The sequence below is a fragment of the Nyctereutes procyonoides genome, unplaced genomic scaffold, assembly GCF_905146905.1.
Source record: "Nyctereutes procyonoides isolate TBG_1078 unplaced genomic scaffold, NYPRO_anot_genome, whole genome shotgun sequence".
Classification (NCBI taxonomy): Eukaryota; Metazoa; Chordata; class Mammalia; order Carnivora; family Canidae; genus Nyctereutes; species Nyctereutes procyonoides.
The window spans coordinates 79,874,896-79,946,984 of NW_026575140.1; the positions used below are offsets into that span (position 1 = coordinate 79,874,896).

The 72,089-nt window shown below is 41.7% G+C and overlaps 2 protein-coding genes across 3 annotated transcripts; one reads left to right on the forward strand and one right to left on the reverse strand.

Annotated features, from left to right (window-relative positions):
* Window positions 1-1,379: 1,379 nt before the first annotated feature.
* SIAE (sialic acid acetylesterase) lies at window positions 1,380-39,927 on the reverse strand. 2 transcript variants are annotated; one of them, XM_055305558.1, is made up of 10 exons: window positions 39,809-39,927; window positions 35,507-35,668; window positions 27,551-27,726; window positions 18,391-18,529; window positions 14,113-14,290; window positions 12,839-12,948; window positions 12,153-12,286; window positions 5,674-5,828; window positions 4,350-4,539; window positions 1,380-2,730 (listed from the first exon to the last, which is right to left on the reverse strand). In XM_055305558.1, exons 1-10 carry the CDS (start codon window positions 39,873-39,875, stop codon window positions 2,512-2,514), a joined length of 1,530 nt encoding a protein of 509 aa, XP_055161533.1. In that variant the 5' UTR covers window positions 39,876-39,927; the 3' UTR covers window positions 1,380-2,511. The 2 variants fall into 2 exon arrangements, with proteins under 2 accessions (XP_055161533.1, XP_055161534.1); XM_055305559.1 differs by having other exon boundaries at window positions 39,862-39,901.
* Window positions 39,928-40,027: 100 nt separating this feature from the next.
* SPA17 (sperm autoantigenic protein 17) lies at window positions 40,028-52,691 on the forward strand. Its single transcript, XM_055305560.1, has 5 exons — window positions 40,028-40,166; window positions 41,338-41,518; window positions 47,246-47,316; window positions 49,110-49,196; window positions 52,379-52,691. Exons 2-5 carry the CDS (start codon window positions 41,365-41,367, stop codon window positions 52,520-52,522), a joined length of 456 nt encoding a protein of 151 aa, XP_055161535.1. The 5' UTR covers window positions 40,028-40,166; window positions 41,338-41,364; the 3' UTR covers window positions 52,523-52,691.
* Window positions 52,692-72,089: the final 19,398 nt, after the last annotated feature.

The following is a 72,089-nucleotide window of genomic DNA, read 5'->3' on the forward strand; positions in this document are numbered from 1 at the left end:
ATTTTTTCAATTAAATAAAACACTTAGAACTTAGTAGAATGCATCACATGCCAAAATGTTGAAACTTGGATTTCGACTACTGTGTGTGTGTATGTGTATTTATATAAAAAAAAAATCACATGCATCCATATGAAGGGGGTACATGGAATAAATGTAAAACGTTTTTACTACGGGTCATTTTAAAAAACTTGAACCCTCCCCCCAGTATACTTAACACATCTTTTCATCTCTTGGATTGTTAAAGATTCAGATCTGACAATATCCAGTGTCAGTGGGATTGAGACTAAATGGCACCATAGCTTAGTGGGTCTGTAAACCATTGGACCCTTCAGGAGAGTTAAGCTGCAGTTATCAAAATGTTAAACATATTTATCCTTAAAACTGTTACTCCACATTAAGGATCCTGAGGAGGTAAGCGCACTATGATGTTTGCCTGTAACATTCATCACAGTATTCATTTTAGCAGGGAAAAATTGGAAAAAAATCTCTATGTCAACTAATGGAAAATTGGTTAAAGTATGGGGCTCCTGCAAACTGAAACACTTAATCTAACTGAATAATATTCAGTTTACATAGGAAAATTATTTTGCTTGAGTAAGTCAAAAACCAATTATAAAATGATACAACGTGTAGTGTGTAAATATAACCCAAGCAAATCAAGTGAATGTTTACCAAAATATTAAATGTTTTTTGCCAAATGGTGAATTTTGGGGTGATTTTTACTTGTTTATACTTTGTTAGTGTCCAAATCTACAATAATTGTAAATCTCATTTTTTAAATGCTAAAAAGTTAAATTATTCAGCCATTAAAAATGAAGTTTCACATGACTTTTAGTTTACTACCTAAAGCTAATTTTTCCCCTTGTTGCACAGGTTACTGGGGGTGAAAGGAGCCTGGGCATCAGGTTCCTGACCATGCCGAGCCTCCTGCAAATTAGAACAGCCCATGTGTGCGTGTGTGTCAGCAGAGAGGAGGGTAGATTTACTTTTTCTCAGAAGTCTGTTCCTAGGTTCATGGTTCCCCTCAGGTCACATGCATATGAGGTCAAAGAATGGGTGTTGGGAGTTAGTTGTACACTAGGAAGTCCTCAGAGGAGCCAAAGTTCCTTGCACACTGTGTATTTGTGCTGGTGTTTTACTAGATAAATCCTGGCACTGACAGAGCTGGTCCTGATCCTCAGAGCTACACTTGGGCCCTTTGGGGTCAGGTGCGTGCTTATTGCTTTCGTTCTTTTCCCCCATTAAGGGAGTGGAAGCTACTCCGGCTTCAAAGAACAATTTACAAACCTGTTCCTAACCCAGTTTTGATGGGCCATAAATGTATACATGCCACTAATGATGATACTTTTATTTCCAAATTCCAATAGATGACACAAATATCAGGTGCAGTTAGCGTTTTTAATCAACCAGTAAACAGCAGTATGATTAACAGTACACACACAGAGCCCACTTTCACATTTGTCCCATCTGGATTATTTTTCTAAATGCTTATCGTGTAGCTTTATTTTCAGCCTCTTTTTTCTTCTATCTGGGTTATCCTTTTTTTTTTTTTTTTAAGATTTTATTTATTCATAGAGACACAGAGAGAGAGAGAGGCAGAGACACAGACACAGGCAGAGGGAGAAGCAGGCTCCATGCAGGGAGCCCGACGTGGGACTCGATCCCAGGTCTCCAGGATCACACCCCGGGCTGCAAGCGGCGCTAAACCGCTAAGCCACCAGGGTTGCCCTGGGTTATCCTTTTTATAGGTAAACCTCTTACCTCAGATTTCTACTGAGCCTAATTGCCCCTCCATGACCTCTGTTTTCACGTTGTCCAGAGCCAGTACGTGCCTCTTTCTCCTGACCCTTTTAGGCAGCCTCTACGCACCTCACCAAATGCCTGTGTGCAGTGCTGGCTGGTTTCAAACACTCAGGTTATTGTTATTTAGACCAAAGGAACAGAACTGTTTTTGGCTGAAGAGAGAACACAAATAAGGCTAGAAAGATTTCGGTTCCACATAAGGAAAAACTTAGGAAGTTTAGAAACTTCATACAGAGATTCAGTAACCACTTGCCAGGTTTCGTAAAGAACACATTAGTATGAGCTGGCCCACGTGGCCTTGAAGTTCCTTCCAACCATGAGTTTCCACAATTCTGGACATAAGGGGGCAACTGTGTGACAGGTCACACTCCCCACAGGGAAGTAAATGACACAGGTTCCATTTGTTTGTAGCTGGGAATTAGTCCAGTAAGACACCTAGGCTGATTAGGGGACAAAAGGCAAGCATCTCGTTTGCCTGCCAGTACTGGCTCATCTCATAATCAGAATACAGAAACAGCCATGTGCTAGCAGGGAGCTGCCCAGTGCTTTTCTGTTAGTTGCCTTTAAAAGCAATAGTCAAAAAAAAAAGAAAAGCAATAGTCATCACTTCAACACCAAAAATCCAAATCTAAAGGACCCACACTTAAGTTCAATATATGATCATATGCCACTAAGTCAATTAGCAAGCTTGCTGTGCTCTCCAGGAGTCTAGTTGGTCATGAAAGCAATGAAGGGAGGCGCTGGCAGGGTGCTGCTGGGATGGTAGATGGGGCACTGCTTATATTCACAAGGCCATGTGGCCCAGGCATAGCGAACAGCAGCCAGAGTGCCACGACAAGAACCAGTACTCAGAGTCAGAGTCTGAGCCGAGAAGGCATCCATGGGAGCCGGGAGCCACTTGCACTGATGATCGCTGCAACATGAGATCTAAAGAGAGAATCATAAAGTCAGGATGTTTAAGTCAGGATAATTCCAAGAGATTGGGAACTGCCCATTAGACTAGAAGGGAGAGAAGGAGCCACTCTTAGTCATGGGTCCATTTCCTACAATAACCAGAACAAACCTGAGTCCAGGTTGGGTTTGGTCAACATAGCCATAGTGTGATGATAAATGTTCATGTGATAAAATAAATTAATAAAACACTGAATTACTGAGGGAGACAAGGAACCATAATCACATAGAGCATTTAGAGAAGGTTCCCCTGAACAACCTTGCTGTGATCCTTCCAACCAGTTGGCAAAGCAGGCAGGACCTGAGCCAGTGGAGCCATCCAGCTGCTGCTACCACCCTGGCACTCCCAAGGGAGCCAGGCAATGAGGAAGGGGCACAAAGGAACCTTGGATAATTCACCTTTCTCCAAACAGAAAGCAATCCAGTGAAGGGGACATAAATTATCCAGTACCCACAGGTTAAATTCTATCCTGCTCCCGACTCTGATTCTAAGTCCAGATGACGGGCAGATGGCCAGCAGCTGACTACAGAGTACGAGCTCAGTATGTAGACTTCTGGGGAGCTGGAATGACCTAAGACTCGGTATCCTAAGCTCAATGGGGTAAGTGCTGCCCAAGCACCTGAGGCCAGCAGATGTTGTAGCTGGGACTCCGGAGGAGGAGCACCCTAGGTAAACTCATGTACAATTAAAGTGTGTCTTCAATATTCATTCATTACTTCCGGTGACCTTTTTTCCTCCCCGCCCCCCGACTCCCCCTGCAGCCTGATGGCCTCATGGTCCCCAGAGACAGTCATCTGCATGTTCCATGAGTAATGCCTCCAGCTGCACCTCAACTTTGGAAGACCCCTACATAAGCTCTGTAATTATTAGCTCTACTTCCACAGTGGAATGACCCTCGCAAGGTACGAGAAGAAAGTAGTTCCATTACATTAATTCACACCGACTTACAAATCCCCAAGCTAAGCCTCTCAAAGAAGACACTAAACTCAGGGATTCCTGGGTGGCGCAGCGGTTTGGCGCCTGCCTTTGGCCCAGGGCGCGATTCTGGAGACCCCGGATCGAATCCCACGTCGGGCTCCCGGTGCATGGAGCCTGCTTCTCCCTCTGCCTGTGTCTCTGCCTCTTTCTCTCTCTCTCTCTCTCTGTGTGACTATCATAAAATAAATAAAAATTAAAAAAAAAAAAGACACTAAACTCAGTCTCAGAATTTGGGAGAGTGTGACATAAAAAAGACATCCAAGGATGAGGGAAATAACCCTGAGTGAGGAATCTTCCAATTGGTAACCTACAAATAAAGCCACAGGCCTTGCCAGAGCAAAGATGAATGCTCTTGGAGCAAAATACAAAAGGAGTATTTTAATGTGGATTCATTTTCCTTTCCTTGACTGTCCTATCAAAATTGCCTCTAAGTGAAATTAATAGCTACTCAGTGAATTAATAGCTACTCAGTCACCCCTCTGGGATAAACTCCGCCCTGCCAAAAGAAACCAAGCTCTGCCCACAGAAATGTTACAATTAAAGAGATGGGCTTCAGTGTGGAGAAAATCCTGACTCCCAACACAGGACGAACCCCTGTTGTTTCAACTATTCTCACCTCAAATATCTTGTCCTGCCTCTGCACCTGGATCTCCTGCGAATACGTGAGGTTGAGCAGCCCCTTGTCGGCCAAGAGTTCCATCTTCTCAGGCAGTGGTCCTTGAAAGATCACCTTCTCCCCATAAGCCACTGCACGGGCCCCCAAGTGCAGCCGGTAGGCCACAGTCTGCTTGTCTCGAGGGTGGATGCTATAGGATAAACAACAGGGAGAGAACTTCAGGTTTGAGCTCAAGGGTAACCATACATTTTTTTTTTTTAAGGATTATACAAAGCACCCTTTAGAAAGGTAAGAATAAAGATGCCTGGGCGGGGGGTAGGGGAGACCCCTGGGTGGCTCAGTCAGTTAAGCATCTGCCTTCAACTCAGGTTATGATCCCAGGTTTCTGGGGTCGAACGCTGCATCAGGCTCCCTGCTCAGCGGGGAGTCTGCTTCTCTCTCCCTGCTTGTGCTCTCTCTTGCTCTCTCAAATAAATAAATAAAATTTAAAAAAAAGAATAAAGTTGACTAAATCTAACAGGGATCAGTGGCTCAACAGCTTAAGAGACATGGGTGAATGATAATAATCATAAATGAGGCTCTGAGCCCCCCATGCGTTACAAACCTTGAAAAAGTAGAGGACTTGGAAGGAAGGAATAAATGTCCCTGAGGGAGGGAGGAAAGGCACCAGAGCAGAACTAACTCGAAGTTATTCTAACCACTGAAATCCTCTGAATCCATTGTTCATTACTTGGTGTCCTCCTGGTTTTATTCATCTAATCAATCAATCTTCTTCGTTCAAAAATAAATACTTGTTAAAGTTTCTACTATAAACCAGACACTAAGTGTTGGGCCCCGTTTCATTTAAAATCCCCTTGTACCCCACAGCTGGCATATGGGAGTCATCGGAGCCACTCACCCGTATCACGTTACTCCCTGTCTGAGTTCACTGAAGCCAGGCACAGCCGCATGGCCTGCTCTGGCCAATGCAATGTGAGCAGAAGTTACCTTAATCACCAGTGTGAGCCTTGAAGGTGACTGGAAGCACAGATCAACTTGGAATTTCCGTCACTCTGGATCTGTGAGCAACTATAATGAGCAAAGCCTCTTTACTGACCTTCTTTGGACATGTGATGTGAACAAGAAATGTTGTTCCATCAAGGCACTGCTATGTTGGGGGGTTTAGTTACTGCAGCACGGGCCGGTATAAATGATTAATAGAGAACACTCCTAAGGTCCAATCCTTAGAGCACTCTGTGCCCCTCACAAGTGAACATCAGAGTGAAGGCCACAGACAAAGAACATATAGTATTGTTCAAGCAAAGCCCAAGAAGCACCCCCATACCTGCCAAAAGGTGACTTCCTATCGCAGAGATCCATTGCTACCGCCATGAAAGTGTTGGGCATCCTCAGGTTGGGGACATAGCCAAAGTCTGCTGTTTGATGCCAACGGATCTGGGGAAATGTATCATCCGAGGGTGCAGACAAATAGGAAGATAACTAGAAAGTAGAGAGTGCTGCATCAGAATCCTATCGTAGAGTCTTCTTCATAAGCAGACCCTGCTTCTGCTTCATTCATTCATTCATTCAAAATGCTCATTCAACAGGTATTTAGTGTGCTTCTTACTGTTGTGGTTGAATGTCCCTCCCCACACACACCACAGTGTGTCTGTGTCGCCCCTCTCGTCAAGAGGTGTAGTCTGTTTCTTTTCCCACTGAATCTGGGCTAAGCCTGTCATGTTCTCCAACCAACAGAATGCGGTGGAAGTGATGTGCAGCTTTTGAGTCATTGCCTGGAGCACCTTTGCCTTCTCTTGGAACCTGAAGATGGCCATGTAAAAAAAAGTCCAGCTACCCTGCTGGAGAAATGACATGGAAGTGTGTGTGGAGGCGGGGGGGGGGAAGGCCTGGGAAATCGGAAGACCCTTAGGAGAGAGACGGGTTAATGTCCCAGCAGGCTTGGCCGAGAGGCCAGTCAGGTGAATGCTCAAGCCTTCAGTTCAACTCGCAGCCACACGAGCAAGCCCGGCTGACATCACACAGAGCAGAGCTGAGCCATCCCAGTTGAGCCCTGCGCAGCCGACCCATAGAATCATGAGCAAATGCAATGGCTCATGTTTTAAGGCCACTAGTTTGGGGGTAGTTTGTTACAAAGCAACAGGTAACTGATACACCTATCTATAACATGTTTGGGTGCTACAGGGAATCTGCCCATGAGCCTGTGGTAGAGTGCATCAAAGACCCCAATTCTTCACACCTTCCTATATCCACACCTTCCTACCATTTGGCTTTGTGGTTTCTCCCATTAAGAGAAAGAGTACATTTCCCCCACCACCCCCTAAGCTAAGCTATGTGGTTTGCTTTGGTCAACAGACTGAAACAGAAGTTACGGTGTGTCAGTTCCTAACCTAGGCCTCAAGAAACCTGTGTGGTTCCCCCGCTCTTTCACATTTCTGCTGTCACCATGAGAATGACACACCTGGGCCAGCCTGCAGCCCTCTGGAGAAGGATGAGAGCTGTGGAACAGAGCTCCCTCGTCTAACCCACTCCAGCCAAGGTTAGGTGAGAGCAGAGCCCCAACCCTACCCCACCCCACCCCTGCCACTGACCCATAGAGATCTGAAAGAGCTCAGTGGAGCTCCCCCAAGATCAACCAGCCCCCAGCTACCCACACGAGAGCCATAATAAATGTTAGTTTAAGCCATGGAGTTTTGAGGCGATTTGTTACATAGCAGTGGCCACCTGGTACAAGTACTTCACAGCTCCGTTGGGGGGACAGCCCTGACCATAAGAAATGTTAATAATCAATAGTATAAAATAGCATGGATTAAATGCTGTATCAGAGGCACAGACAGCAAGTACTCTGCAGTAGAACAAAGTTTATTATTATAATACAACATGGTCTCGGAATGTGTAAGAAGAAAAATGGCTGGGCCCAGAAAATATGAGCAATCACTACAAACAGGACATATTAGAACCTTATAATATGCAAAGGTAGGAAGGAGAAAGGTAATTTTGAGAGAGAAATCAGAAATGGAACTGAACTGAAGGGTTTATGTAGGAAAAACAATGTTGCAAAGACAGTGAGGCAAGTATCTGGATAGTTTATACTTTACCCATAAGCTACAGAGGTGATGGTTGCAGAACATGGTGAATGTACTAATTAATGCCCTTGAACTGAACACTCTAAAATGATTAATTAAATTATTATGTGAATTTCACCCTCAATGTAGAGAGCCACTGAAATTATTGACATGATAAAAGGACTATTTCAAAGGATTACCCTAGTGATTGTGCAAATGATTCTGTGTAGAAAAGAGCCGAAAAGCAGAGAGAGTGATGGTTCAAAAACTACCAGAACATTCTAGACACATAAGAGAAAAGCCTGCCCTAAGACAGCAGCAGGAAAGGGATGTGCAGGAATAAGACAACTTCAAAGACAAATGACAGAAGCAGGCAACCACCCGGATAGGGGATGGGACACAGAGAAAGGACGGTATCCATCACTGCGAAGCTGGACATCTGATCTCTGCATGGGATTCCGCAGATGTAGGTAAGGTCTTTTACCAGCTGACTTCAAGCTAACCAAAGGAAGAGTAGGAAGGGAGCCCAACTCAGTCAGGTAAGCCTTTAAAAGAGAGTAGAGAAGTCAGAGACTCTCCTGCTGACCTTCAAGAAGCCAGCTGCCATGGGTTCTACAGCTTCAAGGAAACAAATTCTACCAACAGCCACCTGAGCTTGGAAGGTAACCCCTAGGCTTAGCTGAGGCCCCGGCTCTGTCCAATACCTTCTCTGCAGCCCTGAGTGGAGGACTCAGCTAAGCCGTGCACGGCAGGCTCCTCGCTCAATGTGTATCACATTGTTTTAAGCTGCTATATATGCCATAATTTTTTAATGCAGGAATAGAAGACTAATATGCCAGGGATAGAACTTTGCAGGCAGAAGGAAAGGAAAATGGCAGGCCCTAGGACAGAGTATGCCTAGCGTGCTTAAAGACAGTAAGGCAGCCAGAGTAGCTGAAGTGGAACAAGTAATGCAAAGAAAATCAGGAAGTGATGTCAGAGAGGCACTGGTGGCAGGGGCAGACCACATATCGCTTTGTTGACCTCACTCATATGGAGGAACCACTGGAGCCTTTTTTAAAGATTTATTTATTTATTTGAGAGAGAGAGAGAGAGAAAGTGCAGAGGGAGAGAATCCCCAAGCAGACTCCACGCTGAGTGTGGATCCCACCTCGAGGCTCGATCCCACGACCCTGAGATCATGATCTGAGCTAAAACCAAGGGTTGGACACTCAACAGACTGAGCCACCCAGGCACCCCTGGAGCCTTCCGACATGGCTTACATTCAAAGGCTCACTTTAACTGAAATGTTGAGAATATCCTAAAGGGGAAGAAAAGGGAAAAGCAGGAAGACCAGTGAAGAGGCAATAATACTTCAAGGAAGAGGTGATGATGCCTCAGACTGGCACAGGAGCGCTGAAGGCAGTAAGAGGCTGGCTGGCTCTGCAACATCCTGAGTAAACACTTCCATCTAGACTTAAAACTGACAGACTCCTACTCCTGCAAAGGGCAGAGGCTCCCAGGAAAATTCCTTAATATTACTGTGACGCACACGGCCCCACTCTTCCTTCCTTTTTTCTCTGATATTTATATCACCTTGCTCTCTGATTTAGACTGCGCCTTATTCTTAGCCCTAGTCCAGCCAATGAGAGGCATCAACCTGTTATCCTCCTCTCACAAACCAGGATCTAAGAGTAAGTCAGACCACAAGCTGGGAAACAGTCTAGGTGAGCAAACCACAGTCTTGGACTCCATTTGAAAACATCTGTCCCCATCAGAGGAGCTATGTTTTGAAGAGACTGCTACCCCTTGGCCTTCTCACTCCCAGAGCCAGTAAACACCTGAGGTCATCCCCCACAAACGTAGCCAAATGAAGCTTTGAATACAGGAAGTTTTCTGCTTCTTGGCCTCTTCCAGAAAGACTAGAAAATCCGCAGGAAAACACCGGAGAGGGTGCCCTAGTAGTAGAAAGGATACGATCTGGAGCTAAGGGGACATTCCCAGTTCTCTTACTAAAATCTCTTAGGCAAGTCTGCTTTAACATGTGAAATGCTCAAAGGTGCTAAAGCTTCCCAAAGGAACTCCACCAAAAGGCCCAGTGAGTGACCCTTCTTCTTCTCACACAACACCCAGAAGAGCCACGCTCAGCAGCCAGTGTCATGATGAGAATCACAGCAACAGAGCTACCGGAAAGAGTCTAGGGTATGTACTAGCCTGAAGCCCAAGAGGCAGAAATGCTAAACACAGCCACTCCAGCCAAGGAAGCTGTTTTCAAAATGGCAGTTTGAGAAGAATTCCTGCAGCAATTTGCCAGCTTCATTGCTTGCACTACCCCAGAATGGCCACGCAGAGGCACCAGCATACTCCGCACCCAAATGAAATTCTTGTTTTCCCCCATCTGAGATCTACTAGGGTGCTGTTCAGCCTCCCACAGGGCTTAGTAGAAATACTGCCCCTAATGAAGGCAAATGATAGCCAAAGAATATAAAAGTGGCCACATTCAGAGGACTTTACAACAGCATCCTTGCACTCCGCTCCGCCGTTCCTCCAAACCCTTCGTACACAGGCATACTCCTCAGGATTCCCTAGTCTCCTGCTCTTGTTTCCTTCCCATGCTTCAGTACTAGTACCAGTTCATCCTTCCTTGCAGACCAACTATCCCTCCAGATTTTCTGACTTCTCTCATTGACAACAAGAAACACTAACATCACCTGGCATATGCCATGCTTTATGTGGATTAACACACATAATAATTATAATAAGGAAGATAATAATGAAAAAATAATACTTCAAATAATAATCCTCCTATTCAATAACTGGTTCAAAATCACATAGCCAGAGAGGTGTCAAAGCTGGATTTGAATCCAGGCAGGCTAGCTCTATATCCATGCACTAAACCATTATTATGTCATATTTGGTATTTCTCTTTGAAGGTATACACTTGTATTCCCAGTTTTCCACAAGCACCCAACATGTTTTTGTCGATGATGGCCAGTGAAAGCCCTAAGACTAAGGGACTTAGTCTCACAAAACGGTAAGGCAATAAGTGCAAGGACCAGGTCTCTGATTCACGCTCTATTTCTAGCACCTCACACAGTTCATGGCATATAATAAGCATACGACACATAGTTAGAATTGGCTGGAGTCACATTCAAATCACCATCTACACAGCAAAGACAAAAAAAGAACCTCAAAAGTCCAAATGGAGTTTCCACCAACAGAAACACAGAACTGATGACAGGGCTTGCTATTTTGATAATAATGAGTAGAATCATCCTGTTTCAAAGTCAAAACAAATGTGAGAAAGGAGAAAGAACATGGTTGTAACATAATTATAAGTGGAAAGGAGGTCTATAAAAAAATCTTTATCCGAAAAAAGGTACGGTGAAATAGGACAGGGAGGAGGAGACGTGAGGACGGTGAGCAGGAGGGATCTGTGGGTGCAGAGCCAGACATCTGGAAGTATGTGTGTCCAATTCAAATATTAAAGCCTATTCCATTATTATGCCATGAGTTGGGCCCCATTTTTCTAACACCTTACTTGTTTTATTTCCTAGATTGCAGGGAAGTCAGAACTACCACCCTGCTAAGAAGTCCAGGTCTTGGAAGGGCCATATGAACAGGTAAGGTCACACCATTATGAACTTGGTTAAATACATTTATTCCTTTTATAGAGCAGAATCTTTCTGACTAGTTGCCTCTAATTCAAAGTATGATTTCCCTCGATATTTTCTTTTCATTCACGTGTTAGGCCATATTTAATGACTGCTGACCAGTTAGATACTGGGATATAAGTGTGACCCAGGAAAACATGGTCATGGGCTCAACCAACATGCAAGTAAAATGGGGAAGGACAGGGTGCTAAGATATCACCCATCTGGGGAAAGGAGGTACCTACCCCAGATGCTGAATACTCACAGAAGGCTTCCTAACCTGCTATCCTGGCTGGGGTCTAAAGGATGAAGTTGGCCAGGAAAGTGTGGGAGAGAAAGGGTGCTCCAGGCAAAGAGCACGTGCAGGGGGCTGGGAGAGAGAGCAAGCTTCACTGTAGGGGCTGGAGGAAGCACCACCGAGTTACGGAGGGCATGGGGAGGTGAACATTCTTGCACATAGCTGCTAAGAGTACACAGTTTATCCAAATTCATAAATGTCTACAGAGGAACTTGAGGACAGGTTCAATCCCTTAAACAGCATTCAGTCTGACCTTGGAATTTCACTTCTGGGAATTTATCCTACGGGAAGAATTAAGCATGCATGCAATGATTTAGCCACAAAGAAAATAAACTTATGCCACTGCTTAGAAAAGCAAGATGTGTAAAGCAATCTCAGAGCCCATTTATTGAGAGCTAGTTAAATAAATTAGAAGACAACCAATATTATAAGTTGTTGATTAATATTTATTGGCATGCAAAACTGCTCGCAATATAACATTAAGAGCAAAAGCAAGATATGGTACAGTGCCATGGTATGGATCCCCCTGCAAAAAAAGGTCTGCTTACTTCAGGATTGAGGAATCAGAATTGTTTCAGCTTCGTTTTGCTTGTTTTTTAAATATCTTTAATGAACACGTATTCCTTTTTTAATTAGAAGCATCAGCCACTTTTGAACCTTTTTTTGCAGATGTACTTGCCCCATCAGTGAACTGAGATGAGTCTTATGCTAAGTTCTCAACCAGCTGACTATGAGGGCAAAAAAAAAGGGCTATGGATTGCACAACATACCCCACACCAATGACCCAAACCTTCTTCCTCCTCATACATACCTGGACAAATCCAAATGGGAAGAAGCGCTCAGTCTGCCCCTGGGAGCCATGGTGAAAGGTTTGGCGCCAGTCTTCAATGAGTGCAGGGAATGTGCAGTTGTACAGATCCCTGTTAAAATTCATATTGGACTCCCCTAAAAACAGTCCAGATCATGAGAGGAGTTTGGGGTGGATGCAAACACAACCACACATTGCTCCCCAACCTCTATCCATACCCTTAGGGAGTGGGCCTTCCTACGGTCTCTTTGGACTGGGCTTCTGACTTGTTCTGGCCAAGGGGGCCTCAGCAAATGGGAGGCAAGCAAAGGCTTGAAGAGCCTTGGACTTTGCTCTCTCTTGATACACTGGACCCCTGAGACTGCTACATAAATGATAAAGAAGTCAAACCAATTTGCTCAAGGCTGGGAGGCCACCTGAGTACTGTGATGCCACAGCAGTCAACAGACAGAAGGGAGAGGCCATCCTAGGTTGTCTAGCCACCAGACACCTGCCAGGTGGCCAAAGGCACATAAAAGATCCCAAAAGAAATTAACTAAAGCAGTCTATTCAGGAAAACTACCCTAATAATCCACCAAATGGTCAGCTGAATAAGACTGTTATTTTTTTAAGTCACTAAGTTCTGGGGTGGTTTGTTATGTAGCAAAAGCTAACTGATACAATGAAGAAACAGCAAAATGAGCACTCACCCTGGTACCATATCACCCCTTTAAGAGTCATATTATGCAGTGGATGGATCATGGCATTCCAGAGAACAGAGTGGTTACTGAGACCAGTCACAGAATTAGATTGAGTGAACCTACAATTGATAAGATGTGCAAGTGTCACGAGAGAGCTAGTGACTGATCACCTGACAATCCCTAAACTGGATATCTATCCAGCTTTTGCTTGGCATAAAATTCTGATGAAAGCAACACAGAATCAGACTGAAACACTCTGTTTCACACAAAAATATGTGAACAGCCTCCAACTTTCATATCTATCCTGGTTTTTCCAGGATAAGTGTATCAGTCAACTTTCTAGGAGTTCAGAGGGGGCCATCCCAGTTTCCAGATGAGGTCACTAAAACCAGAGAGGAGGAGTGTTTTATTATCTGTGTCTCAGGCAGACAATAAATGTATTTAACTGGTACTCAGTGGATAGATACTTGGATGTTTTTTAAGCTTTCTGCTTATCTTCCTTATAGCGAAAATCACTGCCTATAGGCTTAATTATGTTCTTAAGATAAATTCCCAGAAATGGAATTGCTGTGTCAAAGGGCACATTTTTTCAAGGCTTTGAACACATTCCTAAATTTCTCTGAAAGATACATATGTGAGTTTATACTCACAGCAACTATATGGGAGAATGCCCACTTCCCCACACACTTGGTGGCATCCCTTGACATCCCCAGAGATCTGGAAAGCCTGGTTTTAGATCCCTCCCACTCTATGTAGGCCATTCTCTCAGTTCCAAAGCCGAACGTCTTCCCTCTCCCACAGGTATGTCTACACCAAGAGCTACACCAAAAGCCCAATCCTCCCCCATGGGTCTTCCCAGATTTAATGAAACAGCATCTGTGAAAGCAGTTCCCATACTTTAATCTCTGTGTTGCTGTTAGTGTTGGGATTTTATCCACAGTATGTTAATAGTATCTACACTTCTAGAGGTTGTTGGGAGTACTAAGTGAATTAATAGATATAAAATGATTACAACAGTATCCAACATAGAGGAAGCTTTCAGTAAGAATTAGCTATTACTAATATTAAGGAAAAGAATCATAATTGCATCTTGACATATTCTCAGATAAGCGTGGTGCTAATGACAGTGGAAATAACATCTCACATGTCCAAGGACTAAGCTATATACATTTAGTACATATTTGGACACTCCACAAATACCTGACTCCCCAAAAAAAACCATGATCCTTCTCTCTTATAAAACTTCCTAGATATTTTTCCCAGACTGCAGGATACTTTCTTACCCTTGTGTAGGAACGCCACAGGCTTTCAGCGACCTTTCAGATGACCAGGCTTCAATGGGTGTCCCACCCCATGAGGAGGAGATCAGCCCAATGGGGTACTGCAGAGTGTCATACAAGTTACGCCCAAAGAGCCAGCACACTGCTGACATGTACTCGTAAATTCCATGGCCTAAGTTCTCTGTTCAGGAAAAGTTAAAGAAAATGAGTCAGAAACATAGTAGTTCTACAACTACATATAAGTCACTGGATTGGCACTGCAAAAGATCCAAACAGTACAGGTACTCAAAAAGTTGAGAGTGTAATACCGGGAATTCAAATCCATTTCGAATGAAATAAAATTGACTGAGCACCTTCTAGGTGCCAGGCACTTCTAGATGGTTGAGATACAGTAAATAAAGAGATATAGAGAGACATGGAAGCTCTCCTCATAGCAGACATTCTACAGAATAAGACATTTACCCACAGGACACCCGGGTGGCTTAGTGGTTGAGTGTCTGCCTTTGGCTCAGGGCGTGATCCGAGGGTCCTGGGATCGAGTCCCACATTGGGCTCCCCACAGGGAGCCTGCTTCTCCCTTTGCCTGTGTCTCTGCCTCTCTCTGTGTGTCTCTCATGAATAAATAAATAAATTCTTTAAAAATAGACATTTACTTGCATAACATATACGGCAAAATATGGCTAAGTGCCTCCAGGGGTACAAACAAGTAGTAAGGGGTTTTAACAGCAAAAGAAAGGATAGTGAATGAAAAGCAGATCACAAAAAGCCTAATAAAACTGACCCCCTCCCCTGAGCTTCCATAACACTCTGTGCAGAGTGTTTCCCTTACCCCCCTAAACTATTAGCTGCTCGAAGGCAGGAACCTTATCTTATTTACTTCTGCTTCCCCCATGTCTAGTACCTGATGGAGTCTCAGTAAATGTCTGTTGGCTGGTGTTGAGTGGTTGTCGGTAGCTGGTGTCAAGAGGTATCTACTGATGGGTAGGTAGAAGGAAAAGGTAAATAGGGGGTGGGGGTACACAGCTGGCATTCCAGGCAGAAGAAACTATGTAAGTAGGCATACAAAGCAGGAAAAATGTTGAAAGTATTTGGCACCTAGACCACAAAAGGAGAACAGCAGAAGGTAAGATGGGAGTCACATCTTGGTGGAAAGAAAGCAGAAGGCCAGAAAGCCACTTGGAAATGCCTGGGAATGAGAATGAGTGGAAGGCAGCCCCACCATCCAAAGTGTCCACACCCAGGCAGCCTGGGTGGCTCAGAGGTTTAGCGCCACCTTCAAGCCCAGGTTGTGATCCTGGAGACCTGAGATTGAGTCCCACGCCTGACTCCCTGCATAGAGCCTGCTTCTCCCTCTGCCTGTGTCTCTGCCTCTCTCTCTCGTGCTCTATGTCTCTCATGAATAAATAAATTTTAAAAAATGTTTTAAAGTTAAAAAAAGAAAGTGTCCACCCCCTAATGCCTGCCATCTGTGGAAATGTTACCTTACATGGCTATGGGGACTTTGTAGGTGTGACCAGGGTTGAGGACCTTGATTGTCCTGAATTATCCAGGTGGCTCCCATCTAATCACGAGTCCTTAATATCAGAGAACCTTCCCAGCCAGGGTCAGAGACATGACAATAGTAGGAGAGGTGGCAGGAATTTAGAATATGAAAGCGCCATGATCTATTGGGCTCTTCCCCGGATACCTGCAATGCCTCACCTTTCTCAGTTGGAACCTCCATGGCCACTCTCAACTGACTGATATATCACTGACCTCTACCCCCTGAAAACCACAACCCTGTCCCAGCCCCAACAGTCCTACTGTACCCCCTTCCCTGATGCATTTTATTTATGTATTTTTGTCTCATTAGCTTGCTCACCATCTTCCCTATCCCTTGATACTCAACAATGTATTTGGTCTCTAAATTTAGAGTGAAAAGGAGGTGATAGCAAGGTATAATGTATTATCCAAATCTAATGGATTCCTGAGTTTTGGGTAATATATAGGGAAGGTTCATAGACCAAAAGATTTATCCAAAAATTTACCCAAATTGAATCAGTGCCTGAATTCAGATAGTGTGATACTGAGTAGTATCAGACACTTTGTATATAATGTACTGATTTTATTCATTTCCTGTATTCCTCCACTCTAGAATGCAAGCTCCATGAGATCAAGTGTTCTTGCCTGTCTTATTCACTGCCATCCCTCCTCAAGCACTCAGAACAGTGCTTAGCACACAGCAGGCTCTTGAACATTTGTTGAATGAATTAACACTTGAAAATGTGGGAGCAGACAGGAAATGACAGATGTTGGCGAGGATGAGGAGAAAGGGGAACCCTTTTACACTTTTGATAGGAATGCGAGCTGGTGTAGCCACTCTAGAAAACAGTGTGGAGGTTCCTCAAAAAGTTAAAAAGAGAACTACCCTATGACCCAGCAATTACACTACCAGGTATTAACCCCAAGATACAAACATAGTGATCCAAAGGGGCACCTGCACTCCAATGTTCATAGCAGCCATGTTCACAATAGCCAAACTGTGGAAAGAGCCCAGATGTCCATCAACAGATGAATGGATAAAGGAATATTAGCCATCAAAAAATGGAATCTTGCCATTTGCAACAACGTGGATGGAACTAGAGGATATTATGCTAAGCAAAATAAGTCAATCAGAGACAGACAATTAAATGATTTCACTCAAATGTGGAATTTAAGAAACAAAAGAAAGGATCATAGGGGAAGGGAGGGAAAAATAAAACAAGATGAAATCAGAGACAGAGACAAGCCATAAGAGACTCTTAATCACAGGAAACAAACTGAGGGTCATTGGAGGGGAGGGGTTGGGGGAGACGGGGTAACTGGGTGATGGACATTAAGGAAGATGTGTGATGTGATGAGCACTGGGTGTTATATAAGACTGATGAATCACTGACCTCTACCCCCTGAAATCAATAATACATTATATGTTAATTAACTGAATTTAATTTTTTTTTTAATGTGGGAGCAGAGATTACCAAAGTAAAGCAGGTACAGACAAAAAAAGAAAAGGGATAAGAAAAAGCACAAGGGACCATATCTGGAGGAAGAGACTGAAGAAAGAAAAACGAGAGAGAGAGAAGTCAGAGGAGAAGCATTAGGGAGAGGAGGTACCATGCAAGCCAAGAAGAGTATGCAGTTTCTACTTTTTTAAGACTGATTTATTTATTTATTAGCTTACTTTATTTTAGAGACAGAGAGAAAGAAAGCAACAGTGCTTTCTATTAGGGCAGAGGGAGAGGGAGAACCCCAAACAGACTCCCAACTGAGCACAGAGCCAGCCACGGGGCTCAATCCCAGGACCCTGAGATCACGACTTGCGCCGAAATCTAGTCAGACGTTCCACTGACTGAGCCACCCAGGCGCCCCCGGAACATGCAGTTTCTTTTTTTTTATTTTTATTTTTATTATTTTATTTTATTTTATTTATTTTTTTTTTTTTTGAACATGCGGTTTCTAAAAGCGGTGGTCAGCAGCGTCAAGGGCCAGAGAATCCAGAGTATATAATTGGAAGAGCAGCAGTAGCCTTCAGGTGAACAAGTTGTTGAGATGGAAGCAGAAGCCAAATTACAAAGAACACATGGAAAGGCAGTGAAGAGAATGAGAACAAAAGATGTTCTAGGAAAGCTTAACAAAGCGAAGGTAAGAGGTGAGGCATCATGAGAAGGGTGTTTGTTAAGTTTCATTTTGCTTTGTTTCATTGGAATAAAAGAAAGACTAAATCTGAGAGCAGGGCCTGTGCCTGTCCTGCTCACTGCTGTATCCTTGGGGCCCAACACAAAGCCTGACACAGAACAGGCAGGAAATAAAGATTCTATGCTGAATGGACAGGGGCGTGGAAGACCAGAGCTCTAGGGGTAAAAGAAAGGCCATGGAGGGGGTGGCCCCTGCATCAAAGGCAGCCCTGAAAGGACACCAGTCAGTTAGGTTCAGACACAGAAACAAAGGAAGGGGAAGAAAGGAGAAGCGCGTTGAGGCAGTGGGGAGAGACGCTGGTGGAGCTCATGCTGCATGGCCTCAGTGTGTTCAGTGAAGCTCAAGGAAGCATCATTGCTCATAACGAGATGGAAGAGTCACTGGTGGGATCTTGGGAGGGAATGTGAAATGGCTACTGTCAGAAATTGGGTGGCCAGTCAACAAGGAATGAGGAAAAGGATGGTGGGATCATAATAAATAGATCAGAACCGAATCCAGGATTACGGATTCCACCCAAGGCACTGACCCATCATGTAAGAGATGGCCCATGTCCCAGCGATCGCTTACCTGTGGTGGGCTTAGCCCACTGCAAGTCAACCTTAGCAAGATCCTCCAGCTCCTGCTCTGCCTGAATGAGTGACACGGAGAAGATGCGGACAGACTGATAGGCTGCGGTGTTAGCCAGCTCCCTGGTGGCATTGAATATCTAGAAAAGAAACAGCAATGTCATTTCTTACCCCCACCTAGTGGGTGGTCAACTATCCTACTACCTCTTAATAAACACTGCCAACCCTCTGACCTCCTACTGAGCCTTCATATACCAAGATCAATCAAATAAATAACCAAAACCAGAGATGGGCTGGTCTGAGTCACCTTGATCCACCTTGATGAACAAAGACCATGATGAACCACATCCCCGAAGACAGCAGGAATGCAGTGAAATGTGAGATCTCCAAGAGCAAGTCTGAATCAGATGAGGTCTAGGCTGAAGGTCAACTACCAATTAGACCACTGTGATATCTTAAAACTAAAATAAAAAAACTAAAATACTTCTCTTCAGAAAAAGTATCTGATGACATAAACTTAGCATTAACTTATTTTCAAAATGGAGCCCAAAAGGCCAGGGGGGAGGTAGATTTGTGTAATCCACAGCACATGAGAGAGGTGTCTTCCAAAGGAACATACCTGAGAAACACAACTGTAGAAGGATTGAAACATACCAAAAAGTCTCAAATGCTTATATTCTCATCTCATCCTGGCACATCACCCAAGAAAAGCACGGGACGCATGGCAGCTCGAAAGGTGGTGTTCGCTGTGACTGCTGAGAGCACGCCCAAGGAACCAGACAAAGAAAAGCATCCATCCAAAGACACCACTTTTTCTCAAATCCCTTCCCAAAACCTCCCCAGTTGCCAAGAGCATGACAGCAATGGCTTGGACCTTTTCTGGATGAGGATGAGCTCTACTGAGTGGTTTCTTTGTTAGTCATTCCTCTATGAGCTTACTCAAAAGTGCTATTTCCTCCCATCCTGACTTTGCAGCTAGGTTTTTCTTTAAGAATGTATTGTAAATATATTGTTTTGTTTTGTTATTTGTGTGTGTGTGTGTTTTTCCTCATCTCTCTACTCCCCTGGCCTCGTCTGGTTTTCCCAAAACAAAGGGCTAACAGGAGCATCAGGAAGCCCAGTTATCATTGGCCTCAGGGAACAAGAAGAGCTCCAGCTGACAGGACTGCCACACCGAGAGGCGCAGGAGGCTGGGATTCTTTCCATTGGCCTCTAGCCACAGAGTGTGCAGCTGGCTCCATCTCCCTCCCACCCACCACGGGGAATACAGCTGGCCCTCCAGCCCACGGTGGAGAGAAACCCTGGAGCAGCCAGGGTGGCCCCCACAGGGCATTTCATTGAAAGAGGCTGCCCCTTGCACCGCCTTTTGACTTGCCACGGAACCTGCTGCGGCCAATAAGCCAGGCCAGCTACAAATGAAATGTCTGGGGTGGGGGGTCCCCCAGGGAGCCACAGCTTGAGACGCCCCCTGGGTGACAGCAGCTCTAGCTGGTCAGGGTTACGGGCCTTCCCACTAGCAGGACAGAGATTATATACGGTCTCCGGAAAGTTCCATAGGAAATCCAGACCTGTTTGTTCAGAATCCTGCCTGGCAAGCCTACTGTAAAACAAACAGCAAAAGAGTAAAAACAGGCTACAGAGCTCCACAGTCTATTCTGGCAGGAAAATTATTTTTCAGCAGCAAGTACCTGTAAAATGTCACCTCCCTGGAAATCAGCTCTGCTCTGAGCACTAAGGATCCTACGTTGCTGCCATGGAAACGGGGGATGAAACCGCCTTCCTTTCTCTCCACCCACACAGGCTTCCGCAGCGACTGGGAACTCGAGTGCCTCCATGAGATGCCAGTGTGGGCAGGCGGTGTGGACCAACCGGCGACGGGTCGCAGAGACCCGCTGCTAGCCCAGTGGAGCAGGGCAAGGCCGACACGGTCCTAGGTTACCAGCACATGGAACCGGATCCCAACCCCGGGCTGGGAAAAAGTTCCTTTTTCAAACTCACATTTGCATACTGTTTCAAGCCCAAACTCGAAAGCCACAGCAAGTGTTAAAAAGGGTGATGCTGGGGTGGGGGGCGATTCTTGCTCTACCTGATGACAATTCCTTCTGAAATTGGTGTCCTTTCCCAGTGTCACCAAGCCCTCTCGATTGGAAGCGCTTCCTCAGGGATATTGGCAGTGAATTTAGGAATAAAGAGATTTCAGGAAGATTTTCATTTAAATGACACTTGGTTTCCCTGGCTGATCAAACGGGAAGCCTTACTCCATCTGCTGAGATCAAATTTCATCTCATCAAACACCTCAGTGTAATTATTTTTCTACCAAGTATTTAAATGAGGATGTAAATGAATACCAAGGTATTTGAAGTCATTAAGGCTGCTGCGGCTGAGAGGGAGACCCACTGCCTCTCCAGGGACCCCCGGTTCACCATCAAAGCAGCTGCTCGCCGGTGTTCATTTTGTAACCTTTATGCCACATTCTTGAATTAATGAAGAAACGTCAAGAATCTATTTTCCTCGGAGAATCTTGGCATGGGGTCTGCATGAGGGAGCAAGGCATGTGTGTGAGAGTATGTGTGTGTGCGCCGGGGACACGCGGGGAGCTCTACTTAAAAGAATCTGGATTCTGTACGTTGCGGTCCCTTCTCTACTACAGTATAACTGAGCAGTTTTAAAGTAGAGGGAATAACTATAAACAAGCCAGCCATCATAACTCCCGTGAATCTTTTATTGTAATATGGTACCAGCCCTTTGCTTCTGGATTTTGACTTCTCTACGTGTAAAGGAGGAATGTCAGGATTGCCACAATATTGAAAACTGGGTTTCCTAACACTGGCCATCTTCTTCTGAGCCTAGCTAGAAATATCCAAGTCTTAAGACCTACCCTGACTTAGGAGGCAACAGATGAACGTTTAGACTTTTCTCCATTTATACACATCTCACTCAGCGTTATAAATAACACTCAATCTTAAAATTCCACTTCACCCTAACAACAAGATGGGCATACAATCTGCCATTTCCTTCATTTGAATGTGAAGTGGTAGGTTATAGTAGAAATCTTACCTCCTCAGAAAAGTCATGTGGAGGGGGGCAAAGAGAAGAGAGACACCATGTGTGTGTACGTGTGTGTGTGCGTGCACATGCATGTACATGTGTGTACGTGTGTGTGTGTGTCTTTTGTGCTGGGAGTCTTTAGAGGAAAAGGAGCAAAAGGGATAAAAGAGGAGTCATATAAAGCATCTTTCTGATCAAAAAACAAAGTTCTACACAGTGCTAAGAGACTGGAAAACTTGGCTTTGGATACCGTCAGCACCTAAAATGCTGTCTTACAAACTAAGTGCATGATTTAAAACAAAAAAAATAAAAAATGAACACTTGGCTGTGTCAGAAGGAATCTTTTTTTCTATCTCCCTGTATCTCAGAGCTTGTAGCCTTAGTCTAATGCACAAGATGCGTAAGAGTAAATTCTAGGCAGAGAGAATGTGTTCACTCTTAACAATATCAAAATCTGATTTAGCTTGACAGAAAATGGGATGCGATCCCCTGGCATAGACTGCTATTGAGAACCTGACTGTATAGATACAAATACATCTGGTCCATGCCTTTCTGTGCAAACAGGAAACTACAATTAAAGCATTAAGGAAAGTACTGTTTTCCTTAGTGAGTTAACAGCAATCCCACTTCTATACAAAACCATGCTTTCTCTCAAGATACAAAACTTCAATTTTGCTTCCATTCACTAGCAGTAAAAGGGAACACAAAGTTCACCTTAATAAACATTTAAATTCAAAGTTGTCCATATATTTAAGCAGGGCTGGAAACAACAGTAAATAACACATCAGTTATGAAGCCATAAACACAAGAATTTAGATTCTGAATTACAAAACTAATAAAAAAATGAAGTAGATATGTCCAGAGTAGGATCTTTTTAGTAGTATTATTTAGTAATTAGTTAACAAAAGAAAAAGAAAAAAAGCAATCGGGTAGAAGCAATAGAAGCAAAACAAGAAATCATAAAGTAAGTGAAAGGACTCAATTTCATAATCTGAAGATAAATGAATTGAGATCATAGTGTCATAGAGATTTTTAAATCTCAAACATATTTATTTCTCAAAAATTGAGAAGTAGATAATATGAGAAAGTCAGGGAAATAAAAATCAACTTGAGAAGAAATTAAGTTTTAGAGAAAGAGCTGGAGAGATAATAATCTTTTCAAGTTCTTAGCCTATTAAAGGAAACAAATCAAAGTATGCAGAACATATCTACGCCAACCCATTATGTAAATTAAATAATTTATTACTAAGATTCTTGTTTCTATAACGTGAGTCCTTATTGTAAACTGAGCCTTTGATAAATATTTAAGAGATTAGTTAAGTCAATATCAGTTTCTTGTTTTTATAGCTTTTAAAAATTATAGTTATTTCATGCTCATTATAGAAAAATCAGAACATACAGATAAGCAAAGAAAATCAATCCCGATTTCAAATGTGCCAAAGAACTTAAATCTCTAAAGTTCTGATACTGCACAAAAAAATCTTTACTCCTCTTTCAGCAATATTTTAAGCTGACAGAGTCAATATATGTCTATGAACTTGCTAATCCACTGTCCAATCCTGATTCCAATTTAAATGAAACAACAATGGTCTCCCTTACTTTTATTTTAAATCAGATAGCTCCCACCAAACAAATGAAACAATGACAATTCTGAGGCCCAAAGCACTCATCCCACGGTACCCTATCCAGAAATCCACTCTCTTTATTCTAAACACTTTTTGTGTTTGAGAAAGTAGAGCTGATCTTAAAAAGAAAGCTGAGGGCTGAAGACATATAGCACCAAGGCTTTTTTTCTACCACTGCTGCCTTGCTAGAATACCAAACTAAGAGGTGTGCTTCCCTCAGTAACTTTTTGAGTGTCCTTTTTTATACAGCTTTACTGAAGAGACCTCACTCATAGTCTATTAGAGGAGCCCCATTCTCTAATAGCAACAAAGATAGGAACTCTTCAAAGTGACTTTCATTGCTGACCACCATATTGGCAAGTCACCATTCCACTGTCCTATCCCACTTAATTCTCCATGTACTCCCTTGGAAGCCTACCCAGTGCTCTTCCACCCAACATTCTAGCAGGGTACATGGAACCTAGGGAAGTACCTACATAGTTATAATAAAGGAGAAAATATGTGAGGTCTCAAAATTTAAGAACTGTTCACCTTCAAAGACCATGACTGAAACAGAGAAAGAAGAATTGATGCCAAAAAAAAAAAAAAAAGAAGGGATCCCTGGGTGGCGCAGTGGTTTGGCGCCTGCCTTTGGCCCAGGGCGCGATCCTGGAGACCCCGGGTCGAATCCCACGTCGGGCTCCCAGTGCATGGAGCCTGCTTCTCCCTCTGCCTGTGTCTCTGCCTCTCTCTCTCTCTCTCTCTCTCTCTGTATGACTATCGTAAATAAATTAAAAAAAAAAAGAAGAAGAAGAAGAATTGATGCCAACTAAAGAAATCCTAAGCTATGAAAAAGGTGAGCAAAAAAAGTCATCAGTAGCCTATTATTTCTTTCTGTGAAAGAAAAAATCATATATAAACATATTCATTTGACATATGAATATATATCAATTCATATACGATGCCTAATTAAAGTATCAAGATGTCTACCGCTTACCTTGAGATAGTTCACACACACACACACACACACACACACACACAAATAGATAAACCAAATATGGCAAAATATTAACACCTGTCAATTTAAGTGATGAGTATATAGGTGCGTATAAATATCTTTTGTGTGTGCTTAACTTTTTATAATACAAAGTTTTTTTAATGGTGATACCTTATATTTGAACAGCAGTTTTCAATTTATAAAGGCCTTTTAGAAACAAACACAATAATTTAATCTGTAAATTAGGTCAGATATTGTAGTATAGTCATGAAAACTAATTCTAAGACATTTAACAAAATTCATCATACCTTCATGATAAAAAAAAACAGTTTTTATAGAGGGAAAACTCCTCAATATGATAAAAGGCATTTATGGGAAAACCCACAAGTAACATCACACTCAGTGGTGAAAGAGTGAAAGCTTTCCTCCTAAAACCAAGACAAGACATGGATGTCTGTTTTCATCACTACTATTCAATATTGTACTAGAAGTATTAGCCAGAGCTATTAGATAAGAAAAAAGAAATAAAAGGGATTCAAATAGGTAAACCTATCTCTATCCACAGATGATACGCTCTTATGTTAGAAAACCCAAAAAATCCACAAGAAAGCTACCAGAATAAACTAATTCAGCAGTTTCGGGGTACAAGATCAACGTGCAAAAATCACTCTATACACCAGCAATGAGCAGTGCTAAGAGGAAACTAAGAAAGAAATTTTATTTACAATTGTATTAAAAAGAATTAAGTACTTAGGAATAAATCTAGCAAAGGAGGTAAGAGATGTGTACACTGAAAACTGTAAAACATTGCTGAAAAAAAGTAAAGATCTAAATTAATGGGAAAACATCCCTTCATATCAGGAAGGCTTAACACCATTAAAATGTCAACATCACCCAAAGCAATCTACAGATTCAACATAATAACTAACAAAGTTCCAACAGCCTTTTTTCCCAGAAATGGAAAAGTATATCCTCACATTCATATGGAATTGCAAGCAACCCTAAATAGCCAAAACAATCTTGAAAAAGAAGAATAAATTTGGAAGACTCATACTTCCCAACTTTGAAACCTACTACAAAGCTACAGTAATTAAAAGAGTAAGGGGTAGCCCACGTGGCTCAGACCTGGGATCGAGTCCCACACCGGCTCCCTGCATGGAACCTGCTTCTCCCTCTGCCTGTGTCTCTGCCTCTCTCTCTCTCTCTCTCTCCCTCTCTCTCTCTCTCTGTCTCATGAATAAAATCTTTAAAAAAAAAAAAAGAGCATGGTACTGGCATAAGCAGAGACATATAGACCAACAGAATAAAATAGGAAGCCAGAAATAAACCCTCACATATATGGTCAATTGGAGTTCCAAGAGTTGAATGGGGGCAAGGACAGTCAGTCTTCAACAAGTTCTTCTGGGAGAACTGGATATCTATTTGCAAGAGAATGAAGTTAGACCTTCACCTCATACCATATATAAAAATCGACTCAAAAAAATGGATCAAAGACCTAGAACTATAGAATTCTTAGAAGACAACATTGCAACACTGGATTTGGCAACAATTTCATGAATATGACACCCAAACCACAGACAACAGAAAAAAAAAATAAACTAGACTTCACCAAACTTTTGTGTATCAAAGGACACTCTCGAGAAAGTGAAAAAAATGACAGCCTACAGAATGGGAAAATATTTGCAAGTCAAAGATCTGAAAAATGTTTAATATCAAGAATATGTACATAATTCCTACAATTCAACAACAACCCAATTGAAAAAAGGGGCAAAGAACTTAGACATTTCTCCAAAGATATATAAATGACCAATAAGTACATGAAGTAACGCTCAATATCTTTAAACATTAGGGAAATGCAAATCAAAACCACAATGAAATACCACTTCATATCTACTAGCATGACTATAATAAAAAGCCAGAAAGTAACATGTGCTAAAGAAATCAAAACCTTTGCAGACTGCTGGTAGGAATATAAAATAGTACAGGCACTGTGGAAAAATGGTTTGGTGGTTCCTCAAAAGTTAAATATAAAACTAACAGATGATCCAGCAATTTCACTCATAGGTATATACCCAAAAACATTGAAAGCAGGGACTGGAAGAGATATCTCTAGAGCAATGCATAGCAGCATCATTCACAATAGCCAAAAAACAGAAACCTCCCAAGCGTCCATCAACAGAAGAATGGATAAACAAAATGTGGCATACACAATGGAATACAATTCAGTCGTAAAAAGGGACAAAATTTCAATATATGCTACAACATGGATAGACCCTGAAAACATTATGCTTAGTAAAATAAGTCAGACACAGAAGGACAAGGATTGCATGATTCCATTTACAATAGCATCTAAAAGAATTGAATATTTAGGAATGAATAAATCCAGCCAAGGAGGTACACCAAAAACCGAGGTACTAAGAAGAGGCAAATTCATAGAAAGAAAGCAGAAAAGAAGTTACCAGGGGGCTGGGAGAAGGGGAAAAGGAGGACTTATTGTTTAAGGGGTACAGAGTTTATGTTGGGGATGAAGAAACAATTCTGCATACAGATAGTGGTGATAGGTACACATAGGACTGTGAATATATTTAATCCCACTGAGTTGTATACTTAGCAATGGTTAAAATGATAAATATGATGCTATATTCATTTTGACCACAATTGTTTTTAAAAAGCACATTTTGAAAACAAAGTCTCAGAAATACAAAGTGATTTGCTCCAAGTCACACAACTGGTAAAAGGCAAAGCCAACATTCAGTCTCAATTTGTTAAATCTCCATGACAACAAAAGACATGTATTATATTAGACGCATAGCTTAACACAAAATCTAATTGTTTTGATTTCTGAGGCTCTCTCCAGAAGCTCATCTTCTAAAACCTATCAAAAAGAAGAGTAATCTGGGGATCCCTGGTTGGCGCAGCGGTTTAGCGCCTGCCTTTGGCCCAGGGCGCGATCCTGGAGACCCGGGATCGAGTCCCACATCGGGCTCCCGGTGCATGGAGCCTGCTTCTCCCTCTGCCTATGTCTCTGCCTCTCTCTCTGTGACTATCATTAATGAATAAAAAAAAATTTTTTTTAAATCTTTAAAAAAAAAAAAAGAAGAGTAATCTACTTTATCTTTCAATTTGATGTGAAATCCGCCTGACCGTCAGATACTTCAGCTTCTGCCTTTAGCTCAGAAAGGAGAGAAAACAGTGCCCTGCACCCTTACACTGAACTAGGTGTGATTAAGAAAGCAGGCTCTGGAGTCACATCGCCTGTTCATATCTGGCACCACTATTAACTGTGTGACCTAAGTAGGTAAATTAACCTCCATTAGATGAGGACCAGTGTCCTCATCTGTGAGATGAACAACCGTACTTACCTCATTAAGTTAAATTAATTATTACATGCCACTTAGAAAAGACCTTAGTCCATGGTTTAAAAAAAAAAATTCTTGCCCTCTTCTTCCTCCTTCTTTTTCTTCTTCTTCATCATCAACATTATTTATTAACACTGAGATTCTGTAAATTACCTGTGAAACCGTCATCTGCATGTTACTCTGCCCACTGCAAAGCCAGACATCTCCAAATAAGACATCATGAACTCTCAGGGTGAAGTTCGTTTTCCCAAATGTCTGCTGTGCCATCACCTCATAAGGTCCACCAGGCTTCATAGGATCCAGTACCACCATCCAGCTGTTAGAGTGTGCTGAAATCATTGAAAGGCTCCAAGGAATTAATCAATCAATTAAAATGAAATTAAAGTCCAGTCCTGCCATGCATCACACTCATTTGTGGCTAAACACAGCCATTGTGATGGACTGAACTCAAAGATATGAAGATTGGCCAAATTTCACACAAGCAAATAAGAAATAACAAAAGCAACAGCATTTCTATGCTTAATCTGTGCTAGTCCCTCCTTCCTTGTAACTGAAGCATTTATAAGAAAAATAAATCAGCCAGCTATAATCCTAAATGAGAATAGACAAAAACCGAGATTAAAATTCAGGGAGTTTAATTTAAAAAAGCACAAAGTAGAAATTCCTATTAAACTAACCAACTGTCAATATTAATAGAATCATAACCCAATAGATTTACACAGGGCCCCAAACAAATTTGAAATTATCTAATCAAAGGTGAACACAGGTTAGAGAAAATAATTTATAATCTGGAACTTCCCCTTACGTGATGGTATCATCCTTGTCATCAATCACCCACCCACACTCCATGTTGCTTCCAAGGATTAACGATACCAGTGGGTCTGAGTTCTCCAGACTCACAGGTGAGTGCAGAGAGTGACATATAAAGAAGCAGTAGGAGCATACAAATTAATCTCTCTGTGAAGAAGACATTTAGACGTGCCCAATTAATTATTTTCACAGAGTTATTTACCAGACTCAAGGTTTTCGGACTCAATTAGGGAGATGAAAAGCTATCCAAGACCCTATTTCAGAAATTCATAGCATATTCCTTAGGAACCACCCCCCTACCACCTTCCTACCTCTCACCCACTCATACCACCACCACTGCCAACATCATACTCAGAAACTTAGGGAAAATATCTTCAAAATGGCAAAATTATGCCACAGAGAACCAAACATGAACAAAGTTGAAGACGTGAGAGTGAGAAAAATAAAATAGAGAAATGATCGTTGTAAAATAAATATTCTTGGCATAATGCCAAAGAATACAAAATAATCTCTAATTTGCATCCATCATATCGACGTGAATTCTTTTTTATTTATTTTTATGTTTTGTATATTTTTATTGGAGTTTAATTTGCCAACATATAGCATAACACCCAATGTTCATCCTGTCAAGTGCCCCCCTCAGTGCCTGTCACCCAGTCACCCCAACCCCCCGCCCACCTCCCCTTCCACTACCCTTTGTTCATATCAACATTAATTCAAAGGGAAAGAATGGTAAGAACTGGAAATGGAGTACCCTGAAGTTTTTACAGCAACCTGTAAAAAAAAATGATAATTATAAAAATACTATCCAAGTGCCTACTATGTACTAGATTCTGTGCTAAGTTCTCTCCAATCAGCAGAAGCCAAGCAGAATCCTGAGAGGTCCAGATGCACAACAGGAGACTAGTAAAAGCTCCAACCATACAGGATTGCTCAGAGCCTTGGGGGAAATGTCCAAAAGCCTCGAGCCATCCGCGCAAGCCTGCGTGCTTGCTCCTCTCAAAAGTACATCCAACTGAGGTTGCTACTCCCATCCATCCCTTGGAGGTCAACTAAAGCTAGGACCAAATGCTCACTATTGTTTTTATATCACCAATAGCCAGACATCAACATATTAAATGTATAATTCACCTAAAGCAGAAAAATCACTGTTTTGGAAACAGTGGGCAGCGAGTACAGATTGTGTCGCACAGGTGCGATGTGCTCCATATGGCTCGTGCTTCTGAGCAGACAGACGCTCCAATCTGCCCAACTACAGTCTTGCCAAGGTCTTTCCAGGCTTCTTGCACTGACATAGCTTACTGGAGCTCGGTCCTTCTGCCACCAACATTACTCATTTATTGACAAGGTGGTCAAAGAACCTCGGGCAGGACTTTTTTAGCTCTCTACTACCGTACACTCTACTCCTAGCCACTGCCGTTCATTAGATACTTACGCATGGCCTCAACCCACGAAATCCAGCAAAGAAAATGGCCTTCGCCAGGGCTTCTGGAAGCTTGTGCTGCCCCCCAACCAAAAGACAAAGGACAGGAAGGAGGGACCTTTGGGCAAGAGATGGCAACACGGTCTTACCACAACAGGTGGGTGAGCTCTCTCCAGCGCCTAAAGGGTCTAAGAGAAGCCAGGATCCAGACCTGAGCCTGATTCCCAAGAACTGCCTCCTGAGAACGATCAACTCCCTCAAAGACTTTGGAGAACTTTTCTGCCCTACTCTTCAAGTTCACTTAGTTTCAAGCAGTTTTCCCCTCCCCTCAGTAAAAGGAAACTAAACTGTGGCACAATAATGAGGGTTAAGTGGAGTTATTGCCTGGGAACATGGGGGAAACCAGATCCACCGCAGAGAGCTAACTAGTGGTCAGACTAACTCAGAAACAGCTCATTTAAAACAAGGAGGATTCTCTCCCATGTTAAGTATATGTGAAGGAGAGCAACCCCCCGTGAAGGAGAGCAACCCCCAGCTTCTCCAACTAATGGCAAGGGTAGGCTGACAAAGGCAAAAGTCACCATGTTTCCCAAGGAGAACTCATTGGTTTTTGACTGTCAGTTCAGGGCTGGCTGGGTAAAGTGGAGCTTGACACAGGATGATGAAATCCACTTATGGTTTTTAGAAACTGTGTTGACCCACCAAGTCCACTAGGTTGAATCCAAATAATGAAACTGAGTCATTGACTATGAAGAGTTGGAAGCTCACCATCCATCCAGCTGGCTTTCTGCTGGTCCTGATGGGCCTTCTGAGCAACAGCTTCTTCTGGGCCCGCATCACCTGCTCTCTTATAACCTCTCTTCCAATCCAGGCCCAGGTTTCTGTAAATTCTCATTTTTGTTTCATTCAAATCTCTGCTTCTTCACATTCTTTCTTCTCCCACCAGGGAAGATTCATGTTCTTCCTTCATTATATAGTTTCTTAGAGTGCTTACCGTGTGCTAGGCACTCCCATCAGTAAATGACAGAGAGTAAACCCCAACCCTGAGTTACACCAACAGGAAAGCCATGCAAACTGATTAGGGTTTTGTCTTTCCATGTCCAAGGGTGAGTATACCTGGTGGCCTATTTCTTCCTGTCCCTCTTCTCTTCATACTCCGGCCAAAGGCACAAGTGAAAAATTCTCTCCATTTTCTCTCCACCTCCTTGACCAACCCCCAGTTCAAAATCAGGGGAACAAATCATCAAAGGGAAAAAACATTAAAAGAATTTGTCTGAAGACGTGATTAGTCATAAAGTGCTTTCGTGTTTTTTTCTTTTGGCTGTTCACATCAGATGTTAATTATTTTTCAGGTTATTGTGCCAAATCTCAGATGCCAAGAAGAGGAAAAGGAAAATTATCCATGACCTATCCCTTCCCAAAAGAAAAAGCCTAGAGCTGGAAGAAGCAGCCCTGTTCACTTCTTCCCCCACAAAATTCCTGGCACTTCACCAGCTGCAAATCAGTTCAATGATGTGCAGAAGTGACTTGGAAGTCTCAGTGCCCAAACTGCCCCGTTACAACCTGCATTTATTCTGTATAAAGTGCATCTCCACCACCGTTAAACATGAATGTAAAAAGAAAAAAAAAGCTTGCATATTTTTTCTATCGAGAAAACTGTTTATGCAAGTTAAGTTAGAGCATCCCATGACAGACACACCCCCAGGTGACACCCAATAAGTAGTCACAGCCTCGTATAATCCCCTCCCCTCAAATGCATGCAGAACCTGTGACTTGCTTCCAACCAACAGAAAATGGCATAAGGAAGAAGATGTCATTCTTGTGATTAGGTTACATTATATGGAAAAGATAAAGGGGTTTTGCAGAGGGAATTACAGTTCCTAACCAGGTGACTTTAAGTTAATAAAAAAAGGAGATTTCCTTGGGTGGGCCTGACCTAATAACATGAGCCCTTTAAAATAAAGAAGGTCTAAAATAAATAAATAAATAAATAAATAAATAAATAAATAAATAAATAAATAAATAAATAAAAAAAATATAGAAGGTCTAGAGATCAGAGATTTGAAACAGCAGAGATGCTTCCATGAATGCTATAGGCATAAGGAAATGAATCTGCTGCAGCCCACAGGAGCTTGAAGAGGCTCATTCCCTAACCAACCTTCCAGATGAGAACACGGCCCAGCCAACACTTAATTTCAGTCTTGTGAGACCCTGATCAGAGAACCCAGCTGAGTGATAGCCCAGGCTTCAGATCTCTAGAAACTGTGTCACAATAAAAGTGTGTTGTTTTAAGTACCTAAGTTTTTGGTATTTTATTGTGTAGCACAGTGCATGCTGACACTGCAACCAGGAGGTTTGTTTTTTTTTTTTTCTTCTCTAAGGGGTTTAAGCTTTTTGTAATTTTCTAAGCTAGAGAAAATATCTCTACTCACCTCAATCATGATGAAAAATCAAGACACACTCTCATTTTATCACCACCACCCCCTCAAGCATCCCTCAGGTACCTCAGAGTGAGAGGATACACCCTATCCTCCTCCATTTTATTCCTTGGGTCTGAAAGAATCATCATGCATCATTTGTTAATATGGTTGGGTTTTTTTGTTGTTTTTTGTTTTTGTTTTTGTTTTTGTTTGTTAATATGGTTTGAATAGGCCCAGTACCTGGCCCATATTCCCAATCATCCCTCAAGTTTTAATTTTCCCAAAGCTTAATTGCCAGTTGTCCTGGACAAAAACCTTCCTGCTGTTAATTCCATTTTGTTGTGGGCACCCAGGGGATTGATTATAGGTAATAAGTTAAATATTAACAGAGACAAAGTGACAATTTGAGATAGTCTAGCTGAAAATCCCAGAGTCCTCATCAAAATTTAAATAGAAATCAACCCTCCAATATACCCTGGAATGTTTCCTTTGAGAAGCATTTTCTTGGTGCCCTATAAAATTTCCTACATGTCTCCCTCCTTTACTCCAAATAACACTTTACCCATTTTGCGTCATGTGCAGAACAGAGCAAGATGCCCCTATCGGTAGGTTTATGGATCTATGTAAAATAAATACCTTTCTTCTCTACCTAGCAAATGTGGAGAGACTAAGAAATAGATCTAGCCCCACCGCCAATAACAACCACTCCTTTTCCCGTGAAATTACCATCAACAATCCATGAATCACTTGGTTCCCTTAAGCTGTTGCTGGATATTTTAACTTCAAATGACACATCACTTTGCAGTGAGGCAACTGAAGCATTGCTTAAATCAAAAGTACCAAACGTGAAAGGATAGCAAGAAGTGAGTTCCTGGAGGATGGGCACAATTTGTATTCTTCCTTGTATTTTCCAGGGCTTCAGTGTTTTATACACAATAAGCCCTCAACTGATATCTATAGATAAGTGAGCAAGTTCACTATCACTGAAGGAAAAGAAAGGCTCATCCCTTAATTGTTACCTTCTACACCTTGTTGTCATTACCTACCCTCTTGCCTCATCTCTGGCCACTCCAAATCTTGGTCCTACAATCACCATGAAGGGGGAACAAACTAAAAATAATGCATAAGAATGTTAAAAGAAAACTGAAATGCTACATATATGGGCAGAACAGAGCAAGATGCCCCTATAAGTAGATTTATGGATCTACATAAAATAAATACTTTTCTTTTCTACTAAGCAAATGTGGAGAGCCTAGCAAATATATATAAAGTGTATATATACACACATACATATGTATATATGTATATATATGCATATATGTATGTACATCTTCTGTATCTACCATTACAGTACTATGTAGTCTCTGTCTCCTAAATATTTATTGGTATGTTAATTATTAGCACCAAGGAAATCCTATTTATTGTTTTTAAACTACAGCGGTTCTTTGGATTTCTAAATCAACATCATTTTCTGAGATAACCAGTATTTATTCTCTGTGCTGTTAATTTCTAAGATAGACGCAAAAAGAGAGCACTGCTCATGTCTCGAATTGAGTCTATCTTCAGTTTATCCTATAGGCCACCAGTAGCATTTAATCTAATGGCAAACAACTTCTCAATCAGCTTAAGCTTTCCTTTTAACTCTCTTAGTTTCACTCAGTAACATTCTTACCTCAAAAAGTGTTGAAATCCAAGAACTAGAGGCACTCACCTGGCATCTAAGGCTGGTACATAGTATTTAAAAATGTTTGTTGAATGGAAATGAATTACAAAGAGCCTGCACCGGAATCTGGATCACTCTGAACTGGATATTGACAGAACTAATCAGGCAATCCTTGTTTTCAAGGGCCAAAAACACTTCCACAAGCTTCCCGGTCATATATATATATATATATAACCAAGTCACTACTTGAACCACCAACTCCCACATTCACCCCACTGCTCCCCAGAGTAGCCTCCTGACCTGTCTCTCACCTTCAACACCCCATAACTCTACCACTACCTCTAACGGAGATCTGATCCAGTCTCCACTTGACCCAGCCCTGACTGTGGCCTCCTAATCCAGTAATTTCCAGCTATGCTCCTCCACATGCTGTTACGCAGCTTAACCTCTTCTGGACAGAGAATCCTTTGTACGACCTGTCTGCTCTTGGAGGCTTCTGGTCCTAGCCTTCTTGAACATGCCTACAGCCACTACCTCAGGTCAGGCCTTCATTGTCTCTTGCCTGAATATCATAATAATTGGCTAACAGTTCTCACCACCTCTACTCTTACTGATCCCCAATCCACTTTCCATAGTGCTGCCAGAGTAATCTTTCTAAAATACAAATCCGACTGTCGATCCAAACTAGAGTATACACTCCTTAGCAGTGACAGACAAGCCTTCCTACATTTTAAACCTTCTTTCCCAAAGTCTGCCAGTAGCCACATACCCCACTGTTCAAGCAAACCAACCTGCTCGCCTTTCTCCAAGAACCTGTGCTCACTCGTGCCTCTGGGCTTTCATCCAGGCTCTTCCCCCTACCTGGTTTGCCCTACTCATCTTTCAAGATAAACCTTGGGTTAAGTGAATTATCTCTCCGAAGCACTCCATGGCACATTGCTCTTCTACATTGTGGCACCTAACACACTTATGTGTAATTGCTTAATATTTTTCTGTCTCCTCCCCTAAGCTGTAAGCTTCCTTAGGAGAGAGACCATATCTATCTTGCTAATCACTGTCTCACCAGTACCTAGCACAGTATCTGGCACACTGGCACTCGATAAATATTTGATTGACTAAACATAAAATTATTATTATTAATAATAATGGCAGCTAATAATATTAATATTATTAATAAAATTAATAATGATTATGATGGCAGCTTACTATGTGCCTGGCACTGTCCTAAGTACTTTACATGTGTTAATTCATTTAATCCTTGAAATAATCCTAAATATCATTATTGTCTCCACTTTACAAATAAGGACATTGTGACGCAGAGATAGTAAATAACACAGCCTGAGGTTATATAGTCATAACATGACAGAGTCACAACCTGAACCCAGACAGTGGATCCAGAGCCTAGGTTGTCAGGACTCCTCCATACTGCCTCTCCTTCAAATATAATCCAGTTCAAAAGACACCTTCTGTGAAAACCGTATCTTACCATCCAATCTGAATTAGACATTTGTCTTCTGTATCCTATGACACCCTACATACACTTTCATCATAGTATTTATCACACTGCACTTTATGACTTGGTGTCCATTCCCCTTATTCCATGAGATACTGGAGGGCAGGAACTTTGACTCTGTGTTGAGTTTCTTTGTACCCTCAGGACATCACACATGGTACATACTCCAACTTTCAAGGATGGATGATAGAGCCTGAGTCAGAACCTTAGCGTTCATTTTCAGATTATCCACCAGGTGGCAGAAGAAGACAAAAGCTGAACAGAGGGCAAGATCCCTTACCTTTCACACTTGTCACTTTCTCCATGATGGTTTCCTGATCTTGGTACAGAGTCACCGTCACTGTGGCTCCCGATGTGCCATAGCCCCAAATCACTGCCCCTGCGGGCTCCTTCTGCAGCACCATGTAGTTATTGATGTAGGAGGCAAAGCGAAAACCAACATCTAAAATATAAAACAAACACTTAGCATCATTGGAAGATACATCACCAACTGAATCTGGTTACACAGTAAAGAACATAATAAAGCCTTTATACAGGCCAATTTGAATATATCCAGTCCTTTTAATCTTCTAAAACTAGATCTTATGCTTTCTAATTAGGTAAGCAACCCAACAAGAATTGCCAACAATATGCATCAAAGTACGGGGTTACCAATAAGGAAAACTCAAAGAACCTAGGGCAACCAATGTAACACAAGCCTCCTCACCCTCAGAGCTCTTGATCTGCCTTTGCCCTGGGTTTGGCCCTGACACTTCATTCACCTACAAATTGCTAAGATGCTCCTCTTATACCCCCCACAGATGGTATTTATGAGAAAAATAAACCACTTCCTTTCCCTACTTTCCATTACCACACCTACTCCTTGTTGCTGAGAATAAAGAAACCTGCCTCTCTCCAACACAGCCTTCCCGAATCTATCCCCCCACCCTTTATTTCCCCCTTTCCATCCTACCAGCATCAATTTCTCACAAATAATTCCCCTTACTGTGTTTTTTTTTTACAATCCATTAAAAATTCTAAATAAGCATTTATGAACATCTGCAAAGTCTGCTTCCTTCCAAGGTAAATTCAGATAAACTAAGATGAAAAAATAAGGTCGGTGAGAAACAGAAGGTCAAAATGTCAGAACAGAGGTCTTTCGTCTCAATTTTACCCATTTCACAAGCTATATTATATAAAAAGAACAAGAGAGAGCACTTGAAACTGTAGATTCTATTCTAGAGTCACTAACAAGACTGAATAAGAACTCACTTTAACGAGATCATTCCTATTTTTAACATGCAGCCTATATTGAAGTATTTTATTAATAACAAGCATCTATCCAAATTATCTCAGTGAGTTCCTCATCAAAACTTAACAAGGGGGGGGAAACTTAAGTTATGTCCCATTTTGTCTGAACAAAAGACTAAAATCCCTAGAAGAAAATAATTAACAAAGTTAAGTTTGTTTTTTTTTAAGGGTTTTAAACAAAAATGATAGGCAGGACAGAGAATGAGAACTAACAAAGTTGACATTTTTCTCCCTGGAAGCTACAAATGATGATGGCCCCTTAGGCCACGCTTAACAGGGCAGCATAGCTAATGGGGTCTCCTACACAGACTAGGTGGCCTATTTGTCCTGTGCTTCGAATAACAGCCCAGTTGCTACACATCTTCTGCTTGCTCTCTCTCATGAGTTTTAGTTCCATCATAAATCCGACATGACAACCAAAGATCATCCAGAAGGCTGGATAACGGGCTCGAGATGCACAGCTACCACAAGCAAAATGCTCTAAGAAGAGACTCCAACACCCCACAATTGCATAAGCAGGTTGGCAGCATGCTGGAGGGAAGGGGAGAGGCACACGTGTGGGAGGGCCTAGTCTTGGGTAGGTGCTTCATATGGAATGAAAACTGGAAACCAAAGGGCTAAGAGCTAAGCAGAGAGGATGAGGGTAGGGGGGAACGGAACTGGCTGTCACTTGTACACGAGCCTGTGCAAATGAAGGGCTGAGTGCAGCCACTGTCTTACAGGCTGGGACACATCTTTCCAAGTTCCGTCTGTTTCTACCAATACACACTTACTGGACCTCACTGTGCCTGGCTCTATTCTGTGTTAAAGAATTTTAGAGATAGAAAGGATCTTTCAAAACGAAAGAAAGAAAGAAAGAAAGAAAGAAAGAAAGAAAGAAAGAAAGAAAGAAAGAAAGAAAGAAAGGATCTTTCACACTCGGAGGTAGAATCTTGTTATTTACTGATCAACATTGACCCCCACCCCGGCTAGATTGGGTAATTTTGGTTAATAGCTTGTATATTAATTAATTAATTCGACAAGTATTTAGTGTTATCTACTGTGTGCCAGACACCATTTTAAGCACTGGGGATATAATAGAAAAAGAAAGGGGAGCCTGGGTGGTTCAGCGGTTGAACATATCTACCTTTGGCTCAGGGCATGATCCCAGAGTCCTGGGATCCAGTCCCACATTGGGCTTCCTGCATTCCTGCATGGAGGCTGCTTCTCCCTCTGCCTGTGTCTCTGCCTCTCTGTGTCTCTCATGAATAAATAAATAAAATCTTAAAAAAAAAAAAAGAAAAAGAAAGGAAGGCAAAGGGAAAAAAAAACACAAACCTCCAGCAACAGGGAGGTTCCATTCTACTGGGGAGCTTATTTCTGGCAGGCACAAGCACGCTGCATGTAGCAAACCCCTTTGACCGACCTTAAATCACGTAGGTAGTTCATGTCAGGACTTGGAACCAAGCCACCTGATTCCAAAACTACTGCAATTTCCACTCTGCTGCAGTTAGATACTGGTGGTAAATTAAAAAAAAAAAAGTCATACTTTCTGCCCTTATAAAGCTCACATTCCAACCAGATAAGAGTAGAGAGTGGAACATTACCAAGGAATTGAGCAATGGACAAAATAGGAGAACAAGAAAGGAGGCAGGACTGGTCATTCCTTTTGTCAAACACAAGACACTTAGCATTTGAATTTTTTTTTTTTAGGTCTTTAATTTTTTCCATCGTTTGGGCATTGGAGTAGAAAACACAAATTAACATTGTGGGGAAATTAAAAGTAGTCATTAGAAGCAGACTGACAAAATTAGGACGGCGGTTAGGTTACCTCTGGTGAGGAACTGGTGGGATGCACTGGGGAGGAACATCCAGGGAGTCTCAATAAAACTGGCAATGTTCTAGATCTTAAGTTGGGTGCAGCACCCTTGGGTGTTCATTTTCTTGTTGCATTGCTCATATATTTTTGTGCACTTCAAAATATTATGCAGTCAACACGGGCACAAGGGGGAATGATTTGAAGGAAAGATGTGAGGATATGCCACCGAATAAGAAGGAAAGAAAATTTAAAGCATTAATGAAAAAAATACACTCATCGGTCATGAAGGTAATGGAACCATAAAACCCAAAGGTGAAGACTGAATACAGGACTGGCATTAAAGTTAACAGCCTTTAAGAGAAGATCTAATAAAAGAATGGCCCTGCTCTCCTCCCATATGCTAGGCTCAAAGGTCACTGAGTGGGGATGAGAGCCAGCAAGGGATCCCCAGGGGGCTCAGCGGTTTAGCATCCGCCTTCAGCCCAGGGGGTGATCCAGGGGTCCTGGGATAGAGTCCAGCATCAGGCTCCCCCACTGGAGCCTGCTTCTCCTTCTGCCTGTGTCTCCGCCTCTCTGTGTGTGTCTCTCATGAATAAATAAATTAAAAAGAGAGAAAATGCTATGCAGAGTGCTGCTGGTTTACACTTGTGTTAAAGCCTGAGAAACTCCTGATGGGCCACAGGTGGTCTCAGTCTGGGTACTTTTGGGTTCTCAGGTAAAGTGACTGCCAGTTTTCTGCACCCTATCCCCATTCTCACTTCAACCTATCTTTCTTAGCAGGGGTCTTTGGGATCCACTCTTTGAATGGCTTGAAGAAAACAGGTGCAGCGTGAGCACTTTACTAGGCATTAATTAGTGGGCAGATCCCACCTGCTGGTTCTCCACGGTTGTGGCTCAGCGTCCAGCCCGGGGTCCTCAAATGGCAGGATCCCACCTGGACAGTAGTCCAAGCCACATCACGAATATAACCTCACCACCGCCCTCTGTCAGCTGCGCCAGAGATCAAAGCTAGGCCTTAAATACTCTGAGCTACTGAGGGGGTTGTATTTCTTAGCCCTAATCACCACTTAAAGTAGTCAGACGTAATTCCCCCAAGGAACCAAGCTCCAAGCACACCCTCCCCAAGGGTACCACTGAGGGGGCAGCAGGGAAACGCTGTGGGTGATGACTCAGTCACCTGTTTCCAAATATTACCTAACTCGCTTCGCCCCCTTCCCTGCGGGTTCCCCTGCAGTTATCCGGGGACCCCGAGGGCCTCGGTCTGGCGCGATCGGGCCTCCGGGCTCAGACACCCAAACCTCCCCTCTGGGCCACAAGGGGCATCGTGACGACGGCGGGAGGACGCGGACCCGCCGACACCCCCGCCCAGCAGGCACCTGCGGCCCAGCCCGGGTCGGAGGGCGGGCGCCGGGGTGGCAGGTGCTGCGGCGGACGCGGGACCTCGGAGCCCGCGCAGGCCGGCGGGCAGGGGCCGGGCCGAGTGCGCCGCCTCACCTGCACTCGTGGCGGCCAGCAGGACTAGAGGCAGCACCAGCCCAAACACAAACCTCGGCGCTGCCATGTTCGCGAGGATCCGCCGCCCGCGTGCTGGACTCCGGGTGCCCTCTGCAGGCGGGGCGGGGCCGTGGGCGGGGCCGTGGGCGGGGCTGTGGGGGGGCCGTGGGCGGGGCCGGGAGGTCTGGCTCCACCCCTCCCAGGCCGCTCTGTCGCGAAGCCGTCCGCGGCCGCCGGGCGAGGCCGGGCCTGTCCCCTTCCCGGCCGCCGTAGTGGAGTTTAAAAAAAAAAAACGGTTACCCAGCAACGAGAAATAACAACCGGAACCATCGGCAACCAGCTCTGCGAGAACGGAGAGGTGAGGCGGTTTTCCCCACTTCCTCTCCAGACCCGAGACCTCGCCTGTCCCCTGGGCCTCCCGCGTTCTCTCGGGATCCCCGACACATTCCGGGATCGCGAGGGCACCTGGGGCGCCGAGGCCGCCTGCGATCCCCGATCCTCGACGTCCCTCGAGGGCCCCGGTCCCCGCTCGGAGCGCCCTCCCCTCCCCAGACCCGTCCAGGGTCTCGCCCTGCCCTGGAGTGATTCGGTACCTCATCTCCCGTGCCCTCGAAAACCGAAAACATCCTGCACGCCGTGGGCCTCGTGACACCGTCTCGCCCCTGACCTAGACCCCACCGGCCGGCGGACCGTGTGGCATTGGCACCTCCACCAAAGAGGGCCAGGGTGTCGTTTGCACACTCAGCCGCCCACCCCGCTGCTTGGCAGCTGTCCTCGGTCCAGTCCCGTATTCCAAGACCGGAAGATCAGACCTGGTCAGGACAAAACCGGAAAACACAAGAATCCCCAAATCCTGGAGCCTGGATTTGCAAAATCTTTGATCTTGCCTCCGCCCTCTGAGCCCCTGCTGCCCCTTTCTGGGGGGTATGTAGGCCTTTCCGGGCATTGTAGGTCATGCTTCGGAAGTGGAAGCAAGGGGCAAGACCAATTAAGTGTTACTCTTCTTCATTCAACAAATTAGAGTAATTTCTAGAACCAAGATTGGCTCTTACTTCATTTTTTTGAAATTTTAAACCCCCTAAGAGTGTCTTCTTGGTAATTTCTGATGAATTTTTAACAGTACTTCTGAGTTCCTGTGGGATAACAAAAATTACCCTCATCTTTTTAATATATGTTTTAAAATATATATTATTATATATTATACATATATCTATTATATTATATATTTAATATATATTAAAATATATATATAAGGGACAGAAATAAAAAGTGTTCTAGTGAAAAAAAAATCTGCAATTTTTGTAATTTAAAAAATAATGATTAGGCCTAGTAAATGAGTTTGTATTTGTAATATTCTAATTAATGATAGAGAGTCCGAAACTCTGGAAGAAATGATGGACTGGGGTTGTGTTGGGGGGAGAATTAAAGTTCAGGAAATTTGGGTCTCAGAAATAATTTGCCGTCATAATTGTGATTATATAAGTAAAATCAGACAAGCTTACAGACAATACTCTCTAACGAATCTCTAGGTACAATAGGCAGTTCCTTCCAAGGAGATGTCGATTCCATTCTCCAACACCCACTACCGAATTCCACAAGGATTTGGCAATCTTCTTGAAGGGCTGACACGGGAGATTCTGAGGGAGCAACCAGAAAATATACCAGCTTTTGCAGCAGCATATTTTGAAAATCTTCTAGAGAAACGAGAGAGTAAGATTTTTTTAATAGGCTTTTTTTTTTTTTAAGTAAGAGACTAAGCATTTGTTTATGGTGAAACTGGGTCAAGACCATTCTCATTCCACAGAAAGCCTTTATGAGGCAAGTAGCTTCAAATAACAGTTCTTGCTATAGAAAACATGTGCCTTTATGATAAGTTTTCTTAAGTCACATTATTTCACATTATTGAAGATTACCAGTTGATTACTCAGACCTTCTTTGTTGTATTTTTCATGGACACACTGGGTGGAAGGGAACCTCAAGAGATCATCCAACCTATCCCTCCGTCTCCCAACAGGCTGTTCCAATGCATGCCAAGCAGCTGACTGCCTAGTCCTCCTGGGAAGAGAGTTTGGTTGTCTTTACATGTTGACTCTTCTTACTTCAAAGTATTATAACTGTTGTAAAAAATAATTCTATGTTCCTTACATTAAATAGATTGGTATTTGCTGGGGTATGTGAAACTGTCTGCAAAAAAGCACAGAGTAATACTGCTTTTAAAACTAAAATTCCAGGGGTGTCTGGGTGGCTCACTCAATTAAGTATCTGACTCTTGATTTTTGGCTCAGGTCTTGATATCGGAGTCGTGAGTTCAAGCCCCATATTGGGCTCCATGGGTGTGGAGCCTCCTTAAAAAAAAAAAAAAAAAAAAAAGAAGAAGAAGAAATCCCAGCTTGGGAAGTAATTTATATCCTTTCTCTATTCTTCCAAGGTCCTATCCTGCCCAGAGACTAAGATTCATGCTAACAATGACTCTTTGGCTGAAAGCCAGAGAAGTTTCTTCACTTCCAGAAATAAAATTTCCAAATTCCTAGCTTTGAAGTCTCATAACTATCAAAATCTGATCCAGTAGTCAAAATGGGAATTATTACAGCTATGCATCTCTATAAAAGAAAAAAAAAAAAACCTATTCTTGACTAGAACAAACATTTTGTATGCGCTGTTTCCATCATTACTTTTGACTGCAGTATTCCAACAGAGTGGTAAAAGTGACTAGAAATAACTACAAGTAATTGAGCATTCGATTTTAAATCATTTTCCAGAAGAAGGAAACCTACCACAAGGCTTGAGTTGAAACAACTCCCATACACACTGCACCGCTCCACCATCTTGTCTTCTTTTCTCAACCCCGGCAGAGCTCAGAATCTCTGCCAATTTCCTGAATGTTGCTGGTCTTTTCCATATCCAGTCAGTATGAATATCTGTTGTATAATTTAAAACTTACATGCTACTAAAAAGCGATTAAAAGAACTCAGAGTAAGAGGTGAATTATAATGGGCATTAATTTTGTTATTATAACATTAATTTTACAAACTCATGAGTAAAATGTCTTTAGTCATTTATTTAATTTTAGATTTCAGAAATGTCCCATTGCAAAAACATTTGAGTCATTGTTAGTGGATCATGATAATTAAAGCAATTGGTGATTCAGAGTAATAGTCTCAGAATACTAGTCTCTAACTAAAAAACTAGATAAAACTACTTGAAAAAATTTAAAGCACCATACTCAATTCCACTCATGTAAACCAAAGGTGAACTATCCAACTGATGCAAGTATCAGAATATAGTCTACCCAAAAGGGAAGAAAAAAGTCCTCTAGCCTAGTGTCTCTGACAATGCAAGAATTCCCTTCCAGCAGTCTTCATAGGTAATTATTAGTCTTAACTTTGATTTTTCTGACAGAAAACATGTTAGCATTTGATATAAGTGGTATCTCAAATCATTAGGGGAAAGGTGGGCTTTTATTAAATAATGTTGAGATAAAGATGGAAAAAAGATAAAATTGAATCTATTCCTTACATCATACACCAGGGTAAGTTCCAAACTGATCAAAGATTTAAATTTTTTTAGATTTAAATTTTTAAATGAAATCATATAAACAGATAAGGAACATGGATGAATTTCTCTGTAATATAAGAGAGGAAAAAACTTTTCTAGCTAAGGTGCTATAATTATTTAAAAATCCAAAAGCAATGAGGGAAAAAAAGACTGGTAAGATTGACAACATAAAACTAAAGTTTTACATGGCAAAATCGCCATAAGAAAAGTGAAACTACTTACAAATGCTAAACTGAAGAAAAACATTTGCCCAACAGGTTAATAAACCTAATAAAGTTTTGTGAAGATACGGAAGAAAAAACAATAACCTTTTATAAAACGATGGTCAAGAGATATGAGCAAACCACACAAAAAAATGCAAATTGCCCTTAACATGTGGGAACACACTGAAACTAACCCATAACAACATAAGCCAGATCAAAACTACACTGGGATACATACCACTACCAACTCCCCCCATCAGACTGGCAAAAAAACCAAAGTTTGCCAATTTATTCTAGACAAAGCTAGAGGGGAAATAAACAGTCATATACATTGCTGGAGGAGATATAAAAAGATATAACCCCAAAGAAGAGAATTTGACCGAGAAGCTCCACTTCTTCCCTTTTCATTGCATCGTTTCTTGAGGAAACAATCGAAACATCCATCATAGGGAATTTGTTGAATAAACTAGAGGACATCCATACAATGGAATTAATTATATATAACTACTTAAAAAACAGAATGAGAAAGATCTCTATATGTTGCTATAGAGTGATCTTGAGGATATGTTAAGTGAAAAAAGTAAGGTGGAAAAAAAAGTGTTTAGTATACTACCAATTACCTAACAAAGGGATGTTGATATGAATATATAACTATTCATTTATATTTTTAATGAAAGACTAAGTCTTTTAAAAGTCTACATTTACCTCTGGAGGAAAAGTAACAGAGTGGAGGGAACAGTATAGAAGGTAGAAAGCTGGACTTCTCTGAATATATCTTGAATTCAAAATCACAAATGTTCAACATAGTGTAAAGTAGAAAGAAATTTTTAAAAATTTTAAGCAATCTCTAAAGTTTGGAAGTGAAGTGAAACAAAGGAGCCTAACTACTATTAAAAATGGGTAGATATAACCACACAGAAAAATTATTTCAAGTGACTTGATAATACATACAGTAATGTGTACATCTCTGGTGGATATACCCTAAAAACAAAATGAAGTAAAAAAAAAAAGAAAGTCTTAAATTGTTTTCAGTAATCATTGTTAATAATATTATAATTACAGTTTTTATTCACTGTAGGACATAGCAAACAAGTAACTATCCTACTGTTATTAGAATAAGATTTTTAATAAATAAATAAAATCTTAAAAAAAAAAAAAAAGGGATCCCTGGGTGGCGCAGCGGTTTAGCGCCTGCCTTTGGCCCAGGGTGTGATCCTGGAGACCCGGGATCGAGTCCCACGTTGGGCTCCCGGTGCATGGAGCCTGCTTCTCCCTCTGCCTGTGTCTCTGCTTCTCTCTGTGTCTCTCATGAATAAATAAATAAAATCTTTTAAAATAAAATAAAAGATTTTTAGTATAAGAAAAATGACATATAGATATAAAAATAAAATAAGTTAGTAAAATCCTATAATCCTAAATTTGAACAGAAAAATATCAGTGTGACCTCAATGATATATTTTCTCTTCAAAAATGAAAGAGATGTTCTCTAGCTGTATACATTTTTTAAAAGGCTACAAAACAATGACCAACCCAGTACCAATGAGCACCCAGCCTCTAGAGTGTGACATCTAGCTACCATTTCCCACAGACCAAGGCTTCTAGACTAGCTAATTCCGTGATTTGGTCAGGAAATATGCAAGTTGAGCCTGAACATCTTGCCATACCAGAAAATAAGGAAACTATCAATGATTACTAGAGTTGTTTCCAAAGGACTCAGGAACACCTGAATACCTGAATGAGTTCCCACTGGCCAATTTTGGACAGTGAGAGCATCAATAAGAATAATAAATGCAGTGGATTGAAGTTGACCCAATATCTTAACTATTCAAAACAAATAAAACTTCCTTAAGAGGAGGATCCTAAGGAACCAACTGATTATTCTGAAAACTGGTCAATAAGGGGGAAAGCATCAAAACTTTAACCTGCCTTTTCTGGATGAACTGTGTGTCAGCTAACAGATAGCTGTTGATATGGGAAAGTTTTTCTTTACTGATTACTCCAGAAATAAATGATGATCAAATAAGAACATTGCCATTTTGCAATCCCTAAAGAAATGATCTAAGCAATCATCACCAATGGGCCATTAAAGATTATAAAAAGAGAGACAACCAGATATTATGTGTATCCTGACAAAATTACACTGCATTATCTCTAAAGTATTCTTGCTAAATAAATAAATAAATCCTGAATCAGCTACAGGAAATTCAAAAGCAAAGGAACTTGTTAAAAGTCATAATGAGAATGGAATCAGAAATATCTAAACTGTGGAAAACTCCAAAGGAAAAATGATCCAATTTCCTCAACAAAAACATTGCAAGGAAAAAATATGTGGGCTGGGAGATTGGTGAAAATCTCTTCCAATTAAAAGAGATGTAAAAGGCATAATGAAAGGCCGTGTGGGCCCATTGTTTGGGTTCTGTTTGAACAAATCAACAGTAAAAAAAAATCAACAAAAAATATACCAGGCAACATGGAGATATTTGGATAGCTAATATTAAGGCATTATTGTTAGTATTTAGATGTGATCATGATATTGTGGCTTTATATCTTAGAGATGCACACTGAAATAAACATTTATAGATAAAACAATAGGATGCCCGGAACTGGCTTGAAAATAATCACAAGAAACGGTGGGAAATTGAGTGAAGTTACAGATAAAATAAGATAAATCCTGAGTTTGTAATTGTTGAATCTGAGTAATATACACGTTATATTATTCTCTCTACTTTTGAAGTCTGTAATTGTTCGTAATGGGGCCGTCTGGGTAGCTCAGTCGGTTGGGTGTCTGCCTTCAGCTCAGGTCATGATCCTAGGGTCCTAGGAATGGGCCCTGGGATCGGGCTCCATGTCATTGGCTCCCTGCTCAGCAGGAAGCTGGAAGCCTGCTTCTCCCTCTCCCTCTGCCACTCCCCTAACTTGTACTCTCTGGCTCTGTCAGATGAATAAAATCTTTTTTAAAAAAGAAAGAAATTGTTCATAATGAAAAGTTCAAAAAATCTGCTTAAATATAAATATTTCTTCCTGTCTTTGTTTACTGACTACATAATATGCTTCATTTTTATTTTTTTAAAGATTTTATTTATTTGACAGAGAGAGAGCACAAGCAGGAGGAGGAGCATCATATATTCTCTTATCACTGGTTATGTTTACAGTGTTAAGCTATGTACATAATAAGATTTTCCTTTTTTTAAGATTTTATTTATTCAAGAGAGACACAGAGACAGAGGCAGAGACATAGGCAGAGGGAGAAGCAGGCTCCCTGCAGGGAGCCATATATGGAACTCGATCCCAGGACTCCAAGATCACTCCCTGAGCCAAAGGCAGACACTCAATCACTGAGCCACCCAGGTGTCCCCATAGTAAGATTTTCAACTAGCAATAAAGAACCTCCGGCTTGGGCAGCCTCGGTGGCTCAGCGGTTTAGCGCCTCCTGCAGCCCAGGACGTGATCTTGGAGACCCTGGATCCAGTCCCACATCAGGCTCTCTGCATGGAGCCTGCTTCTCCCTCTGCCTGTGTCTCTGCCTCTCTCTCTCTCTCTGTCTCTATGAATAAATAAAAAATAAAATCTTTTTTAAAAAAAAAACCTGTGGTTTGAAAAAAAGATCTTGTGTTACTAATCTGGATTTACTTTAATGAACTCAAAATAAGTCTGAAATTATTATATTTTTATTATTTAGAAACCAACTGTGATCCAGCAGAATGGGGGGCTAAGGTAGACGACCGCTTCTATAACAACCATGCATTCAAGGTATGGTCCTATGAAACTCGTGGATTTGGTTATTTCTTCTTGTCTCCAAAACAGATAATAGCAGAATCTCCCCAGAATCACGATCATGAAAGGCATATATATCTTATTAAACCTTTTTAGTTGTGCTGTTCTTTCTGACGAGAATTTTTTTCTAAAGTATCTGAATTGTGAAAAAAAATAAAGTATCTGAATTGTGAACAGATATTTAGCTGAAATTGAAAGATGATCAACAGAAAGAATGTACTTGAAAAGTTACAGAATAACTACTATCATTTATTCTTCAAATTGTATTGGGTATCACGATGGTTAGCAATAGCGGATCCTCAATAAATATTTGTTGAATTAACAAATGGCATTTCATAAAATAAAACAATTGCAATTTATCCAGTTGTTTCATCGTCATTGACATCATGGTGGAGTTTCTTCTACAAAACTAATGTGTTCAAAGACTGAACCTGCCTCCTCTTTAGCAACATTCTCTGAACCAGCCTTTCTCAACCAAGGTTCCCCAAAATAATTAAGCCCTAAGCCAAAGGCACTCATTGCATGTAAGGAATCAATGTCTTTCCTTTGTATCCAGGATGATTCTAGTTATGTACCATCCTTGATAGAATAGTCCCTCAAAACATTCTGTGTTCTGTGGTCCAGAAGAGGAACACTGGTTGATAAGGGCTATGTGTGACCCTTTGTGATTGGCATCAACTAATTGGGAACTTGATGGAAATTCTGTCTCAGGCTCTACCCCAGATCTGCCAAGTCAGAAACTGAACTTTAACAAGCTCCCCAAAGTAATTTGTAGGTACATTGGTGTCTGAGAAGCACTCTTCTAGACAACTGAGATAATACAGTAGCCACAAATCTCCACCAGATATTAGAATTAAAAGGAATTAACCAAGTTCAGGTTTTGATGGTGTTCCGCAGTAGAAGTGGGGAATTTCCAGGGGAAATACCTGTCACTTTTTCCATGAGTTCAAAAGTGAAGTTCCATCCATTTGTGCCTGCCAGATAATGGGAGTGTTGAGTTTGTTTCCACTTAACTTAATTCTCTGTGTTCATGTTTTATTTCAATCAAAAGAATAGTGTCAAAAAGCTTTAAGTCTTTGTGTCACATAGCAATTTTAGGGTGTTTTTTTTTCCATCTCTTTTGAATTCTAAAGGCTTTACTTAATTAGCGTATATGTCTTCAAATTTCTGTTTTATGGATTCAAGAAACTCTTCTCATAGGTTGTGAATTATCAATGCCTCTATTTTGGTGAAAGTTTTCAATAACCATGTCAAAATAGGCATAGCTGATATCCCTTTTTTTATTTATTTAAATGGTTCCCCATAGCAGAATTTACTTCTTTGATATGATTTTTAACCTTCAAACTTCATTAAAAAGTCTACTTGATCTCACATCATGGGGCACAATGGCACATATTTTGTTCTTATTTTAAAAACTAGCAGCACTTCTTTTTTACACTTTGTTCAAGATTCATTACAGCATCCTAATAACTTTAGTATAGGACAATAGCTTTGTTTTCATATAAAAACAATGCTGCACACATTCCAAAAGCAAAAATGTCAAACATTTTTCACCAATTGTTTGGTCATATTTGTTTATGCATATTCCCTTGAGAGTTTTAATTTATTTCTTTTTTTCCAACCTACTTTCTTTTTTTTTTTAAATCACCATGTACTTAATTCCTACTACTTCTCAGTACCATACAGAAATATTTAGTGACTTTCAGCAGTTTGATGCAAGACTACTGTTTTGGAATATTGCCTGTTTGACCCTCTCACCCCTCTTCCAGGAGCAAGAATCACCTGAGAATTGTGAGTCAGAAAAAGAAAAATCTCACCCATCTGTGAAAGAGGATGAGACACCAGTCACAGCCTTTGTAAGTTATATTTTCCATATATTATTAGATTCCTAAAAAGAATCATATCCCTCAAATTAAAATTATACTCCAAATATGAATCTAGTCTGTTATCCATATTGCTAAAATAATCACTTTGCTCTCTAGATAACTGGCATCAGTGATAAACTCACTGGTAGATCATTTGTAGCTATGCCTATTTTAAAGGAAAACTCCTTGCCCTTAAAAATAAAATCTTATTTTCCAAGATTGGCAATAGGTGGGAAAATCTCAGTCTTCATCCTTCAGATTCACTTTCCACTCTGAGAATTTTTCACTATTCGATGCTCTCACCACCACACAGTGGCAAGGGTCAGAGATAACAAAAGGAAACTCGCAGAGAATCACATACCACCAAACAGAATGGCTTTCCGCCATGTGTAAAGGTCTTACTCACCTTCCATGCACTGCTGTCTACAAAATAACTTCCTGGGGATCCCTGGGTGGCTCAGCGGTTTAGCGCCTGCCTTTGGCCCAGGGTGTGATCCTGGAGTCCCGGGATCAAGTCCCACATCGGGCTCCCCGCATGGAGCCTGCCTCTCCCTCTGCCTGTGTCTCTGCCTCTCTCTCTCTCTCTCTCTCTCTGTCTCTGTGTGTCTGTCTCTCATGAATAAATAAATAAAATCTTTTAAAAAAAATGACTTCCTGCCTGATAGCCTACATCTAAGCAGTAAAGACCTGAGTAGGGTCCACCTTCAAAGATACCTATTTTCAGTAGTGTGCTAGAGCCAGCTCTCAAGAGACAACTGTGCACATCTCTATACAACCCATGATCAGTAATGTCTATTTTACCAAAATCAGCCATGGTAGGAGTATGAAGATCATGGCCAATACTACAAATCAAACTTTTTTTTTTTGGAGAGTCCATATATAAACATTTACTAGCATATCACTGCCTATATTATGCATAGTCCAGACTCAGAGAACCAAGCCTAGTGGGAAAGAGCTCACTCTCTACAATGTTGAAGACCAAATTTCTGAGTTCCTTTTCATGCCTTAATGTCCCAGTTAGTCACCCGTTAACTGACATCCAAAGCAGACATACCTTACCTCCTACCCAGCTAGGGGCATAACTTTTCCCTATAACCTTTATAAATGATGCCAGAATTATATCAATACAACCCAATCAGCCTAACATTGCCATTTGCCAGTGTCATTTCCTTAAATCTTTACTAGTTGCCCTTACCCATTCATGAATCTGAGTTGAGATATTATTGATTTCCAACTCTACTGTAATGCATTTGCTCATACTGAGGCCTCATCTCAGAGGATTTAATACCATCCTGTTTGTATTTAAAAGTTTGAGAGCTAGATTTGCTTCATTGTTTTTTTTTTAATGGGGTGAGGATGTAAATAACCCAAAGGTCCTTCAACAGGAGACTGAGTAAATTAATCAAGTTGCTTTAGTACAATGTAATATAATAGTGGAAGAATGGGCAGCATTACATACTGAATAGTAATATAGAAAAGAGAACCAAGATACATAGTTATATGGAAAAAATAGTTGTGAACATTATAATTAGCATGATCTGATTTTTAAGATAAAAAGGCATGTATATACCCATATGAATACTTTGTATACAGAGAAACTTTGGAAGGATATATATATATATATATATATACTCACCCCATAATAATGGTTACATCTTAGGAGTAGGATTAGGAAAGTGGGAGAAAACTCACTACCAGGGACATTTATGTTTTTAAATGTACATGTACTACTGTTATAATTTAAAATGATATATTAGGGATCCCTGGGTGGCGCAGCGGTTTGGCGCCTGCCTTTGGCCCAGGGCGCGATCCTGGAGACCCCGGATCGAATCCCACGTCGGGCTCCCGGTGCATGGAGCCTGCTTCTCCCTCCACCTATGTCTCTGCCTCTTTCTCTCTCTCTCTCTGTATGTGACTATCATAAAATAAATTTAAAAATTAAAAAAAATTAAAATGATATATTAAAAGCTATGTATCTATTGAATTAGACACTTAGAACCTGTGTGTTTCACTGTCTATATTTTGGTAAATTAGATATAAATTTTATTTTTTTAAGATTTTATTTTTTTTTAATTTTTATTTATTTATGATAGTCACAGAGAGAGAGAGAGAGAGAGGCAGAGACACAGGCAGAGGGAGAAGCAGGCTCCATGCACCGGAAGCCCGATGTGGGATTCGATCCCCGGTCTCCAGGATCGCGCCCTGGGCCAAAGGCAGGCGCCAAACCGCTGCGCCACCCAGGGATCCCTAAGATTTTATTTATTTATTTGAGAGAGAGCAAGAGAGAGTGGCAGGAGGAGCAGAGTCAGGGACAAGCAGATTCTATGCTGAGTGTGGAGCCTGACACAGGGCTCGATCCCACGACCCTAATATCATGACCTGAGCTGAAATCAAGAGTCAGACTCTCAACCAACTGAGCAATCCAGACACGTCTACACCTAAAAATTTTTAAAAAAAGAAGCTATATACAGAAGTTCAGCCAACGACGTTAAAACTGACACCATTGGGGGCGCCTGGGTGGCTCAGTTGCTCAAGCGCCTGCCTTCGGCTCAGGTCATGATCCTGGATTGCCCAGATGGATCCCTGTGTGGTTGGGCTCCCTGCCCAGTGGGGAGTCTGCTTCTCCCTCTCCCTTTGCCCCTCCCCCTGCTCTACTGTCTCTGTCTCTCTGTCTCTCAGCTAATCAAAGAAATTTTTAAAAAAACTGATATTATTGGACTAAAAGGATTTCTCTTTGGCGGTCCACTTTAAATATATGATTTTGCTTAGCTAATCATTGAAAAATTAAGAAATTAATTTCATGTAATCATGATTATTTTGAAACAGCACATTTACTATTCTTGACATTTTTACCATGCCTCAAGGATTCTTACTTAGTTTCAAAAAAAAATGTTATTGCTCAGGAAACTGTTAAATAGGAGCTATTTTGAGGGGGAAGTTGGCACTGATCGTTTATTGCAGAGACATATTAAAGAATGAGAAAACAAAATGCCTGCTATTTTGGCACTCATCGTTTAGTATATATACAACGTGACAGTGTATAAAATTCCCTTAAGAAGCAAGAGATCTCAATTGTTACATCCCTAAACTGATTAAATTTATGCATTTATTTTCATGGCATCAAAATACTGGATATTTAAGAAGCGTCTTACTTTTTTCTCCTTTCCATGAAGGAATCTTCTGAAGAAGAAAAACAAAGAGAGGAGAATGCTGCTCTCAAAATCCAAGCAGCCTTCCGGGGACACTTAGCCAGAGAGGAGGTGAAGAAAATGAAGTCAGGTGATGCTGAAGGAGAGAAAAGAGAGGGAAATGAGTGAGAAGACTGGTTTTACTCCCCCGCTCCCCAGGAAAACATGAAAAAATCATCCAGATCCATCAGCCTCGCTGTGATTGTTGTTTTTTTCTTAGTAAGGGAGATGTGATGTAGTGAAATAACATTTGTTGCTGTTGTGAAAATCTGTCATGAGCATTTGTTTAATAAACATGCCATTGAACACATGCCTCTTAAAGATTTCTCTGAGATCATGAGTCTTATTTATACTTCTCCCAAGTCTCTGTATAAAGACCCCTGGATTTAAAGCTATAAAACTGGCATGTCTGAGTTTTCAGGGCTCTCAGTGGTTATGTGGTCTAACCATTATCTAATGAAAAAATTCTCTATCACATGCCTGAAAAATAGTCCTTCAGCTCCTGGTTCACTCCCGGTGGTAGAGAATTTTACTGTCTCTCAAGCATAGTCCATTTAGTTTTTGAATAATTCAAATTATTAAAAAGATAAGCTGAATCAAAAACCTGCTTCCCTGTAAGTTTCAACCATATGTTTTCATTTGTCATGCAGGCATGCAATCATTTATTGAAAAATGTATTGAGCCCAAAACATGTGCTGGGATTTAGTAGTGAATATCTGTTCCTACACCCAGCTGATGTTTTTTTTATTGTCATGCTCTCCAGAACTACACAGAATAAGATGAATACATGTTTGAAAAAAACAAAAATCATCATAACATCATAAATATTCTTCCTCAACTAAAACTTCCCAAGTTTTTCTCAATGCATCAATGGTAAATACCTGTAATGATAAACTCAAAAGGCCTTACATCTTTTTTTTTTCAGTGAATCATTCAAGCCACCCCCCTCCCCGAGTGCTTTATTTTTAGAAAGTTTGGTCTCTCCTTTTTGAGACCTTCTCACCCTTGAATATCTAAGAAACTGTGGGGTTCATGTCTTAGACCAAAAGATGCAGTTCCTTTCCCAAAACAGAATAGAGAAGAAGTGGAATCTTGCTTAACTAATGCTGTTAACCTTCTACCATGATGATGCAGCATCGTGGTAATGTCCTGGCTGGTTCAGATTCCTGTCTGCACACCTTGGATGTCCCAAGCTTTGGTTCTAACATTACACATCTCTCAGTTCACAGTCACACAACCATTGTTCCCCCAAAGCTCAGTAACATGCCTGGCTCTGTCTTAAGGAGCTTCTAAAACCAGCCACATGTTATGCATAACAAGTGTCCTCCTGCAAACAGTTAGATCCTTGTCTTAAGCTCAGACATTCTCTTTCTGCAAAGCAGTTTTATTTCAGGTGCCCCATTGCCCCATTCCCATCCCTGAGCCTTTTTCAGGCTCTACAACAGAAGTTCACCCAAGTGATCTTACCCACTCAAATCAGATGATTTATGCCAGCAATTTCAAGGTTGTGGCATTCATTCTCCAATCTCTACTCACCTCCGGACAGCCATCCCCCCTTCCAAGGTCTTACTGCCACTAGGGAGCTACCTGCTGGCTAAACACAAGTCTCTAATATCCACTGGACTTTCTCTTCCCATCCTTAACCCCCCTCTCCCAGGCTTAGAGAGGAAAAAAAATAATCAACTCTCCTCCAGCTTTCCAGCTGCTCATCCCCCTATTCCATTTAAAGCACCAGCCTCCAATCCATTTGCTCCTCAAACAAAGCCATCCTGCTTGGGGGATTATGAAGAGGACCCAGAATTAATACAAAGACTTAGCTTCTCTGTCCTAGAGAGAAGACTAGAAAAGGAAAAGGAGATTTTTCCCCTAGTGAGTACATAGCAAGAAAAAAAAGAAAAAAGATACCTTTTAACTTTTTAATAATTCTGTTATGCGTATAAAGTGATTAGTACTGTGCTTTCCACATAGTACACACATACACAAATCTAGCAGTTGACATGTTTGGTGAAGAAAGAGAAGTGAGTAAGGAAGAATGGATATCATAACAACACATATTAATAACATTTTACTATCAATTAATTGGTTTTCCTCATCTCCCTACCTGATTGTTCTCAGTCTCTTTGCTGGTAACTTCAGCTCCCCAACCATGAAACTCTAAAGTACTCCCAACTTGTCACTGGACCATTTTTCAAGTGATCACACTTGTTGATCTTATCAAGTGTCATGGCTTTAGAAGCCGTATACAGACTAACCACTCTCAGATGTATACCTGTATACATTGGGCCTTTCTCCAACTCCAGACATATATTCAATGACCAGCTTAACCTCCCTATTTGGATGTCTATAGGCAACTCAAACTTAACACATCTAATACTAATATTAATGCTCCTGACAACTGCTCTGCAGTTTTTCCCATCTCAGAAAATGACCATCCCATTCTCCTGTTTGCTCAAGCCAAAAATCTAGAATTCATCCTCAACCCTTCTCTTTCTTTAATACTCCATTAATAATCCATCAGCTAAACCTATGGATTCTATCTATAAAATATACCCAAAATTTGATCACTTCTACTGTGACTACCCTGGTCCTAGTTCCCATTCTCTCTCTCATGGATCATTGCAACGTTCTCCTTATTACTAAGTCATTACCACATTAATGCCACATAATCCATCCCAAAGCCAAAGATTTAAAACCATTACTTTTTTCTCATTTAGTCTGTGGATCAGTAGTACTTTAGCTGAGGTAGGCTGGACTCCAGACTCGAAATTAAGTTCAGAATCGCTGTAAGCTGAAGGTTTGTGGGTTGACTGGGGAAGGTTTACTTCAGGCTGTGAGAGCAGGGGTCCACTGTAGTACCTTCTGCTTCATGTGTCCTATTCAGAGCCAATGCTGAAAATGCTACCCAAGACATGCTTTTCTCATGGTAGTCATATAAGCATAAACAGGAAAAGCCAACATAGAAGAATATTTTAAGATTTTGCCCATATGACTTCTCCTGACATCCCATTGACCAAAGGAAATCACTTGACCAAGCCCAAAGTCAAGAAATGAGAAAATACACTGCTTACCATGAAACTATAGCAAAGTCATGTGTGCATAATAGTACTACAAGGGGTAGTGAAGAATTGTGAAGAACCAATAATTCAATCTACCACAGTCTGTTCTTTTGGTTGTAATTATTCACATCCCTTTCACATGCAAAATAATTCACTCCTATCCCAAGACCTCTAAAAGATCCATCAAATCCTTGAAAACCCGGATCTATATCAGGTCCAGATATGGCTATTCTTGAGCCTATGAATTTAAAAAGCAAGTATCTTCTTCTTATACACCCTACATGCAACAAATGATGAGCAGGGACAATATAACCACAAAAAAAAAAATACTCTCATTCAAGAAAGAAAATAATGGAAGCAAAAGAGGAATCACTGGCCCATAAAAATTATGAAATCCCACCAAGTGAAGATTGTCAAGTTCCTCTATTTGAGAAAAGGGAATAATGTTTCATGATTAGGCACAGGTTCTGATCTCTAAGAATCACTTTCCAGTCTATTCACCATACCTCTTGGTTCTTCAGTATGGAAATTTTTTTTTAATTTTTTATTTATGATAGGCACACAGTAAGAGAGAGAGGCAGAGACACAGGCAGAGGGAGAAGCAGGCTCCATGCACTGGGAGCCCGACATGGGATTCGATCCCGGGTCCCCAGGATCGCGCCCTGGGCCAAAGGCAGGCGCCAAACCACTGCGCCACCCAGGGATCCCTCGGTATGGAAAATTATTCTTTTTCCATCATCTCCCTTCGTCACTTGGAAAGGGCATTAGCAAATATGTCTTTCTTGGTGGATAAGTGGATTTCTCAATCTGATTCCTGCCTGTAGAAAATTGAGAGCCCAAATTTCTGTTCTCATCTTGCATACCTTTAGTCTCTTTTAGTTGTTAGGAATGCTTTTGCCAATAGACTTTTCTTAAAAACTTTTTGCGAGTTTTCTGTGTTTGACTCTAGTCAACTTCAGGAGCCAAAAGCTGCACCCATCATTTCTTTCAAGATATGCCTCCCCCTCTCTCTCTAGATTTAATTATATTAAAAGGAGTGAAGAATTGGAACCAATATTTCAATATACTAAAGCCTCATAACTGTCACAACTAGTCTCCCTATTTCCACCCTTTTCCCTTTTCAACACAGCAGTCAGAATGTCCTATTATAGTTCAAGTCATACCTTGTCACTCCTTTGCTTGAAATTTCCAATGGCTTCTCATTTCACTCAGAGTAAAAGCTAAAGTCTCCACAATTGTTCTATGCAGATCTTGCCTCCTGTTACCTAACTCCCTTCCCTTATCATTTTTTCTCCATGTTTCTGAACACCATCTCCTGAATGGTGTTGTTTACTGACCACTTCCTCCTACTAAAATGTATGTTCCACGAGGATAGAAATTTGCTATTTTGTCCACTGCCTAGTTGCCTCTATTACATGCAGCAGAAAAGAGTGAAATGTTTCTAGTGGTTCATACAGAAGTGGGAGAAGAAGGGGGAAGAGATATTTATCTTCTTCCATCAAATTAGCTGATTGGATTATACATCCATCTCTGAATAAATCACTGAGATCAGGGGAAAAGAATATGCTAATTGGCTCATACCTATCACCATCAGAACCCACTCCTAGAAGCAGAGGGTCAATTCCGCCCAAAAACCTGGTTGAAATTCAGGAAAGTTTGAAGTCCCTTCTAGGAAACAGAGTAATATTGTCAGGAAGAAGGGACAGTGGATACTGGGCAAACAACCAACAAATAGCCACCACAATGCTTTAATCACCACATGGCTTCGCATTACACTGTGCTGTTTATTAAATTATTTGCCAAAACCAAACACTAGAGAAGTATCAAAAAAGAAAGGAAAAATTTAAAACAACAGACATGAGGCTAACAAACATGGAGAGATCTGAGTAGCCTGCCACAGAAATTGCAATGTTACTGACACTCCTTGGAGTTGTGCAAAGCAGATAGGGGCATCTCCCAAGAAAAGAGCTTTGAAGTCTAGGAAAACATGAAAAATCTTGTGAGAAAAGAACTTAAACTATTTTTAAAATATAATTTTGTTCTGTGGGAAGCTAAGTATGAGAGTTTGTGACCATGAGTTTTTCATAAAACATTCTTAAGAACACTGTATCTATAGAAAAGGAGGGTTTTTTCCAAGATCATCAGTCAGTCCTTTCTAATAAACATAAGTCCAACATAATCTGGAGGGATGGGCTCTCTGTTGCACTGTGATATGGAGCTCAGTGTCTGTGAGTGAGAGAGGAGCCCAAGATAAGAACCTGAATTGTTGCACCCAAAAGCATAAGATACCTAGGAATAAACCTAACCAAAGAGGTAAAGGATCTATACCCTAAAAACTATAGAACACTTCTGAAAGAAATTGAGGAAGACACAAAGAGATGGAAAAATATTCCATGCTCATGGATTGGCAGAATTAATATTGTGAAAATGTCAATGTTACCCAGGGCAATTTACACGTTCAATGCAATCCCTATCAAAATACCATGGACTTTCTTCAGAGACTTAGAACAAATTATTTTAAGATTTGTGTGGAATCAGAAAAGACCCCGAATAGCCAGGGGAATTTTAAAAAAGAAAACCATAGCTGGGGGCATCACAATGCCAGATTTCAGGTTGTACTAAAAAGCTGTGGTCATCAAGACAGTGTGGTACTGGCACAAAAACAGACACATAGACCAATGGAACAGAATAGAGAACCCAGAAATGGACCCTGAACTTTAAGGTCAACTAATATTCGACAAAGGAGGAAAGACGATCCACTGGAAGAAAGACAGTCTCTTCAATAAATGGTGCTGGGAAAATTGGTCATCCACATGCAGAAGAATGAAACTAGACCACTCTCTTGCACCATACACAAAGATAAACTCAAAATGGATGAAAGATTTAAATGTGAGACAAGACTCCATCAAAATCCTAGAGGAGAACACAGGCAACACCCTTTTTGAACTTGGCCACAGTAACTTCTTGCAAGATACATCCACGAAAACAAAAGAAACAAAAGCAAAAATGAACTATTGGGACTTCATCAAGATAAGAAGCTTTTGCACAGCAAAAGATACAGTCAACAAAACTCAAAGACAACCTACAGAATGGGAGAAGATATTTGCAAATAACATATCAGATAAAGGGCTAGTTTCCAAAATCTATAAAGAACTTCTTAAACTCAACACCAAAGAAACAAACAATCCAATCATGAAATGGGCAAAACACATGAAGAGAAATCTCACAGAGGAAGACATAGACATGGCCAACAAGCACATGAGAAAATGCTCTGCATCACTTGCCATCAGGGAAATACAAATCAAAACCACAATGAGATACCACCTCACACCAGTGAGAATGGGGAAAATTAATAAGGCAGGAAACAACAAATGTTGGAGAGGATGTGGAGAAAAGGGAACCCTCTTACACTGTTGGTGGGAATGTGAACTGGTGCAGCCACTCTGGAAAACTGTGTGGAGGTTCCTCAAAGAATTAAAAATAGACCTGCCCTACGACCCAGCAATTGCACTGTTAGGGATTTACCCCGAAGATTCAGATGCAATGAAACGCCGGGGCACCTGCACCCCGATGTTTCTAGCAGCCATGTCCACAATAGCCAAACTGTGGAAGGAGCCTCGGTGCCCATCGAAAGATGAATGGATAAAGAAGATGTGCTTTATGTATACAATGGAATATTACTCAGCCATTAGAAACGACAAATACCCACCATTTGCTTCAACGTGGATGGAACTGGAGGGTATTATGCTGAGTGAAGTAAGTCAATCGGAGGACAAACAGTGTATGTTCTCACTCATTTGTGGAATATGAATAATAGTGAAGGGAATATAAGGGAAGGGAGAAGAAATGTGTGGGAGATATCAGAAAGGGACACAGAACATAAAGACTTCTAACTCTGGGAAATGAACTAGGGGTGGTGGAAGGGGAGGAGGGCGGGGGGTGGGGGTGAATGGGTGATGGGCACGGAGGGGGACACTTGACGGGATGAGCACTGGGTGTTATTCTGTATGTTGGTAAATTGAACACCAATAAAAATTAATTTATAAAAAAAAAAAAAGAACCTGAATTGTTGCTGCCATTCTGTCTCTTAACACGACATCATCCACTTTTGTGGTTGATCTTTTTTTTTTTTTTAATTTTTTTTGTGTGTGTGGTTGATCTTTTTTTTAAAATATATATCTTTTAATTTTTATTTATTTATGATAGTCACAGAGAGAGAGAGAGAGAGAGAGAGAGAGAGAGAGAGGCAGAGACACAGGCAGAGGGAGAAGCAGGCTCCATGCACCGGGAGCCCGACGTGGGATTTGATCCCGGGTCTCCAGGATCGCACCCTGGGCCAAAGGCAGGCGCCAAACCGCTGCACCACCCAGGGATCCCCGTGTGTGTGGTTGATCTTAAAGCAAACTCAACAGTGACTTCCCTAACTTCTCAATAAAAGTAACTCAGTAGTTTCTCTATACCTCAAGCTAACTTGAATTTTCTAATATTTGGAAACATTTCAGCAGGTATCATATTTTCTCCAAACTGAGTTTTGTGCTGTGAAATTATCCCCATGTTCTTGTTTTATGGGAGGGAAGGGAGGTTATATAAGAGCCAGATACTAATTTTCTACATGGTGTTCTTTTGGCCTGAGGATATTTCCAAAGAGTAGGTTAAAATATAAATCTAGGTCTTTGGCTCTTTGTTTTTAGGCCTATTTTCCCTCTGCCATACATCTATAATATACATATAATGGCCCATTTTGTATGAATTTATGATGGTGATAAACTTATATCTAATCTGAAGTGTTTTTTATAACCATAGCTACTGGGATGGACAATTACTTATATCTGTGAAGCTCTCAAAAGATAGTGGACATGGAAAATGTGATACTTTAAAATGTGAAAACACTTCTCTGAATAAAATGTGCTTAGGAGTATGCAATCTCTGTTGTATAGAGGCAAAATGTTAAAATCTGCCGATATTGTAACTAAAATCACAAGAGCCACCAACCACATTCATTACCAAATACCTTGCCATAGGACTGTCAGCACTCCAAGACCAAGAGATCACCACAGGAAGGAATATACTATCCCAAGGGGGTCAGATATAACGGGGAAGGTATGAAAGTCAGCCATCATTCTATCCCTGAAGGCACCTGTCTCAGAGGCTTCTGACCAAAAACTCAGGCATTTTATTCCACTGAAATTATATTATTAAGAAGCAGAGCTCAGTTGGATAAATTAGGCATCACGCCGATTTTGGAAGCTGCCAGAAAGACTTGTTTTTGAAATCCTTGAGACAATTGAAAACATGCTTCCCTGGAGACGTAAGCAATTAGAAGGGAAACAAGACCAACTAACTGCAGTGCTATCCCCACAATGATTTTAGAGTCACCTGCTTTCAGATTGTTCGAGTCATGTCACGAAGGCTGTGGTCTGCTGCCCAGACCTGCCCCCCCCCCTATTTTTTCAGGACCGAATGCTGCTTCCATTCTGGAAAATGCCTTCAGCATAAGGGAGCTGCTTCCCCCTAGGTTGCACCCTCCCTGGAGACAGCTTGCATCTAATGACTACAACGCCACAAGAGCATGGCCCCTTGCCTCAGATTGAGACAACTGTTGCAACATTAGCCCAGTTCAACTTCCTCCTCCATCCAATCCTGCTTCCCTACCATCCTTACAGCTATCCTTCAATAAATCATCTCTGCTCAAACCCTCAAAACCATCAGTCTCAGAAATCATTTCCAAGGAACCTGACCTATGATAGTTAACTTGAAAGTCTCTGACATACCTACGCCTGTATAAACTTTTTGCTTCTTTTAACGTCATCTGTATTAGAATTGAACAATGGGCAGACCTGCTGATCAGGAGCTAATCTACAACAGAAAAATATGCATGTCTATTTCTTCTCTAAATGAATTATAATTACCAAAATTCCAAATACTAACACTAATACTAAACTGTGTTTCCTCCAAAATTCCTATGCTGAGGCCTTAACCCTCAATCTGATCGTGTTTGGATATGGGGCCTTTGGGAGATACTATAGGTTTAGATAAAATAACAAGTGCAGGGTCTTCATGGTGAAATTAGTGGCCAATAAGAAGAGACCTCAGAGATACATCTTTCTCTCTCTCTCTCTCTCTCTCTCCCTTCTCTTCCCCCTTCTTTTCATTATAATGGAAGAGCTAATGGTGAGGGCTTAGGACTTATTGATTAACTATAAGGTATTATAATGGGAGAACACGGCAATGGTCCCTTAACTGCCACTTCGAGCCTCATATCAAATTTTTCTGGGGGTGGCCATTTCTTGACTATCAGGTACCACTTCCACCTTCCCATCAGCACCTAGCTTTCCTTTGACTTCTACACTTCACCAACACAGACCAAAAGTTGAACCAGCTCTAGAGATAAGTGTAGACTGGCTTAAGCCAAGTAGCACCTTCTATCATTGTTTCAGACCAGATATGTGTTTTAGGCCCATCTAATTAGGTAAGAAGCTCTCAGCTCGGAGTGATTTCACCCCCCAAAAGGTGTTTGACAATGTCTGGAGCCATTTTTGCTTGTCCCAATCTGGGGTGGAGAGGAATGGTATTGGTATCTAACAGGTAGAACCCAGAGATGCTTTTTAACAGCCTACAATGCTCGAGATAGACACCTCCCTGACAAAGAATTATCTAGCCCAAATGTCACTGAATTAGGCATTAAAATGTCCTGTAGCTGCAAGGGAAAACAAGCTTTAAAATAAGCTGACCCACTAGAAAGCAGGTCAAAAACAAAGGCACCGAATCTGGTCAATGACCTACTCAATCACATTCTAAAGTCCAAGGGCTTTCCACTTGTATGATCCTATTAATCCTCTTTTTTTTTTTTTTAGCTTTTTAGTAATCTCCTTTATTTCTAATGGTTTTCAGCTGTAACTGATATTCTTCTAAACACATCACTCCTGCATTAAAGAATAGGAAGGAGAAATGCAGACATCAAGAAAAAGGAAACAAGAGGGAAGAGCACAAGATAGTGACTGAAGGGATCAGCAGCTAGCGCCAGATATTCAGAGAGAGACAACATGCTGCTGTCCACAGCTAGGGTTTTTGACCCACCGGTTGGGATTTACTGTAATTAACATTGTAGAGGATGAAAGTATATAAATCATGATCCTTTCCTCAAGGGAACATAGGGATTCATCAAAAAGATAAGACCTACAAAGAATACAGGAAAGATTGAAAAAGGATATTTAAAATATAACACAAAAAGCACACACCATAAAAGAAACATCTGATAAATATGATCACATTAAAATTTAAACTTTCATATATCAAAAAACACCATAAGCAAAGTGAAAAACACAGCACAGAATGAGAGGAGATATTTGCAATTCAAAATGCATAAAATTAACAAAGGGTTAGTATCCAGAATATAACTTCTACTCGGTATAAAAACTTTGCATGGGAATGGTACACTAAATTCATGATAGTGATTATTGTGGAGAATGGAAGAGAATAGGATTGAAGAAGGAAGCCTAAAGGATCTCAAGTATATACATGTTTTATTTCTTTAAAAAAAAAAAAAGCCCAGAGTAAGACATTGAACGAATACAAATAAGACATTTTAATAAAGCTCGGTGGTAGGAACATGCATGTTTTTATATTAGCTTCTATTCTTTTTTTAAAAAAGATTTTATTCATTTATTCATGAGAGACACAGGGAGAGAGAGGCAGAAACACAGGCAGAGGTAGAAGCAGGCTCCAGGCAGGGAGCCTGATGTGGAACTCGATCCCAGGACCCTGGGATCACTCCCTGAGCCGAAAGCAGATGCTTGACAACTGAGCCATCCAAGTGCCCCATATATTCGCCTCTATTCTTACCTATATGTTTCAAATACATTTTACCAAAAAAAAATTATTAATTCCTACAGACCATTAAGAAGAAAAATTCGAGAAAGGGGCAAATATGTGAGCACAAAAGGAAATCCGGGTCCACTAAACATATGGAAAAAAGATGTGAATTCTCCCCAATAAGAAAAATGTAGATTAAAGAATGGTGAGATATGATTTCTCATTCATAGATTGGCAAAACTTAAAAGCAGACGATGAACAACAACTGGAACTCGTACTGCTCTTGGGAATGCATGCACATTGGCACATTAGCAAGCAAACTTGTTGACAATAAGCATACTCGTTAGTGTTTAAGGAGGTCAGTATATAATCCCCCTATCTTCCCCACCCAACTGCTGAACCAAATGAGGGAAACAAAGGAGAAAATTTGGGATTAAAAGATAATGTTTAGAAACAGAACATTCACTTGGAACTGCAACCAGCAATTAATACAGCTCAGAAATAGAAAGCCTGTCTCCCACATCTGGATACAACTGCTATTTGGACTTTGTCTCTCCTCACTTTAGGGGGAGAGAGGGAGAATGATTTTGTAAGAAGGTGGAAACGTAGAGTTGATTTTGTTGTCCTATGCAAGTTCAAACAGGCTTACCAGGGTGCATAGCAATCGAGTAGCTGAAAGGGCAAACTATACCAGTTTCAAAGCTATTGTCCCTCAGCCTCAATTTCACCTTCTATTTGGCATTTTGGTGCTGGAACCGGGCTCTGCACACCACACCACATTTCTCCTTTGCCAGCTGGGTCTCTTTTAAGCTCTAACAATAAGGCCCATTCAGGAGACTTCGAGGCTGGAGGAGGATGGCACATGCTCCTTTATTTTTTTTTTCTTTTTCAAGATTTTATTTATTTATTTGAGAGAGAGCGCGCATGCACACACAAGTGGGGGGAACAGCAGAGGGAGAGGAAGAAGCAGGCTCCCTGCTGAGCAGGAACCTGCTGTGGGGCTCTATCCCAGGACCCCAAGATCATGACCTGAGCCAAAGGCAGACGCTTCACTGAGTTAGCCACCCAGGCACCCTGGCACATGCTCCTTTCTGTTTAACTTCTCTTTGGCTTTCTGTGCCTTTTGAGTTGAGTGACATCTCACCCCAACGCAGCAGTTCAGAAGCAACTGAATCTAGCTTTCAGGGCCTGGTAAGAGGCCTCAGAGAGGACAGCTCCAGCCCAGCAGTGTTCTTCCTCTGAGGCCTACGTTTCAGTTCTGTGAAGCCCTTTCACTAAGTTTCCAATTTTCAGTCCTTCCAACTACCTACCTCTCTTTATTCTGCAGACCTAGGAGCAGTAGCTGCTGCCTGCAATTTCTATCTCCAGAACAGCTGAGTTTTCTATTCTGGCCTTTTTAGGCAACAATTCTTTATACCTGATTAACAATTCTTTATATTAAATTCTGTTAAAATAAGTATAATGGGTTTTACCCCCTGATGAGATCCTGACTAATTCAGATGGAAAGAGAAATAGCAGGATTTTTTTTTTCACTTAGAATGGTGGATTGGAAACTTCTGGATTAAGAGAGAAGACTGAAGACATGTATTCGTTCCGTATCCTCCTGAAACTCCATCAAAGCAACAGCAAATGGTTTTTTTTGTAACTAAAATGTGATTGGCAAAGTGAGAACTGAGACGAAATCACCAAGTTTTGGAAGCTGGAAACCAGATTCAGCAGAACCAAAAGAACCAAACCCAAAGTGAGGAAGGCTGAGAATGAAGACAATTTGCACAAAATTCCCAGAAAGCATAGATACAGGTAGTAACAGATAGCACAGGATCTAGAGGGAAAAGGGAAGAGGCTAAACAAAACTGAGCAAAAACTAGTTAAGAAGTGGGGTGCCTGGGTGGCTCAGTCAGTTAAGCGTCTACCTCTGGCTTAGATCCCAGAGTCCTGAGACAGAGTTCCATGTTGGGCCCCCTGCTCAGCAATGAATCTGCTTCTCCCTCTGCCCTTCCACGTTCCCCCCACCTTTTCCTTGTTCATACATATTTTCTCTCTCTCTCAAATAAAATCTTAAAAAAAAAAAGTTTAAGAAGTAGTTAGATCCTTAGCTTCATTTTCCCACTCCATGCCACTAGGAACCTTCCCCCACCCTCATCCTAGCAGAAACCTGGAGGTTTACAATCCAGAGAGGATAGAACAGCCTCCAGACTGGGAGCTGCCAGGCCCGTTTGAGAACAGACACATCATGCCCAAAGAAGGCTATAAGGTGACCATGTGCATACTGAACTGTGAATATCCAGAGACTTATAGCCTACTTTCCCAGTCACCCCCCAGAAAATAGAAAGATCCTAACCTTCCATGGGAGATTGGAAGGTCCTCCTCTGAAGAATCTGATTGAAATAATTAACATTAGGGATTCTCAACAAATAGCCCATCAAATCACTTTGACACTCAAAGCCAACAAGAGTGCCCACAAGATAGAGCACATGATCCAACCAGTTTCCAATTCTTCATTCTTGAATAAAACCATTCTTGATCAGCCAAGGATTATGCGACATAGATGGTGGGCAAAGCCTCTAACATAGAAATCGATTTTTTAAATTAAATTAAATTAACCAGGCAGCTCAGGTGGCTCAGCTGTTCAGCACCCGCCTTCAGCCCAAGGCGTGATCCTGGAGACCTGGGATCTGGTCCCGCATCAGACTCCCTGCATGGAGCCTGCTTCTGCTTCTCCCTCTGCCTGTGTCTCTGCCTGTGTGTGTGTGTGTGTGTGTGTGTCATGAATAAACAAATAAAATCTTTTTAAAAATTAATAAATTAATTAAATTAACCTTGTGAGACAGACTATACAGGGAGAAGAAATTTCAAAAATACATATATATTGATACTCTCAAGGAGGAAGATATTACATTCCATTTTTAAAAAGAAGAAGCATTCAGAAAATGTTAAAAAGAGCTCTTAGAAATATCAAACTTGATAGCAGAATTTCAAAACTCAATGGAGTTTGGCAGCTCCTCAAAAAGTTATAGAATTGCTATATGACGCAGCAATTCCATCTCTAGGTACGTGCCCAAAACCGTTGAAAACATATTTTTATGCCAAAACTTGTACATAAATGTCCATAGCAGCATTATTCATAGTAGCTCAATACTGGAAACAACCCAAATGTCCATCAACCAGTTGATGGGCAAGCAAGATGCAGTATATCCATACAACAGAATATTATTCTGCCATAAAAAGGAATGAAGTCTTGGGGCACCTGGGTGGCTCAGTGACTTAAGTGTCTGACTTTTAATTTCAGCTCAGGTCATGATCTCAGGGGCCAAGGGATCAAGCCTCGTGTCAGGCTCTTCATGGGGTGGGGGGTGTGCTTGAGATTCTCTCCTTCTCCCTCTATTCCTCCTCCCACTCACTCTTTCTCTCTCTCTCTCCCTCCTCTCTCAAAAATAAGCAAATAAATCTTTAAAACAAAAAGGAATGAAGTTCTGTTACATGCTACAACAAAGATAAGCCTTAAAAAAAAAAACTATGTTAAGTGAAAGAAGTCAGATGCAAAAGGCCACATATGTATGATTCCATTTAAATGAAATGTCCAGAATAGGTAAATCCATAAAAACAGAAAAGAGGGGGATCCCTGGGTGGCTCAGCGCTTTAGCGCCTGCCATAGGCCCAGGGAGTGATCCCGTAGTCCTGAGATCAAGTCCTACATCCGGCTCCTAGCAGGGAGCCTGCTTCTTCCTCTGCCTGTGTCTCTGCCTCTGTGTGTGTGTGTGTGTGTGTGTGTGTGTGTCTCATGAATAAATAAAGTCTTTAAAAAAAAAACATAAAATAGGTTAATGATTTCCAGGGGATAGGAGTAGGAGGGAACTGGCATTAACTGCCATGAGGTATAGAGATATTAGAAATGTCCTGATATTCTTGGGATGTTAGAAATGTCCTAGAATTTGATAATGGTGATGGTTTTACAACACAGTGAATATACTAAAGAAAAATCACTGAAGCATTCATTTTAAAGTAGTGAATCATATGTTATGTGAGGCATATTTCAATTTTAAATGCTATTAAAATAAAATTTAGGGACACCTGGGTAGTTCAGCAGTTAAGCGTCTGCCTTTGGCTCAGGGCATGATCTCAGGATTGGTCCCCCATCGGGCTCCCTGCAGGGAGCCTGCTTCTCCCTCTGCCTGTGTCTCTGCCTCTGTGTGTGTGTGTGTGTGTCTCATAAATAAATAAATAAAATATTTTTAAAAATTCAATAGGGGGTTTGAAGGAAAAGTGTGGGGGAAATCTCCCAGGAAAAAAAGGGTAAAAAGACAAAGACGGAAAATAGGAGAAAATTCGAAATTTAGGGGAAAAGAGAGCAGGAAAACAGAATTATCAGTGTGATAATTCTAGAAACATTTCCATAAGAAAAGACACGGTTTTGAGATTGAAAAGATCCTAGAAGTACCTAGACAATGGATAAAAGTAAATCCATGGGCAAAGCACATGGAGAAAAATTTGTGAATATTTAAGGACAATAAGACTCTACTAATTTTGAGGGGGCACCTGGGTGGCTCAGTGGTTGAGCCTCTGCGTTTGGCTCAGGTCATGATCCTGGGGTCCTAGGATCAAGTCCCACATCTGGCTCCCCACGGGGAGCCTGCTCCTCCCTCTGCCTGTGTCTCTGCCTCTCTCTGTGTGTGTCTCATGAATAAATAAAATCTTTTTTTAAAAAAAAAGACTCTACTAATCTTTAGAGAGAAAAAGAAGTTTCTCAAGAGCTAATACTGCACTGGAAATTTCTTTGAATTTCTGAAATAAATTATTCTGTACCCCACCAAAGTATCATACAAGTATAAAGATAAAGCAGAGACATTTTCAAACATGCAAAGCGTGTTGGATATTTTCCATTTTCCCTTACCCTGTTTTCCTGCTTTCTGCATTAGGAGAATTTTTTTAATGACCTGCATCAATGGTTTCCTTTGCCTTCTAGGTTTGATGATAAGAGACACCAGCAGGAGGTCAGAGGTTAGGAGCAAGGGGATGATACATACTCCCTTTGCCTCCTTCTTTGATTTCTATGAATTGTCTATTTCCCTGTACCAAAGGTCACAGCTCTAGTCAAACATCCCATCCTGTAGCTACTCTCTCTGGGTTCTAGCAAGTTCTTCCTCCCCTTCATCCTTCAAGCCTACTATCAACATCTCTGAGGTTCTGACCCACCATTACTGGTTTTTATTTATCCTAGTGTGTCAGCTCGCTATTGCTATACTAACCTACATACTCACCTCTCCAAAGCTCAATGTCCTAAAATGACCATTTGTCCTCATAAATCTGCAGGTCAGCTAGAACTTGGCTGATTTAGGCCAGGCTCAGCTGGACATCTTTACGTCATGCTCTGGCAGCTAGATCAGCTGTGCTGCTTCTCGCTGTAGGTCTATAGGACAATTGGACCAACTCTGTCCCACACATCTCTCATCCTCCTTGGGCTAGTGTGTTTCTTTCTGTCATGGTGATTACAGAAGCTCATAAGAGCACACAAAAACCTATGGGGGCGCCTGAGGGCCTCAGCCGGTTAAGCATCTGCCTTCCACTCAGGTTATGATCTCCTGGTCCTGGGATTGAGCCCACATCAGACTCCCGACTCAACAGGGAGTCTGCTTCTCCCTCTCCCTCTGTCCCTCCCCCCACCCCCACTCATTCCCTCTCCCTCTAATAAATAAATAAAATCTTAAAACACACACACACACACACACACGTGATTCTTCTTAAGGTCTAAGCTTGGAGCTGGCATCCTCTCACTTCCCCTCATATGTCATTGGCCAAAAAGTCACATAAGCCAATCCAAAGACCTGAGGCAAGGAAGTACACTCCACCATAATGAGGACATGAAAGGTTAGAGACAGAGATAGGGATGAAGAATTAAGCTCTACTCAATCTAGCATCCCTGCCCTGACCTTTATAAACAGCCACTTTATTAAACCCACCTCAGTGACATTATTTGAGTGTGCCACGTGTTGCCTTCTAGGCTCTTAACTGATATAAGAATAGATACCAGTAAGGGCCTGGAAAACAGTCCCCCAAAACAGGATTCTGATATTCTATTGCTCTTGTATTTGAAAAGCACAGAACTAATCTCTTTACCTGAGGTTTCTCTTTACCAGAGAAAATGGAATGCTGGTAATCCATTCCAATAATGGCATTTAGTGGCATCACAGTGACTCAACCTATCCTATAAAGGTGGCACGGAATGAAGTGCAGGTGGAGGACAATGGAAATAAAGTTACTGTGGTACTTAGTCTCCATGGTGACAATCGTGAGCATAAAGACTGTGGAGTTGGCTGACTGCTTCTGATGGCTCCCCAGAGAGTAAACAGTGAAAAGGACATATTGAGGGCCTCTTAATACCCAAATCAGAACCAAGGAGAAGATCTGAAAGTGTCTATGGTAGCTCGAAAGGACTCCATGTCCTGTAGTCTCTGAATTGATATGGATGAAGACCAAATCTAGAAAATAAGTTTAATGGTTACAGAGTTGCAACCCCAAGTAAATACTCAAATCCTTCCATTTCAGTCTCTTAGAATAAGCTGAGGGTACTGATGGGAAGGAAGTGGGGCCCCAAGATAATGAGATGGACACAATTATGTGGACATGATGGGACTGGGAAGGTGAATACTCAAAACCTGCTAAACCTCCCTGAAAATCCTGCAATCCTTTTCCCACTGAATAAAAACTTTTCAATGACTGCACCAAGGAAATTCAATTCCCCTCAGGACTCCCCTCCACTACCCTCATGGCTTCCAGATCCTCAAGGAAAGTTAAAGAGCAGTATAGTTCAGCCTGTATAAAGTACCAAGCCTGGGAGTCAAGGAGAGAAGACTATTTGCGGAAAGAGTAGCAGGACTTGATCAACTGTATCAACAGGTTTCTGGGGAGCATGTATTTCAGTGGATTCTAAGTTTGTTAGACCAAGAAGGACATACCTTAACACTTGTGTAGCTAAATTTTTGAAACGGATGCACAACTGGGGATTAGGATTTAATGTTATGGTTCGAGCACCTGGGAAGTAGCATGACTAGACAAGTGTGTTGGCCAATCCCAACAGTAAGCCACAGCCAGTAGATCAAAATGTCAGAACTTCTCTGGCATACTACAGATGGAGGAAGAATTCTAAATGCTACAGGATATGAGAACATTAAAATTGATCTGTTATATGCCACCTGTTCAACCACCCCCTATCCCTATTCCCTCAGGAGGCCCCAGAGGATGCTCTATTCTTCAGGGTGTTAAGAAACGAGTTGAATTAAATGAATCCCAAAACCTGAAATACTCTCTTGGATCACTAAACAGAGTGTGTTTATGAAAGGTAAAAAATGGAGTTTTTGTTCAAGTCCAGTGGGACCGTGGATCAATTTCATGGTTCTTGGTCTTGGAAGGTATATTTTGAATAGGATACACTTAGTAACTGGAAAAAACTTCATTTTACTTCCCTGACCCATGGGGGGGGGGTCTATTATGGCCAGAAGGGAGAACCAGGTAGAAGGTCCTAGAACTGTCCTACCCCAACCAATTCTCCCCTGCCAAACTTGTAATCCAAAAGCAAATCCAGAGGGGAGGGGCAAGATGGCGGAAGAGCAGGGTCCCCAAATCACCTGTCCCCACCAAATTACCTAGATAACCTTCAAATCATCCTGAAAATCTACGAATTCGGCCTGAGATTTAAAGAGAGACCAGCTGGAATGCTACAGTGAGAAGAGTTCACGCTTCTATCAAGGTAGGAAGACGGGGAAAAAGAAATAAAGGAACAAAAGGCCTCCGAGGGGGAGGGGCCCCGCGAGGAGCCGGGCTGAGGCCGGGGCGAGTGTCCCCAGGACAGGAAAGCCCCGTCCCGGAGGAGCAGGAGCTGCACCAACCTTCCCGGGCGGGCGGAAAGGGGCTCGCAGGGAGTTGGAGCAGGACCCAGGAGAGCGGGGATGCCCTCAGGCTCCCGGGGACACTAACAGACACCTGCGAGCGCAGGAGAGTGCTCCGAGCTCCCTAAGGGCTGCAGCGCGCACGGAGGGACCGACCGGAGCAGCTCGGAGGGGCTCGGGAGCGGCTCCAGGGAGGGAGCTGCAGGGCGGGAGCGCGAATCCAACAGCGCAGGCCCCGGAGCACAGGGCGCCGGGACACAGCCCAGGATCCGGCCTCCCCCGGGACAGGCAGAGGCCGGGAGGGCCCGAGACAGCGAGGACGCTCCTGCCCCGAGCTGAGCAGATCAGCGGCCCCGCCCCGGAGCCTCCAGGCCCTGCGGACGGAGAGCCGAGAGCCCCGAGCCCCATAGTTCCTGCGGAGGCTGAATCCAGGCTTCCAGAGTTGCAATAGCAACTGCGGCTGTTCCTCCTGGGGCCTGGCGGGGTAAACAACCCCCGCAGAGCCCTGCAGCAGGCAGGGGCAGAGCAGCTCCCCCAAGTGCTAACACCTGAAAATCAACGCAACAGGCCCCTCCCCCAGAAGACCAGCTAGAGGGGCCAGTGATACTCCCCCGTGTTCCAATACAACTTGTTTCTGGCCACTCTGCACTGAGCAAAATGACTAGAAGGAAAACCTCAACTCAAAAGAAAGAATCAGAAACAGCCCTCTCTCCCACAGAGTTACAAAATCTGGATTACACTTCAATGTCAGAAAGCCAATTCAGAAGCACTATTCTACAGCTACTGGTGGCTCTAGAAAAAAGCATTAAGGCCTCACGAGACTTCATGACTGCAGAATTTAGATCCAATCAGGCAGAAATTAAAAATCAATTGAATGAGATGCAATCCAAACTAGAAGTCCTAACGACGAGGGTTAACGAGGTGGAAGAACGAGTGAGTGACATA

Bases quoted from the DNA above. Each gene is read 5' to 3' on its own strand.
- SIAE (XM_055305558.1), bottom strand. From the start codon at position 39,875: ATGGCAGCGCCGAGGTTTGTGTTTGGGCTGGTGCTGCCTCTAGTCCTG. The intron at 12,949-14,112 runs GTAAGAAAGTAT...TATCAATTGTAG, and splicing joins TGTGGCGTTCCTACACAAGG to GTTCACTCAATCTAATTCTG. The intron at 12,287-12,838 runs GTGAGTGCTCAT...GACTGTTTTTAG, and splicing joins AGGGGTGATATGGTACCAGG to GGGAGTCCAATATGAATTTT.
- SPA17 (XM_055305560.1), top strand. From the start codon at position 41,365: ATGTCGATTCCATTCTCCAACACCCACTACCGAATTCCACAAGGATTT. The intron at 41,519-47,245 runs GTAAGATTTTTT...TTTATTATTTAG, and splicing joins TCTTCTAGAGAAACGAGAGA to AAACCAACTGTGATCCAGCA. The intron at 47,317-49,109 runs GTATGGTCCTAT...CCCCTCTTCCAG, and splicing joins ATAACAACCATGCATTCAAG to GAGCAAGAATCACCTGAGAA.